Source organism: Macaca mulatta, chromosome 14, assembly GCF_049350105.2.
Source record: "Macaca mulatta isolate MMU2019108-1 chromosome 14, T2T-MMU8v2.0, whole genome shotgun sequence".
NCBI classification, from domain to species: Eukaryota; Metazoa; Chordata; class Mammalia; order Primates; family Cercopithecidae; genus Macaca; species Macaca mulatta.
This window is the reverse complement of record NC_133419.1, coordinates 108,761,344-108,833,432: the sequence shown is the minus strand read 5'-3', so window position 1 is coordinate 108,833,432 and position 72,089 is coordinate 108,761,344. Positions and strand designations below refer to the sequence as shown.

At 43.3% G+C, this 72,089-nt stretch overlaps 1 protein-coding gene across 1 annotated transcript; it reads right to left on the bottom strand.

Annotated features, from left to right (window-relative positions):
* Positions 1-25,417: 25,417 nt before the first annotated feature.
* On the bottom strand, positions 25,418-61,365 carry RAB39A (RAB39A, member RAS oncogene family). Its single transcript, XM_001103335.5, has 2 exons — positions 61,018-61,365; positions 25,418-27,354 (listed from the first exon to the last, which is right to left on the bottom strand). The coding sequence occupies exons 1-2, from the start codon at positions 61,242-61,244 to the stop codon at positions 26,928-26,930; spliced, it is 654 nt and encodes a 217-aa protein (XP_001103335.1). The 5' UTR covers positions 61,245-61,365; the 3' UTR covers positions 25,418-26,927.
* Between the last annotated feature and the right edge of the window lie 10,724 nt (positions 61,366-72,089).

Below are 72,089 nucleotides of genomic sequence, written 5' to 3'. Positions count from 1 at the left end.
TAACCGTAAACCCAGCACTTTGGGAGGCCGAGGTGGGTGGATCACCTGATGTCAGGAGTTCCAGACCAGCCTGGCTAAAATGGCGAAACTCTGTCTCTACTAAAAAGACAACAATTAGCCAGGTGTGGTGGCCTGCACCTGTAATCCTAGGTACTCAGGAGGCTGAGGCAGGAGAATCGCTTGAAACTGGGAGGTGGAGGTTGCAGTGAACCGAGATCACGCCAGTGCACTCCAGCCTGGGCGACAGAGCAAGACTCTGTCTCAAAAATAAATAAATAAATAAATAAATAAAATTTAAAAAATGAAACAGATGGGCCACCAAACTGGTGTATTCAATCTATATTATCAAAAGAAATCAAGGATGTATGATCAGGAGGTTAAGAACAGTCACCTCAATAAAGAGTCATAATCCCTTGCCCAGTTTTTGGAACTGATCCAGTTTTCGGATCCAGAGTCTATTGACTTTCGAAGAGGTTGGGTCTCCAGAAGGGAAGACCCTGCAACACCTCAGCAAGTGTACATATTATAGTAATGTTTGCCTCCATCCTTTTCCAAAGAGAATTATAGCCATTTACTTGGCTAACATGGATAACTATGCACAAGGACCATTGGACTTAAGGTCCAAGTTGACTCTGATGACATTCAGAGACCTGAAGTGTCATCATGGTTCCACTGCTAGAATAGAGGCATACAGGGATCAGGTAATAAATGATCCCCTGCTTAGGGACAGCTTACAGCTCACACTGCGTTCACTGCATCTAGAGACTCATCCAGTGGCCATTTCCTCAGTCCTCAAATGTATAATCGAAATAGACATACAGTATGTGCCACATAGCAATACTTTAGTCGACAATGAACTGCTTATATAACAGTGGTCCCATAAAATTATGATGGAGGTAAAAAATTCCTGTTACCTGTGACGGCACAGTTGTCATAATGTCATAGCATAACATTATTCACGTGTTTGTGGTGTTGCTGGTATAAACAAACCTACTCCACTGCCAGTTGTATAAAAGGATAGCACATACAATTATGTACAGTACGTAACACTTGATAATGACAATACTGGCTTATGTATTTACTATACCATACTTTAAGTGGTTATTTTAAAGTGTACTCAGGTCTGGCATGGTGGCTTATATCTGTAATTCTAGAACTTTGGGAGGCTAAGGCAAATGAATCCCTTGAGGTCAGGAGTTCAAGACCAGCCTGGCCAACATGGTGAAACCCATCTCTACTAAAAATACAAAAATTAGTCAGGCATGGTGGTGCCTGCCTGTAATCCCAGCTACTCAGGCAGCTGAGACAGGAGAATCACTTGAACCCGGGAGGCAGATGTTGCAGTGAGCCGAGATTGCACCACTGCACTCTGCCCTGGGTGACAAAGCAAAACTCTATCTCAACAACAACAAAAAATAGTAAAATAAAGTGTACTTCTTCTATTTATATAAAAAGAAGTTAACTGTAAAGTAGCCTCAGGTGGGTTCTGTCCATCATGATTTATTCCAGAAGAAGGCATTGTCATTCTAAGAGATGATAGCTCCATATGTGTTATTGATCCTGAAGACCTTCCTGTGGGACCAGATGTGGAGGAGGAAGACAGTGATATTGACGATCCTGATCCTGTGTAGGCCTAGGTTCGTGCGTATTTGTGTCTTCGTTTTTTGATTTTTGTTTTTGTTTTTTTGTTGTGACGGAGTCTCGCACTGTCGCCTGGGCTGGAGTGCAGTGATGCGATCTTGGCTCACTGCAACCTCCGCCTCCCGGGTTTATGCCGTTCTCCTGCCTCAGCCTCCCAGTAGGTGGGACTGCAGGCGCCTGCCACAACTCCCGGCTAATTTTTTGTATTTTTTAGTAGAGATGGCATTTCACTGTGTTGGCCAGACTGGTCTTGAATGCCTGACCTTGTGATCCACCCGCCTCAGCCTCCCAAAGTGCTGGGATTACAGGCGTGAGCCACTGCGCCCGGCCATGTCTTCATTTTTCACAAAAACGTTTAAAAAATAAAAATAAAGGCCGTTGCGGTGGATCACACCTGCAATCCCAGCACTTTGGGAGGCCGAGGCGGGCGGATCATGAGGTCAGGAGATCGAGACCATCCTGGCTAACACAGTGAAACCCCGTCTCTACTAAAAATACAAAAAATTAGCCGGGCATGGTAGCACGTGCCTGTTGTCCAGCTACTCAGGAGGCTGAGGCAGGAGAATCGCTTGAACTCGGGAGGCGGAGGTTGCAGTGAGCCGAGATCACGCCACTGCACCCCAGCCTGGGTGACAGAGAAGACTCCATCTCAAAATAAATAAAATAAAATAAAATAAAATAAAATAAAATAAAATAAAAATGTTTTAAAATAGAAAAAGCTTATAGAATAAGGATATAAAGAAAGAAAATATTTTTGTTCAGCTGTACGATGTATTTTATATTTTAAGTGTTATTACGAGAGTCAAAAAGTTTTAAAAAATGAAAAAGTTTACAAAATAAAAAAGTTACAGTAAGCTAACGCTAATTTATTATTGAAGAAAAAGTTTTTAAAACAAGTGTAGTTGGGTGCGGTGGCTCAATCCTGTAATCCCAGCACTTTGGGAGGCCGAGGCATGTGGATCCTGAGGTCAGGAGACCGAGACCATCCTGGCTAACACGGTGAAACCCCGTCTCTACTAAAAAATACAAAAAATTAGCCAGGCGTGGTGGTGGGCACCTGTATTCCCAGCTACTTGGGAGGCTAAGGCAGGAGAATGGCGTGACCCCAGGAGGTGGAGCTTGCAGTGAGCTGAGATCGTGCCACTGCACTCCAGCCTGGGCAAGAGTGAGACTCCGTCTCAAAAAAAAAAAAAACAAAAAAAAAAAAACCAGTGTAGTATAGCCTAAGCATATAGGGTTTATAAAGTCTACAGTAGGTACAGTAATGTCCTGGGCTGACACATGTACTCACCACTCACTTATTGACTCACCCAGAGCAACTTCCAGTCCACAAACTCCACTCATGGTAAGTGCCCTATACAGGCATATCATTATTTATATTTTATATCATATTTTTATAGTACTTTTTTTGTTTAGATACACAAATCCTTACCATTATGTTCCAGTTGCCTACAGTATTCAGTAGTGATATGCTGTACAGGTTTGTAGCTTTGGAGCAATAGGCTCTACCACACAGCCTGGGTGTGTAGTAGGCTATACCATCTAGGTTTGTTAAGTACACTCTATGATGTTCACATGATGACAAAATTGCCTAATGACACATTTCCTGGAACATATCCCATTGTTAAGCAACATATGACTGTGCTCCGTAATTGGCACATACTGGATCATTAGCCTGTTTCTCCTCCCACCCTCCACTCTCTGAAAGGCCCCAGTGTGTGTTGTTCCCCTTTTCATGGTCGTGTAAAAACTAGCATAGTGGGGAAGGCGAAGTAGTAGGTTCCAGAAGTGCACGTGTTCCCTGGCCAAGATAATAAACACGTACTGGAGGAGATGCTGAAAATTAGGACTATTGTTAGACATTTTAAGAGTCAGAGTTGGTAATCCTCATATAGCTTCATTTAATTTACCAGTCCTCCCCCTGCAAACACTAAACGGATATTGTAGAATGGCAGTAGACTCTCAAACTCAACCAACTGTGGCACCAATAGCATCAACTGTAGCACTGTCCCAGATGAGGTATCTTTGCTAGAGTAGATTAACATGGTCCTAGGTACCTGGCTTATGGCTTTTGATTTGGTGACTACAATCTTTCCTATCCCTATAAGAAAATAGGATCAGAAACAGTTTGCATTCATGTGGAATAGAGCACAGCAAAAATGTACAGTTTTGCCCTACGGCTATGTTAACTCTCCTGTCCTCTGTCATCCTACAGTCCAAAGAGATCTGGACTATGTCAACATCCTGTTCAACATCATTTTGATGAACGGCATCATGCTATCAGGTGGAATGAGCAAGATGTGGCTATAATGCTGGAAGCTCTTATGATGCTGGAAGCTACATTCACTTCAGAGATGTGAAATAAACCCTGTAAAGACTCAGGAACTTGATGCAAGAGTGAAAATTGATCAGGGGCATGCTGGGATATTTCACCTGAAGTAAATAATAAATTGCTCCTGGGCACAGTGGCCCATACCTATAATCCCAGCACTTTGGGAGGCCAAGGTGGGTGGATCACTTGAGGTCAGGAGTTCGAGGCCAGCCTGGTGAACATGGTGAAACCCGGTCTCTACTAAAAATACAAAAATTAGCCGGGTGTGATTGTGGGCACCTGTAACCCCAGCTACTGGGAGGCTGAGACAGGAGAATCCCTTGAACCCCGGAGGTGGAGGTTGCAGCGAGCTGAGATTGCACCACTGCACTCCAGCCTGGGTGACAAAGCAAAACTCTGTCAAAAAAAAAAAAAAAAAAAAAAAAAAAAGAACACATTGCTGCATCTTACATCTCCTGTCTTGAAGAAGAAAGAAGGAAGAACAAATCTTAGGTCTCTTCAGATTCTGAAGGCAAGTTAGTCCAATCAGGCAATGCTGCTTTACCCATGTACCAGGTTTCTAGAAAAGGAAAGGGCTCTGAAGCAGGTCTGTGTTGTTGTGCAAGTGGCCTTGCTGCTTGAACCAAACAACCAGCAGATCCTATAGCATTAAACATGTCAGCGGTAGGGAAAGACACCCAATGGAGTTTATGGCAAGACCGAATGGGAGAATCACAAGCAGCCCTGGGTTTCTGGATCATAGTCATTCTATCCATAGTAGAGAATTATATGCCTTAAGAAAAGCTATTAGCATGATACTGGGCACTGAGAGAGGTGAAAAGCCTGACCATGAAGCACCAAACGACCATAGGGCTACACCTGCCTTTCATCAGTTGGTTTCCATCAGAGCCACCAAGCACAGCAACTCTATTTCAGGAGATAGAAGTGGTACATCCAGGATCAAGCACAAGCTAGACTGTAGGCACAAGCAAGCTGTATAGGCAAGAAGCTTCGAACCCTGTGTCATTCAACACTTTTTTTTTTTTTTAACTTTTAAGTTCAGGGTTACACATGCAGGTTTGTTACTTAGGTGTCATGAGGATTTGTCATACAGATTATTTCATCACCCAAGTATTAAGGTCACAATTATGCCCAACATAATACAACTATCCTTCGTACAACTGTAAATGCAACAATTCCCAACTCAAATACTATTACATAAAGTTAACAATACTTAAAAGCTGATATGAAGTCAATAAATTTTGTCACATGATAAAGGAAAAGGAAATAAAATAAAGATTTTAAAAAATATATACATGCACAAACATGTTTTTAGCAAAAGAAGGAGGAAATGGCTGGGCATGATGGCTCAAGCCTGTAATCGCAGCACTTTGGGAGGCAAGGTGTGCATATCACCTGAGGTCAGGAGTTCGAGACCAGCCTGACCAACATGGTGAAACCCCATCTCTACTAAAAATACAAAATTAGCCTGGCATGATGGCACATATCTGTAACCCCAGCTACTTGGGAGGCTGAGGCAGGAGAATCTCTTGAACCCAGGAGGCGGAGGTTGCAGTGAGCTGAGATTGCACCATTGCACTCCAGCCTGGGCAACAGAGCAAGATTCCATCTCAAAAAAAAGGAGGAAATACTTATGACAATTTCAGTCCCCATTTCCACAGTTGGTCACATGGTCACAGCTGGTATTGATGACTACCTTCTTATACTACTCATTCTGTAATCCCTTTGCCTTCAGCAAGCACCTCAGCAGGTTGTGTTTTTTTCCCTGGTGGAGTGACCCAAACCTTCATTCCTGAGGGGTCCAGGCCATTTGCAGTCCTCCCTGGATTGGGCTGTTGTAGTTTCTCATTGACCTTAATCATAGGGCATGGTAATACTAAGAGATGCCCTAATGGATTTCCCGTATTCCATGCATACTCTTCCTCACCACTATTGCGGAGTAGTAGACTGATTTCATCTTGATGAAAAATGTTCACCGGGTCAATCACCCCAACCAACACTATAACTCCCTTCTTAACCTGTGGACTTAAAGGTAGAAGCCCAAAGTGTCCAGGTGGCAATCTTAACTTCCAATTTAATGGAATCATTGTTGTGTCTCCTAGTTCCTCCCTCTGGAACTAAGACCTCTAGGCCAGCAGAACGTAATGTTGCAGGAACAGGAAGCAAAAATTTTGCTAGTGAATCACTAGGGGTGATGGTGAGTGGTGCCACTTCCACTTCCACCCTTTGATTCCTGGACCCGTGAATCCTGGCTATAAGAGAAACAGTACCATATATTGGATGCTGATTCAGAGCACACGTGGCCTTCTAGAGAACTTTGCCCCAGCCCTGCAAAGTATTGTCACCTGGTTGGCATTGTAGTTGTGACTTCAAAAGGCTATTCCACCATTCTGTCAATCCAGCTGCTTCAGGACGATAGGGAACATGGTAAGACCAGCGAATTCCATGAGCATGAGCCCATTGCTGCACTTCTTTAGCCATAAAGTGAGTGCCCTGGTCAGAGGCAATGCTGTGTGATATACCATGATGGTGGATAAGGCATTCCATGAGTCCATGGATGGTAGTCTTGGCAGAAGCATTGCGTGCAGGATAGGCAAACCTATATCTGGAGTGTCTATTCCAGTGAGGACAGACCTCTGCCCTTTCCATGATGCAAGAGGTCCAATATAATCATCATGCCACCAGGTAGCTGGCTGATCATCCCGAGGAATGGTGCCATATCGAGGGCTCAGTGTTGGTCTCTGCTGGGGGCAAATTGGGCACTCAGCAGTGGCCATAGCCAGGTCAGCCTTAGTGAGTGGAAGTCCATGTTGCTGAGCCCATGCGTAACCTCCATCTCTGCCACCATGGCCACTTTTTCATGGGCCCAATGGGCGATGACAGGGGTGGCTGGGGAAAGATACTGAGTGGTGTCCACAGAATGGGTCATCCTATCCACTGGATTATTAAAATACCTCCTCTGCTGAGGTCACCTGTTGGTGAGCACTCACATGGGATACAAATATCTTCATGGTTTTGACCACTCAGAGAGGTCCATTCACATACCCCTTCCCCAAGTTTCTTTGCCACCAATTTTCCAGTCATGCTTCTTCCGAGTCCCTGACCATCCAGCCAAACCGTTGGCTACAGCCCATGAATCAGTATGTAATCACACACCGGGCCATTTCTCCTTCCATGCAAAGTGTGCAACCAGGTGCACTGCTCAAAGTTCCGCCCACTGGGAAGATTTCCCTTCACTGCTGTCCTTCAGGGATGTCCTAGAAAGGGGCTGTAGTGCTACAGCTGTCCACTTCCGGGTGGTGCCTGCATATCATGCAGAGCCATCTGTGAACCAGGCCCTAGTCTTCTCTTCCCCTATCAACTGATCATAGGGAAGTCCCCATGAAGCCATCGGTGCAGGCTGGGGGAGAGAAGGGAGGGTGGCAGGAGTGAAGACCCATGGGCATTTGAGCCACTTCTGCATGTAACTTACTTGTGCCTTCAGGACCTGCTCGAACCGGATCACGTATGTACCACTTCCATTTGATGATGGAATGCTGCTGTGCACAACGTACTTTATAGTTAGACGGGTCAGAAAGCAACCAATTAATGAGAGGCAGTTCAGGTCGCATGGTGACTTGATGACCCATAGTCAAATATTCAGTTTCCACCAAAGCCCAGCAATAGGCCAAAAGGAGAGTAGTTATCTGCAGAAGATAGCAGAGCTTTGCTATAAAATCCTAGAGGCCTCCACTGTGATTCACCTATGGGTGCCTGCCAAAGGCTCCAAACAGCATCCCTATCTGCCACTGATGCCTCAAGCACCATTGGATCTGCTGGGTCATATGATCCAAGTGGCAGAGCAGCTTGCACAGCAGCCTGGACCTGTTGCAGAGCCTTCTCCTGACCCCACTCAAAACTGGAAGCCTTTCAGGTTACTCGATAAATGGGCTGGAGTAACACACCCAAATGAGGAATGTGTTGCCTACAAAATACAAATAGGCCCACTAAGCATTGTGCCTCTTTCTTAGTTGTAGGAGGGGCCAAATGCTGCAACTTATCCTTCCCCTTAGAAGGAATATCTCGATAGGCTCCACACCACTGGACCCCTAGAAATTTTACTGAGGTAGAAAGTCCCTGAATTTTAGTCAGATTTATTTCCCATCCTCTGGCACGCAAATGTCTCACCAATAGGTCCAGTGGGCTTGCTACTTCTTATTCATTGGATCCAAGCAGCATAATATCATCAATGTAATGGACCAGTGTAATATCTTGTGGAAGTGAAAAGTGATCAAGGTCTCTCCAAATAAGATTATGACACAACGCTGGAGAGTTGATATATCCCTGAGGTGGGACAGTAAAGGCATATTGCTGACCTTGCCAGCTGAAAGCAAATTGTTTCTGGTGAGCCTTATAGACAGGAATGGAGAAAAAGGGATTTGCCAAGTCAATGGCTGCATACCAGATATCAGGAATTAATTTTCTCAAGTAATGAAACCACATTTGGTACAGCAGCTGCAATTGGAGTCACCACTTGGTTAAACTTATGATAATCCTGTGTCATTCTCCAAGATCCATCTGTCTTCTTCAAGGCCAAATGGGAGAGCTGAATGGGGACGTGGTGGGAATCACCACCCCTGCGTCTTTCAAGTTCTTGATGGTGGCGCTAATCTCCGCAGTCCCTCCAGGGATGCCATATTGTTTTTGATTTGCTATTTTTCTTGGTAGAGGCAACTCTAATGGTTTCCATTTGGCCTTTCCCACTGTAGTAGTCCTCACCCTACCAGTCAGGGAGCCAATGTGGGGGTTCTGCCAGCTGCTAAGTGTGTCTATGCCAATTATGCATTCTGGCACTGGGAAAATGACAATAGGATGAGTCTGGGGACTCACTGGGCCCACTGTAAGTTGGACCTGAGCTAAAATTCTATTAATTACCTGACCTCCATAAGCCCCTACTTTAACACAATGACATTTTGGGTCCCCTGGAATCAACGTCAGCTCAGAGCCAGTGTCCGGTAGTCCCTGAAATGTCTGATCATTTCCCTTTCCCCAGTGCAGTTACCCTGGTAAAAGGCTGGAGATCTCCTTGGGGAAGGATTGGAGAAAGATTCACTGCATAAATTGTTGATAATGTAGTGGGGTCCTTCCTCAAGGGGACCCGGCCTCCCTTTCATTCGAGGGATTCTGGGCCTGTAAACTGGCTCAAGTCTGGGAATTGATTGAGAGGCCATGATTCTCTGTTTTTATAATTCAACCTAGTCTTTTGTCTATTCGACCTAGAAGTTTTCTGCTTGTATAAATTAAATAGCAATGTAGTAGGCTTCCTATCAATTTCACTTCTAGAAACACCACGATTAATTAGCCAATGCCAGAGCTCTACATGAGTCAGACTATTCTGATTGCCACTTTGCCTCTGTTGTCCGTTATGGCAGACATGCCCATCTTGCCTTTGGTGGTTGAGTGGTGCCACTTGGTCCCTGCCCCCTTGGGATCCAATTATGCCCATTGTATTTAAATTTTGTGGTTGAGTAACTGCAATTCTCACCATTAGATCTGACATATAGGGAAGAGCAATTGCGGAGCTCTTCAAAGATGCCGGTGCTGCCCTCCCAAGTCTATTTCACAAGTCATTGGTCAAGGGTATATCTTCTGGACCCTCCCAGCTGCGATGAGCAGGTTTAAAGTGACTAATCCATTCCACCATCCCAATCTCCCTAAGCCTTTGGATCCCTTTCTCTACATTAAACCAAGGGAGGTCAGGCATTTCCGGCTCACTCACAGTGGGCCATCTGTTAATCCATATTTCAGCTAATCAAGCAAATAAATTATTAGAACTCTTTCCAACTCTCCAAGCTGCAACCTTAAAAGCAGAGTCCCTACTTAGTGGGCCCGAATCAATAAATTCAGCCTGATCCAACTCTATGTTCCTTCCACCATAATTCCATACCCTTAATATCCATTCCATGCCTGTTCTCCACTTTTCTGTTTATATAAGTTAGAGAACTCAAAAATTCTTTTCGAATGTAGCACACCTCCTCATGGGTCACACTCTCAACCTCACCTTGAGGGGCTTGCCAGGACTTTAGTCTATTTATAGGTCTAGAAACAAACAGGGGTGTTGGGGGTGACTCCTGAGGAGAATCAACATTATTTTGCCTGGCAACTGCCTCAGGGGAGGCCATCACTCTTGCTTGGGCAGCACAGGGTTTATCTCCTTAGACAAGGGTGGAAAGGCTGATGGCAGTATGGGTTGGGGAGGGGATGTTGCCACTACTGGAGATGGAGAAGCTGTTCCTTCTGGCAAAAAAGTTTCATCAGCGTTTACAAACTCAGTGTCCCCAGTTTCACCATGGTCCCCCCATACATCCCCATTCCAAGTTTCAAGGTTCCATTATTTTCCAATCAATGCTCTCACTTTAACAGTAGATACCTGGTAAGACTGTGCATGTATCTTTCATTGCAGGTCAGCCACTTGCGTGATAAGAGCTTGTGTCTGTTTTTCCACAGTTGCAGTTCTTTCTTTACAGGAGATAAGACTCACACTCAGGGCAATCTTAGTAGATTAGAGGCTTAGTATCTGCTTCAGAAACTGGGAGACAGTATCCCTAAGTTCGTCATTTTCTTTCATCACTTTGTCCACTGAACTTAGGAGCAACCAATTAGCTTCATTATGTTCCTTGGTTCTCCACATATGGTCAAAGATATTAAGTCCTTGACTCTCACGAGCAGTGAATCAGGAGTGTCAAATGCATTTATTTTGCAAAACTCTCTAAACAGTTCACGCCAAGGGCTATCAGTGTTCTTCATGCTATTAGAAGTAGAGTCCGTAGCATTTTTGGATCTAATCATATTAAGAGCTAACTCCAGAAACCCCTCCAAAACAACAAAAGAACTTCATCTTTAATATTCTGTTCCTCTAAAACCACGTATGGTACCAAAATCTGTATTAGTCAGGGTTCTCTAGAGGGACAGAACTAATAGTATATACAGATATAGCCTAATATATATATATACAGAGGAGAGTTTATTAAGTATTAACTTACATGATTACAAGGTCCCACAATAGGCTGTCTGCAAGCTGAGGAGCAGGGAGAGCCAGTCCAAGTCCTAAAAGTGAAGAACTTGCAGTTGAATGTTCGAGGGCAGGAAGCATCCAGCACTGGAGAAAGATGTAGGCTGGGAGGCTAGGGCGATCTCTCCTTTTCACACTTATCTGCCTGCTTTATATTTGCTGGCAGCTGATTAGATCGTGCTCACGCAGATCATCAGATCTGCCTTCCCCAGCCCACTGACTCAAATGTTAATCTCTTTTGGCAATGCCCTCATGGACACACCCAGGATCAATACTTTGTATCCTTCAATCCGATCAAGTTGACACTCAGTATTAAACATCACAGTTGCCCAGTCTGGTCTCAAACTCCTGAACTCAAGCAATCCCCCTACCTTGGCCTCCCAAAGTGCTAGGATTGCAAGCAGGAGTCACTGAGCCTAGCCAAATTGAGTCCAGTTCTATACCGAAGTCCCTTTCCCCCTATTGTAATAGTTACTGAGTAAAATCTGTTTTTATCACTTTAACTAATGTCCGGATCTGTTTTTTCTTTGATACCTCGGTCACTCAGTTTGTTTGGAAAGATAAATGGCTTGAAGTAGAATAGACAGACTCCTGGGCAGTGGGAAAGGCATGTCTCTCTGATCAGGGCATGAGAGGATGATGACTGAGGGCAAAGAAGTCAAGGATAGAGGCAGAGAGTGAATATACAGAAGCAGGTACTGAGTATGAAGGTCTTCGTTTCACATGTTAACACTGATGAGAGCATCTGCCTCAGAAGAGGCACTAAACAACCAAGAAGACAAAATTACTCTCCCAGTTGGCATCAACCAGCCTCTGTCATTGCCCATTCAGTTCTGGAATAAAGGGCATGTGAGCAAAGTAGCCATGATGGCAGGGAGGAAGGCTGTACATAGACCCAACAGTATGGGCCCTCACTTATCCAGGTTGAATGTCTGCCATTGTATGTCCAATCTGCCTGCAGCAGAGACCAACACGGGGTCATTGACAAAGTACCATCCCTCAAAGTAACTAACTGGCAACTTGGTGGCAAGTAGACTACATTGAAAGGTCAGTTGTTAATTCTGGCAGGAATAGACACATATACTAGGTATGATTCTGCCTTTCTTGCTTGCATTGACTCAGCAAAGCATGCAGTATGTCATCACACCAGACCAGGGACCCACTTTGCATTAAAGGATGTGCAGGGGTGGGCCATGACCATGAATGAGATCCATGGTTATATCGTATACTGCATCACCCAGAAGCTGCTGACCTGATGGAGCATTAGAATGGCCTGTTGAAAGTAGAGCTGATGTGCCTGCTCAGTGAAGATACTTTGCAAGGATGGGCACTATCCTCCATGATGCAGAGTTTACCTTGAATAGGAGACCTATGTATAGCACTGTGTCCCCAACAGGAAGAATACATGGATCCAGGAACTAAGGGGTGAAAGCAGAAGTGGACTCACCATCACTCACAGTGAGCTACTTGAGACTTCACAATTGTGTTTCTCTATCTCTGCAATCCTGGACTCTGCAGGTTAAGAGGTCTCGATCTCCAAAGGGGAACATTTTTTCCAGAGGCCACAGTAAGAGTCCTGTTAATTATAAGCTATGCCTGCACTGGGCACTTTGTATTGTATGGCAAGGGATCAGCTGAGAAGAAAGGGAGTCTTCATTCTGGTAAGGGTAATTGAATTTTATCAGGAGAGGGTAAGGATACTGTTATGCAACGGGGTAGGGAAAAATACGTGCATCACTTGGGTGCCTTGTGGGACTCCCTTGTCCAGTTTGATTGTAAATGGAGAAGTGCAGTAACCTCAGGCTGAGAAGGGCATATTCTATTAGTTTCCCATTGCTGATGTAAAAATTTGCCACAAGCTCAGTGGCTTAAAACAACACAAATTTGTTATCTTGCAGGTCTCGAAGTCAGAAGTCCAAAAACGGGTCTTATGGGCTAAAATCAAGATGTCAGGAGGTGGAAGGATTGCTTGAAGTTACAGTGAGCCATGATTGTGCCACTGCACTCCAGCCTGGGTGAGAGAGCTAGATCCAGTCTCTCTCTCTCTCCCTCTCTCTCTCTTTTTTTTTTCTTTTTTAAGACAGGGTCTCACTCTGTCATCCAGGCTGGAGGGCAGTGGTGTGATGATAGCTCACCACAACCACCTTGACCTCCCAGGCTCAAGCGATCCTCTCACCTTAGCCTCCTGAGTAGCTGAGACTACAGATACATGCTACCATGCCCAGCTAATTTTTTTTATTTTTTTGCAGAGATGGGGTTTCACCATGTTGCCCAAGCTGGTCTTGAACTCCTGGGCTCAAGTAACCTGTCTGACTGGGCCTTCCAAAATGCTGGGATTACAGATGTAAGCAACTGCATGTGGCCTAAGACCCTGTTTCATTACAAAAATAAAAATAAAAAAGTCAGCAGGTTGCATTATTCTGGAAGCTCTAAAGGAGAATTGGTTCCTTGCATTTTCCAGCTCCTAGAGGGCACCTGCATCCCTTGGCACATAGCCCTGTTCCAACAATGGCATCACTCCTCTTCTTCCATCATCATAGCTTCTCTGACTCTGACTCTCCTGCCTCCCTCTTTCCCTTGTAATTCCCTTGGACCTACCTGGATATTCCAGAATAATCTTCCTGTCTTGCAATCCTTAACTCAATCACATATTTGCCTGGGGACCCTGCAAAGTCTCTCTCTCTCAATTTTTTTTTTTTTTTTTGAGATGGAGTCTTGCTCTGTAACCCAGGCTGGAGTGCAGTGGTGTGATCTAGGCTCACTGCAGCCTCTGCCTCCCAGGTTCAAGTTCTCCTACCTCAGCCTACCAAGTAGCTGGGACTACAGGCATGAGCCACCACACCTGGCTAATTTTTTGTATTTTTAGTAGAGATGGGGTTTCACCACGCTGCCCAGGCTGGTCTTGAACTCCTGAGCTCAAGCAACCTACCCTGGGCCTTCCAAAGTGCTAGGATTATAGGCCTGAGCCACCGCACCTGGCTACAAAGTCTTTGTGCCGTGTAAGCTAACACAGTCACTGGTCCTGGGATTAAGGTGCTTGCGGCATCAGGAATGAGGGTCTGTATCACATGACCAGGCAAATCCTTGTAACCAGCAGAGATGCTAGATGAGGGTGAGGGGAATCCAGAATGGGTTGTAGAGGAGAAGATGATGAGTGTCAGTTGTGGCCTCGAGACTAGTTGCCGAGGAAGCTCCTTGTATTTTGTTCCACTAACCTTCCTCTTCTTCTAAAGTGTCCCTGTAAGGAGAGGTCCACTGGAATCCTGGAGGGTTGCTCCCAAACAAAAATGAAGTAGATTGCAACAGCTTTGAGAGTTGTCATTTGACGGCTTCTGGCACCAAATTTAACTTCCTTTGCCTTGCTTTGTGCTTGAACTCAACAGCATGGGCCCCAACTTGCCGTGTGACCTAGCTATTGCCCCCACTGAATGTCCAATAGAAGAGACCAACATGGGGCCCCTGACTTGTTATTACTCCCCAGGGGGAACAGGCAGAAAAGAGTTAACATAGCAGGCCTGATTGTTATACTTTGAAAGGTCTGCTTACAAGCTCGGCCCTTGGCTGGCATCTAGGAACTTGGATTTCAAGAGGGTTCTCACCATTCCCAGAACGGATAAAAATGGTATCTCATGCCTGAACGGTCCATATAAACCATATAGTTTATGCTGAATTCCCACTTTCCTTCAGGGGGTCTGGAATTTTGGCATATTCCAGGAAGAAGCTGCCTGTGTGACCAGCCCTCAGTAAAAACCCTGGGCACTGAGTCTCTTAACAAACCTCTCTGGCAGACACCATTTCACACATATTGTCACAACAGCTGAGGGGGAGATTGAGTACATCCTGTGTGACTCTACCCAGAGAGGATCCTTGGAAGCAGGTGCCTTTTCCTCAGACTTCATCCCATGCACCTTTTCCCTTGGGTGATTTGCTTTGTATCCTTGGTGGTAACAAGTCACAACTGTGAGTGCAACTATATGCTGCAACCTGTGAATCCTCCTGGTGAATCACTGAACCTCGGCATGGTCTTAGGAATCCTCCATACAGGAATCAACCAGCCGTCCTTTGCAGATTAATTACACTGGACCTTTTCCATCATGGGGGAAATGTTCTTACTGGAATAGATACAGATTCTGGATGTGGTTTGACCTTTGCTGTCCACAATCATTTTGGCAGCAGTACCATCCTTGAACTTGCAGAATGCCTTATCGAGGTAATGCCATCATCCACAACATTGTGTCTGATCAAGGAACTCATTTCGTGGTAAAGGAACTGCAGCAGTGGGGTCATGCCTATGGAATTATTTGGTCTTACCACATATCTCATCGCCCAGAAGTAGCTGACCTAATTGAAAGGTAAAATGGCTTACTGAAGACTCAGTTATACAGCCATTTAGGAGATAAAAGTCTGAAAGGATGGGGTTCTGTCTCTTAGGATGCAGTACTGTATAGTCTTTGAATCAGAGGCCATTATATGCTAAAGTCTCCCCATGGGTCTGGGGATCATGGAATAGAAGTGTAAGTGGCTCCTTTCACTACACAATTATTATTTTTTTTAGTGTCATTTTGAACTCATAGATTTATAAGTACTTAATGTTCTTTTACTCCACTATTATTCATTTTGATCTTCATATTGTCTCAGCTTTGGCCTCTTCAGGTTTGCTTCTAAGTGCTTTGGTAAGTTCTTAATATTCTTTTGTAGTTTCCTTATTTTCTGGTGTGACAAGATGCCCAGACTCATTTTATACATTTCCTGCCTCAGACTAGGAATCAGCCATTTCACCAAAAAACTTTGGTTCTTTTTAGTGGGAAATAGTATTTAGGGACCATTGTCTGGTTGCTGGTGGGCATGGGGGTGCTTATAGCAACTGGGATGGTCCTCATCAAACCATATTTTAAAGTTTTAGTAAATGACAGTGTGGTATTAACTCAACATTGAACCAATAATCAGTGGCTCTGAATAGTCTGGAAACAGATTCAGTATAGATACAGATAGAGCTAAAATATAGATATGTAAATATAGATAGAGTATATATAAAAACCGCAATCCAAATGTTTGGAGAGAGGAATAAATGACATTGGAATAACAAATTACTTACTCAGAAAAAAATCCCAGCTGGGCACGGTGGCTCACGCCTGTAATCCCAGCACTTTGGGAGGCGGAGGCAGGTGGGTCACCTGAGGTCAGGCATTCGAGACCACCCTGGTCAACATGGTGAAACCCCATCTCCACTAAAAATACAAAAATTAGCTGGATGTGGTGGTGTATGCATGTAGTCCTAGCTACTCAGGAGGCTGAGGCAGGAGAATTGCTTGAACCTGGGAGGCGGAGGTTGCAGCGAGTCAAGATTATGCCACTGCACTCCAGCCTAGGCAACAGAGACTCCAGCTGAAAAACAAAAACAAACAAACAAACAAACAAACACCCCTCTATATTATACCACATATAAATAAGTTCTGGGCCAATCACAGTAGCTCACCCCTGTAATCCCAGCACTTTGGGAGGCCAAGGCGGGTGGGTCGTTTCAGCCCAAGTGTTTGAGACCAGCCTGGCCAACATGGCAAAACCCTGTCTCTTCAAAAAATTAAGGAAAATTATCTGGGCATGGTGGCGTGCGCCTGTAGTCCCAGCTACTCAGTAGGCCAAGGTGGGAGAATTGCTTGAGCCCAGGTTGGCTGTGGTGAGCCAAGATCGCGCCACTGCACTCCAGCCTCGATGACAGAGCAAGACCCTGTCTCAAAAATAAATGTATAAAAAATTAAAAACTAAAAAAAGTTCGCTATATAAAAGTATAAATATAAAAAACAAGATATAGGACAGTATTTTGTAATTTGGGGCTGGGGAAGAAGGTCCTAATGAAGACACAAGTCCTTGAAGACACAAGGAAAAAAATAGACTTGAGATGCCTGAAAATTAAAACTTCACAACAAAAGATAGCATAAACCAGTCCTAACAGACTGGAAGAGAATACTTTCAACACACAAAACAAAGTATTTCTGTCCTTAGTATAGAGAGTATTCCTAAAAAATCAATAAGAAAAATTCTAACAATCCAATAGAAAATTGGAAAAGGATGCAATTAGGCAATTCATCAAAGGAATACAAACAATCAATAAATTTTTTGAAAGCTAATGTACTCAGAAGAACGGAAAAATGTAAATTAAATGGGAATTTTTTTGCCCATCATTTGTCAATATATCAGGTTTTGCCATTATTAAGTATTAATGAGGATCTGAGGGAAACAAATGTTCTTATAATTTTTTTTTAAGACAGTTTCTCATCGTGGCCCAGGCTGGAGTGCAGTAGTGCAATATCGGCTCACTACAGCCTCAACCTCCCAGACTCCAATGATCCTCCCACCTCAGCCTTCCAAGCATCTGGGACCACAGGTGTGTGCCACTGTGCCCTGCTAATTTTTTTTTTTTTCAGAGACGGGGTCTCACTATGTTGCCAGAACTCCTGGGCTCAAGCAATTCCCCTCCCTTGGCGTCCCAAAGTGCTGGGATTATAAGCGTGAGCAACCACGCCTGGCTCTGGAAACAATCTTTTTTTTTTTTTTTTTTTTTTGAGACAGAGTCTTGCTCTGTGGCCCAGGCTGGAGTGCAGTGGCCGGATCTCAGCTCACTGCAAGCTCCGCCTCCCGAGTTCACGCCATTCTCCTGCCTCAGCCTCCTGAGTAACTGGGACTACAGGCGCCCGCCACCTCGCCCGGCTAATTTTTTGTATTTTTTGGTAGAGACGGGGTTTCACCGTGTTAGCCAGGATAGTCTCGATCTCCTGACCTCGTGATCCGCCCGTCTCGGCCTCCCAAAGTGCTGGGATTACAGGCTTGAGCCACCGCGCCCGGCCCGGAAACAATCGTAATGCCTATTATTGGAAGTAAATAAATGGTTTTCCGGGCCAGGCGTGGTGGTTCATGTCTATTCACAGCACTTTGGGAGGCTGAAGTGGGGGGATTGCTTGAACCCATGAGTTCCAGACCAGCCTGGGCGACATAGATAGGGAGACCCCATCTCTACAAAAAAATTATTAGCTGGCCCTAGTCTAATGAGGATTTCTCTCTATCTTTCTATGTTTCTGTATTTTCCAAATGTTGTACAATGAACTAGTATCTATTACATAATGGGAAAATTTTTATTAAAATGATGTTACTACTTTGACTTATTTATTTATTTATTTATTTATTTATTTATTTATTTATTTGTTTTTGAAATGGAGTCTTGCTCTGTCGCCCAGGCTGGAGTGCAATGGTGTGATCTCGGCTCACTACAACTTCTGCCTCCAGGGTTCAAGTGATTCTCTTGCCTCAGCCTCCCAAGTAGTTGGGATTACAGGCATGTGCCACCATGCCCAGCTAATTTTGTGTTTTTAGTAGAGACAAGGTTTCGCAATGTTGGCCAGGCTGGTCTCAAACTCCTGACCTCAGATGATCCACCCTCCTCGGCCTCCCAAAGTGTTGGGATTACAGGCATGAGCCACCATGCCCAGTCAGGTGCTACTACTTTGAAAACATTAAGCTAATTGAAAGAAGCTGGTCACAAAAGGCCACACACTATATGACTCTATCTGATGTAGGAGCCGCAAGCCCCCAAATTGGGGCTTAGTCCAGGCAGTTTCTTGGCTTCACTCAGGAAAAGAATTCAAGGGCGAGTGAAGGCATTAGACAGTAACTTATATTGAAGCAGTGGTGGACTGCAGCAGCAAAAGTACTGCTTTTTGCAGAGCAGGGCTACCTCATAGGCAAATGTGCCCAGAGAAGCAGCTCAGAGGCAGGTCTGCAGTCATATTTATACTCACTTTTAATTACATGCAAATTAAGGGGCAGATTATACAGAAATTTCTAGGAAAAGGGAGGTAACTTCCCAGTTGTTGCAATGGAAAGGGACACTAACTTCCAGTGTTGCCACGGCAATGGTAAACTGACATGGCACACTGGTGGGTTTGTCTTACGGAAAGCTGCTTCTACCCAGTCCCTGTTTGAACTAGTCCTCAATTTGGTCCAGTGTTCGAGCCCCACATCCAAGTTGAGTCCCACCTCCTACCTGACATCTATGTGAAATATCCAGTATAGGCAAGTATATAGATTAATGGTTGTTTAGGACTCTGGCGCTGGGTAGGGTACAGTGGGGGGATGAAGACTGTTAGGGTAATAGCTAAAGGTACAGGGATTTCTTTTTGAGGTCATGAAAATGTTTTAAAATAGATTATGTTGATGGTTGCACAACTGAATATACTAAAAACCACTGTGATATGGTTTGGATGTTTCATCCCCTCCAAATTTCATGTTGAAATGTAATCTAAATGTTGGAGGTTGGGCTTGGTGGGTTCCAGCCTCCCAAGGAGCTGGGACCAGAGGTGTGTGCCACTATGCCCAGCTAATTTATTTAAAAACATTTTGTAGAGATGGGATCTCAGTATGCTGCCCAGGCTTGTCTTGAACTCCTGGCTTCAAGTGATCCTTTTGCCTCAACCTCCCAAAGTGCTGGGATTACAGGCATGAGCCACTGTGCTCAGCCTGGCATTTCTTTAAAGCAATGCAAAAGTGGACACACACACACACTGAATTGTACATTTTAAATGATTTAATTGTATGGCATGTACATTGTCTGTCAAAGCTGTTACCAAAAAAAAAAAAAAAAAAAATCTTTTAGAAAATGATGCTGGTGATAATCATTTTACACAAACTAAAAGCCTAATCCTCTGACCCACAGTCCTTACCACACTGGGCGCATGCACTAACTCTTTCTGCTGGTGAATTTGCAGTGCTGCTGTTGGGACACTCCTTCAAGCCCTTGGCCATCTGGCCAGATGCTATTGTTGATGACCAGCAATCCCCAGGAGCTCTATGTCCTTTAGGGCACTACTGAAGCATTCTCTAAGAATTAGGCCATTTCAGGGAGTCATGACCACTTAAAATGAACTAACCATAGAGCCATTATCAACAGTTTCTAGCCAACAATAGGGATTAAGATTGGCTTCTTGACAACTTAGTGATTATAATAAGAACAATACTAAAAATAAAACAGGGCTGGGAGGAGCGGCTCACGCCTGTAATCCCAGCACTTTGGGAGGCCAAGGCGGGCGGATCACTTTAGGTCAGGAGTTCAAGATCACCCTGGTCAACATGGTGAAACACTGTCTCTACTAAAAATACAAAAAATTAGCTGGATGTGGTGGCGGGCACCTGTAATCCCAGCTACTCAGAAGGCTGAGGCAGGAGAATCACTTGAACCCGGGAGGCAGAGGTTGCAGTGAGCCGAGATCATGCCACTGCACTCCAGCCTGGGCAACAAGTGCAAAACTCTGTCTCAAAAATAGTAATTATAATAATATAATTATGTGCCAAGCACTGTTATAAACATTTTACATAGTTAGCTGCTTATGTAGAAGGTATAAATATTTTCTGTGTGATTTAACAGCTCAATTCAAAATTTCATAAGCTCCCACTACGTGCAAGGCTGAAGCATGACAAATATGAGCCAAGTAGAGAAAAGTTACACATTTTGAAACATGTGTTAAAGCATAGTACAAGGCATAGTACATAGTACACGACCCTTTTCTGCAATTCTGAAATCCAAAAAGCTCTGAAAAATCGAAGATTCTTTTTATAACCCATTTGGCAACAAAAGTCTGACCTGGACTGATGACAGATTATTTACAGATCTTATCTCTTATGGCGTGAATATTCATATATTTGCTGTACAAATATTAATGTCTGATTATGGGGTTCTACCCTACATTCCATCATGGTATAATGTAATATGTAAAGCATTGTGGATCTCGAATTGATTATTTTTTGCCCTTCATTTGTGAATACATACACACAAAATTGTAGTTAAATAGTTGTTTCTATTTTAAAAGCACCACCAAAGATGGCTAGTTAAAGATAGATACCGTGAGGCAACCCACTCGGGTCCCCTTTCACGCTGTGGAAGCTTTGTTCTTTTGCTCTTCACAATAAACCTTGCTACCTCTCAAAAAAGAAAAAAAAAAAGATGGATATGATGATAATTATATGACAATCATAGTTCTCATTCTCATTCTTTTATTCATTATTTAAAATCAAATAACATTAATAACATACTTCAAAAAGTTTACACTTATCCTACTTCCATTGTCTGTCATCCTGAAAAAAAAATGCTGAGAGATGATGATAATAAAACATGTTTATTCTTCCATGGAATGTATAAATTGAAACCAAATATGTGGAACCCACATTTAATAGGAGTAATTCAACACAATAACCATCAATTAGTAGTCACTGAATGTCACATAGATAAGACAATGTTTTAGGCACTATTTTTTAAAAAGACAAAAAAATTACCCAGAAATAATAACGAGGTACACTAATTTTTTTATACTTTAAAATTTTGTTTTCATTTATTTTCTACCATGATTATGTGCAGTAAGTGAACTAGATTGTGTAATGATTGAAATAGATTGTCACAGCTCATCACTCATGTGTCTACTTGCATCAGTCATTAGCAGTATAGAAACACCAGGTCATGCAGCAGTCCATTAAGGTTCAGGAGATTAGTCTGTTATTTTAAGATCAAGTGAAGATCAGTAGCTCAGGAAGATTTGGTGAAAACGTTCAGAGCTGAGAAAGATTCTGAAGCAGAGATGGCTATTTATCAGCTGTGAAATTTCCAAGAGTTAGCTTCTGGTTGGGATTGTATCCTACCATTTTAAAATACAAAGAATCTAAGATTAAAGCCTTTATAGGCTGGGCGCAGGGTGACTCATGCCTGTCATCCGAGCACCTTGGGAGACTGGGGTGGGAGGATGGCTTGAGGCCAGGAGTTTGAGGCTCCTATGACCTATCACTGTGCCACTGCACTCCAGCCTAGGAGAGGGAACAAGACCCTGTCTCTAAAAAACAAACAAACAAACAAACAAACAGTAAAACCTTTATAGTCTTTCAGTTTTTTCTTTTTTCAGCTCCCCATGCTGAAAGAGGATCTTTCTATTTTTTCTTAAAGAAAGATTACATGTTTCTTTTGCATTTCCAAGTGAAATCTTTTAGGTAGTTACCGAGAAGCAAATAAGTTAGTTTTTGAATGGGTCTTTAGTCTTGCGAGTTCTTCTGTGTGAGACCTAAGGAAATTATTCTTTCTTTCTTTCTTTTTTTTTTTTTTTTTGAGACAGTCTTGCTCTGTCACCCAGGCTGTAGCGCAGTGGCTTGATCTCGGCTCACTGCAAACTCCGCCTCCTGGGTTCACGCCATTCTCCTGCCTCAGTCTCCCGAGTAGCTGGGACTACAGGTGCCTGCCACCACGCCCAGCTAATTTTTTTTCTTTTTCTTTTTTTTTCTGTATTTTTGGTAGAGACGGCGTTTCACTGTGTTAGCCAGGATGGTCTCGATCTCCTGACCTCGTGATCCGCCCGCCTCGGCCTCCCAAAGTTCTGGGATTACAGGTGTGAGCCACCGCACTCGGCCAGGAAATTATTCAAATACAGTGCACTCTTTAAAGCTGCTTTGAAAGCTTTGTTCTTAACTGAACCAAGGGCAGTATAAAATCTGACAAAAATACTCTTAAAATGATTTTATTAATCCATAGATTCATTTTTTTTAATGACGTAAAGTTGGATAAAAAGACTTTGTTCTGATAAAGTTATCTTAACAATAATATAAAAGACTGTTTTGGTTGCTACACACAAAAAATACGGAATGCTTGAGGTTTTTGGAAATCTAGAATAAACTCTCAAGTTTCCAGGCTCAGGAAATCTTGTTTGCCACTATTATGCATATAAAGGCCACATTAAAAAACATTCTGATTAAACATTTTGGCTTATACTTACTATCACATCACTACATGAACTGGGAGTGTGAATGCAGCTCAAGATGAGCAGTTTCCATCAGGGACAAGTTTATGATAAGAATTGGACTGTTTTCATTTCTTTAAAAAAAAAATCACATTTACTGCCAGGCGCCGGTGGCTCACGTCTGTAATCCCAGCACTTTGGGAGGCCGAGGCAGGTGGATCACTTGAGGTCAGGAGTTGGAGACCAGCTTGGCCAACATGGTGAAACCCTGTCTCTACTCAAAATACAAAAATTAGGCCGGGCGCAGTGGCTCACACCTGTAATCCCAGCACTTTGGGAGGCTGAGGCAGGTGGATCACTTAAGGTCTGGAGTTCGCGACCAGCCTGACCAACATGGAGAAACCCCATCTCTACAAAAAAAAAAAAAAAAAGAAAAAGAAAAAAAAATTAGTCTGGCATGGTGGCGCATGCCTGTAATCTGAGCTACTTGGTAGGCTGAGGCGGGAGAATTGCTTGAACCCGGTAGGTAAATGTTGCGGTGAGCCAAGATCGCACTATTGTACTCCAGCCTGAGCAACAAGAGTGAAACTCCGTCTCAAAAATAATAATAATAATAATCAGCTGGATGTGGTGGTGCACGCCTGTAATCCTAGCTGCTCAGGAGGCTGAGGCAGGAGAATTGTTTGAACCCAGGAGGCGGAGGTTGCAGTGAGCTGAGTTCACGCCACTGCATTCCAGCCTGGGAGACAGAACCAGACTCTGTCTCAAAAAATCAAAACCCACATTTACTTAAACTATTTAGTAATTAGCTACATCATTTACTGGTTTTAAATTTTAAATAAAGTAACTTTAATATAAAATAAAGGATATTTGATTTCTAAGAAACTTGGTAAAAGCATTTTGCCTGGAGCAAATATTTTTACTATTTTGGCATTGTTATCCATATTCTCTATAACGATGTGTAAGAAAATAGGTCAGCTATTATATATATATATAAATAAATGGATAAAGATAACTGGCTAAGGTTAGACAGATGTTTGGCAATCTTGTACAAGCACTCAGAGTTTTGCAGTGATCGTTGTTCACTTTACTATTGTTTTACCATAAATAGCTCCTCTATAATATGAAAATTATTTAACCCTATTTTAGTATTTTGTGGATTCAGTTAGAACACATTTCCCCTTTTCTTGACATCCTCTCCCTCCCTCTCCCTCCCTCCACTCAATACACACACACTAAGCACAGCGTGGTGAATAAGGTGCTAGGAGATGAGTTCTAGGCTTCCTTCTGTTCACGCCTTGAATTTTGGACCCTGCCTTCCTGTTTTTATTCTAGTTCTTTAGCTCTGTTTTAAATCTTGGAACACATGATATCCTTCAGCCCAAATATTAGTCCCTCCCGACATTAGAATTATAAAGGGCGTCCACTGAAATTTAAATCACATTTTATGTTTTAGCTATTTAACTTTAGAAGTAGGCACAAGTGACTGTACTTTCAGCTGCTGTTAGATTTTCAGTGTTTGGGTTTATGCCATTTTGGACCGATGGGAAATTGTCATATAAGATTGAAAACTGTAATAGTAAAATGGACTACTTCACATTTTGGGGGACAAGTATTTTCTCATTTGGTTAATGATGGTTTGAAGTCATGTGAAATTAACTTAAGGATATCAAGAAAATGCTGACAATATAAATAGTGATACCTTATATAGTTATAATTTATATTCTCTCCATAAGCACAATTAAAAATACATGAACTCAGAAAATGTACAAGTACTTGAAACTACAATTAAACATCTATTTCAAAGATGCACAAAAAGTACAAACGTGACTTTTGATTGGGTTAAGACTGCAGGAACGTCCCTCTCTATTATTTCCACTTCGCGGGAACAATAGCTCAAGGGTAAAAAAAAACAGAGGAAGCTGGCGCGGGGGCTCATGCCTGTAATTCCAGCACTTTGTGAAGCCGAGGCGGAGGGATCGCTTGTGCCCTGGAGTACGAGACCTATACTCTGGGCAACACAGGGAGACCCTTCTCTACAAAAAATAAAAAATTAGCCAGGCGTGGTGGCGTGTACCTGTGGTCCCAGCTAGCAGGAGGCTAAAGTGGGAGGCTCGCTAGAGACTGGGAGGTCCAGGATGCAGTGAGCTGTGATCATGCCACTGCACTCCACCCTGGTCAACAGAACGAGATCCCTCCCTCTCCTCCCCCGCCCCCACAAAATAAGCTAGAGGATATGCATCAATCAGGAATTCCTACGGGTCCACGAAAACACACATCTTTTTCTACTCCCTCTGTATAGGAATGAAAGGAAAAATTATGAGAAAACAAAATTCTCACCCGTTGCAAATATAATAGTATGCCCATGAGCAGCATATCATTCTCAAATCTGTAAAATGCTTACTCTATTTACAAAGCGTTTGTTGCATGATTCACTAGATTCTCAAAATAATTTTCCATGAAACACACTAATGGGTTATTAGCCTAATTTTACAAATAAGAAAAATGGTGCTTAGAGAGGTCAAGTGACTTACTCATGGTTAGATATTGGTAACCAAGTTTTCTGGTTTCTTATCAAATATTCTTTCTACTATGCCTCTTTGGTTTTCAAACAAATGAAGCAATTAAAGGTTAAGAGTAAAAACTTTATGACTCCAAAAAACTTCACTTGGTACTCTTTTGTGATTAAGAAGTGTACAGGACAGAATAGAAATGTACATTATAAAATATTTGACACTATGATCAAAATATCCCTTCCAGGAGAGTTTAATCAATAAGTTAAAAGTTAGGAAACTCAAAAGTCATTTTACTGTCTTAATTGATTATTCTATCTTCACTTGTACTGATGAGATTGTAAAATGCAATTTGAAGGCTAAATATATCAAACATCTAACCAATTTTCCTTGCACAGAAAAATCTTTTCTGCATTCTTTTCATATTGGAAATGAGGAAATTTGGAAATTTACTTGGACAAAAATGCTATTATTAAAAACATTCTATGTTTACCTATATTAATAATTTTGACAATAGTTCAAGGCAAATTGCATTTACTTTCTTTGAAAATGTCAATACATAAATAAATTTAGTTTTTCTTGTCTAAATATGAACAGTACACTGTAACAGCAAAACATTTGCTGCTGATAGGCCGGGCACAGCAGCACTTTGGAGGCTGAGGTGGGCGAATTGCTTGAGGCCAGGAGTTGGAGACCAGCCTGGGGAACATGGAAAAATCCCGTGTCTACTAAAAATACAAAAATTAGCCGGGCATGGTGGTGCACATCTGCAGTTCCAGCTACTCAGGAGGCTGAGGTAAGGTACTGACAATCACCTGAACCCAGGAAGCAGAGGTTGCAGGGAGCCAAGATTGCCCCACTGCACTCCAGCTTGGGTGACAAAACAAGATCCTGTCTCAAAAAAAAAAAAAAAAAAAAAAAAAAAAAATCAACATTTCAAACATTTGGTGAGCGGTCCTCTGTTTTTAATTTTACAAATATTTGCTTAAAATAGTGTGCTTGGATCCTTTAGATATATTTGTAAAACATAATGCATTTTTAGAAGCAATAAATTAGAGAACAAAAATGAACATAAAACTTATTTTCTTGTGTTGAGGCAAAATTAAGGGAGGGTAAACATTTCCAGACAATGAGGAGAAAACCTGGTACCTTATACAAGGAACTGCTATTTACGTCCTAGTCGATACTTCTGAGATTGTTTATTCTGCAGGTGAACAGTGCATATTTAAATGCATTTTGCTATTCAATATTAATTAACTCAAGAGAATGTAATTCCTAATAAAATCTTTTCAATTGATTATATATTCACAAAAATCCATTTGAACTGTCAAGAAAAATGAGTAATATTGACATAGCTGGACACTAAGGTCAGCATATGCTAACGAAGTGAGAATGGAGGTACTTTCAAGAAAAAGGTTGTCTGCTTTGCTTGACAATTTAGCAAAATACCCAGTCTAGTAGTGTAACAAGTAAGCATAGCGCTCTGAATCAAATACCTTACAAAATAGTATTGGTGTGGGTTTGTAACCTTTTTAAATGCTTTTATTGCATCATTCTGCTGTTAATGTTGGTATTTATCCTGAAATGACAGCCAATCTGTTCCTGTGAGTTCTTTGGCACGTTTGAAGTCAGCAGAAGCACTCTTTCCTGGGCTTTACTGCTTCCTCAGAAGAATGCACAGTATTTGGAACAAAACCACTTTTAACCCCTTCCCAGCCATCCTGAATACAAATTTCTCCCTTTTTAATAAGTTCATATATGTCTCTTGTCAAGATTGTGAAGGATTCTTCAACATTTGTAGCATCCTTTGCTGAGGTTTCTATATACTTCATTCCACAGTCTGCTGACAGTTTTTCAGCTTCTTCCCTTGTAACTTGACGTTGTGAAGCTAAATCACATTTATGTCCCACTAGCAGAAATACAATCCGAAACGGCTGTACATACATTTTTGCTTCTTCTAGCCAATCTTTCACATGTTCAAAAGATCGCCGGTTGGTAATGTCAAATACTAAAAATCCACCAACTGAGTTGCGGTAATAAGATCGGGTTATTGATCTGAAAAATAAACAGAAAAAAGGTTGTATAAGGACAACTTGTTCTTTTTCTTCTCCTTCCAACAATCTAGCACCATAATAACATTTGAAGATATCTTAATATGATTTAACTAGAATTTATAAATAAAATATGAGGTATCTCAAGTGAACAAAAATATTCTACAAGACTAATATGCAAGTTTCATACACTGACAGAACACGAAAGTAGCAGTTATTTTTAGATAGACAAATAAGCACTTACATGCTATGTCATCTCGTACTGTCTGATTGTTTTTGCTTTTAAAAATCTGATAGATTATTACATAGCTGTGGTTAAAAATAAGCATATTGAAAGATTGAGTGAAGGGCACAGGTTGCACAACAAACCAGATCTTAAGAATCTCATTCGTCATAAAATTTAATGAACTCGTCTTTCTATCAGTTTAGGAAAAAGCAACAAGGGCTGTAGTATGGATAGAACGTCTGTGTCCCTCCCAAATTCTTATGTTGAAATGCTAACCTTAATGTGGTGGTATTAGGATTAGGAGGTGAGGCCTTTGGGATGTAATTTAGGTCATGAGGGTGGAACCCTCATGAATGGGATTCAGTGCCCTTAAAAAAAGATACCCCAGAGAAGGCCGGATGCGGTGGCTCACGCCTGTAATCCCAGCACTTTGGGAGGCCGAGGTGGGCGGATCATGAGGTCAGGAGATCGAGACCATCCTGACTAACACGTGAAACCCCGTCTCTACTAAAAATACACACACACAAAAAATTAGCCGGGCGATGTGGCGGGCGCCTGTAGTCCCAGCTACTCGGGAGGCTGAGGCAGGAGAATGGCGTGAACCCGGGAGGCGGAGCTTGCAGTGAGCCGAGATCGTGCCACTGCACTCCAGCCTGGGCGACAGAGAGAGACTCCGTCTCAAAAAAAAAAAAAAAAAAAAAAAGGATACCCCAGAGAGCGCTCTAGTCCTCTTTCTTTCTACCATGTGAGGATACAAGATGGCTGTCTGCAACCCAGAAGAGGGCCCTCACTGGAACCTGACCATGCTGGCACCGTAATCTCCCTGATCATCCACTTCCAGCCTCCAAAATTGTGAGAACTAAATTTCTGTTGCTTAAATCCCCATTCTGTGGTAATTTGTTATAACAGCCCAAACTCACTAAGACAGCAGACTTGTCACAGTATTAGTTACAGGTACAGTCTTGTGTTACACCTATTCAAGAAACAGGAGACTGTATGGACCTGGGATATGAATCCGAGGTGTGCTAGTGATTCTCTGTATGCCTCTCCAGATCTGGTTTCCATCCTTCTCTATGCCTGAGGAAGCTGTCCTCCACAGAAAGCTTTCCCAAAGCCCCTTGCCCTCTGGCTTGCAGGGCGGTTCAGCCAATGGGAGGTGTCGGCTGGCGATGGAAGGAAAGAGAAGTCAGAGTATTTAACCCTCTCTTTGCTTCTGCTGGGCTGTGGTTTAGCAGTGGTGGTATTCCTCTGCTTCTAGTCAGGGTTTCTGTTGGGTAGACCCTTTCGCATGGCTACAGCAGTCACCATGTTCTGGTAATACCATTCTCTGTCCTCTCCTCTTCCAACCAGGTGGCTAATGGCTTCCCACTGTTGCTATCTCTGAGTGCTTCACCATCCTTTATTAGTGTCCTCGATGCTGACTCTATCTCTGGAAATAGTCACTTCATTAAACTCTTCTCGGTTAACCTACAATTGTGCCATCTGTTTCCTGGCTGAATCATGAGGCAAGGTGGCAAGGCTATACTGTTTTATGTTTCTTGCCCCTCCACATGTTGTTTTATCTATCTGGAATGTCTTCTACCCCCTTTTCTGTCTAAGAAACTCCTATTTCTGCTTCAGTAGTCAGCTCAATAATCATACCATCTGAGCAGCCTTCCCTGCCACTCACCTCTCTCTTAGGTACTCTTCTTATGGTTCCTCTGAACCACTGGCATACTGCCATTATGATATGTTAATTTTCTCGATATGCTGACTGGATTTGCTGTTATGTCAATCATATTGCATGGCAAATGACAGATGTCATAAAATGTTTGTTATATTGGAGTTTTCTTTTTTTTTTTTTTTTTTTTTGAGACGGAGTCTCACTTTTTCACCCAGGCTGGAGTGCCGTGGTGCGATCTCGGCTCACTGCAACCTCCACCTCCCGGGTTCAAGCGATTCTTCTGCCTCAGCCTCCCGAGTAGCTGGGACTACAGGCGCACGCCACCACCCCCAGCTAATTTTTGTATTTTCAGTAGAGAAGGGGTTTCACCATGTTGGCCAGGATGGTCTCCATCTCTTGACCTCGTGATCCACCTGCCTCAGCCTCCCAAAGTGCTGGGATTACAGGTGTGAGTCACTGCGCTCGGCCAATATTGGATTAATTCACCTAATTGGAGAGGGAAAGTGCTAAATGTTGTATAAGCCAGAGATCCCATGCGACTGTTTCCAGTTTGTCAATGGTCTTTTAGCAAACTCATCTGACTACATGCCTGAGGCACCAAGATCTTTGTGAATGGCCAGTGGGTTATTTGGTACTGTCATACTTTCCTACTTGTCCTCATTGCTGAAATCACAGCTCAGTTCAGTGACCTGATGCCATAAATAGCTTTGTTGTGGGAGTGCAAACCATTTTACCTCCTCTTTTTTTCTATTTCTCCTGCTTCCCTGTTTCTCCTCAGAATTCTTAGTAGAGAGATTCCCAAGTGGCTATTTTTGAAAAACTTTTGTCAAGGACTATAGTATTATAGAGAAATTGAATTTTTCACCAACCCGATGCTTAGACTCTAAAAATAAAAAAAAGAAAAGAACTTGACAATAAGAAAAAATCTCCCACCATCTTTGGCAGGCTATGAATAATGCAGTTGCTATATTTTAACTTTGAGGCATAACTAATTTGTTATTGTTTTGTCACTCATCTTTATATGTGTGAATTTAGGCAGATGTGCAGTGTCTTAAGAGAAATCTAATTATGGCCATGTTCTTAGACTGAAAGCTTGAATTTACTCAGCACCAAGTCTGCATAACTTTTTTCCCTCCTATCCATTTAATTTACCATTACTAGAATATTTAAAAAATGCTTTTTGTGGCTGAAAACTCAATGCTGAAATGCTTATATGTTACACAGAGGCATGTTTTACACTGTAGGAAATACTATGTTTTCTTTTCTTTTCTTTTCTTTTTTTTTTTTTTTTGAGACAGAGTTTTTGTTCTGTTGCCCAGGCTGGAATGCAATGGCATGATCTCGGCTCACTGCAACCTCTGCCTCCTAAGTTCAAGCAATTCTCCTGCCTCAGCCTCCCGAGTAGCTGGAATTACAGGTGTCCGCCACCTTGCCCAGCTAATTTTTGTATTTTTAGTAGAGATGAGTTTTCACCATGTTGGCCAGACTGGTCTCGAACTCCTGACCTCAGATGATCCACCAGCCTCAGCCTCCCAAAGTGCTAGGATTACAGGCATGAGCCACCACACCCGGCCAGGAAGTACTATCTTTTCAAAAACTTATCTTTATTTTCTTTTTAAAATAGGCAACCCTATTAACTGATTGTATTTAATTTTGAAAACACATTTAGAATACACTTGGCAAATCATCCTACAGAATAAAATTATAGCAAAGTATATGTAATACACATGATAAAACAAAACTTATTAATAATTAGTTGGGAATAAAAGGACTCAGTGTAACACCTGTCATTTCTACGCAGTAACCTGATTTCTAGTTTCTGTGTGTGGGTCTGTGGGGCTTCAGATTCGAATATAGTTGTTCTGCAGGTAGTGCTTTTCCTAAAACAATTGCGCGCTGCTGCTATCAATCATCTGGTGGAAGAAGCAGGCCTTCAGATGGAAAACTTGAACTGAAAGGCAGGTCTTTTAGAGGTGTGGAGGGAGCAGCTATCTTTCTCTTGACCTTCCTCCCGTAAGTTGAGGCACTTAGGTCTCTAGAAGTTCTTTTTTTTTTTTTTTTTTTTTTTTTTTTGTTGAGACAGAGTCTTGCTTTGTCGCCCAGACTGCAGTGCAGTGGCCGGATCTCAGCTCACTGCAAGCTCCGCCTCCCGGGTTCACGCCATTCTCCTGCCTCAGCCTCCTGAGTAGCTGGGACTACAGATGCCCGCCACCTCGCCCGGCTAGGTTTTTGTACTTTTTTTTTTTTTTTTTTTTTTTTTTTTGAGACGGAGTCTCGCTCTGTCGCCCAGGCTGGAGTGCAGTGGCGCAATCTCGGCTCACTGCAAGCTCCGCCTCCCGGGTTCCCGCCATTCTCCTGCCTCAGCCTCCCGAGTAGCTGGGACTACAGGCGCCCACAACCGCGCCCGGCTAATTTTTTGTATTTTTAGTAGAGACGGGGTTTCACTGTGGTCTCGATCTCCTGACCTTGTGATCCGCCCGCCTCGGCCTCCCAAAGTGCTGGGATTACAGGCGTGAGCCACCGCGCCCGGCGGTTTTTGTATTTTTTAGTAGAGACGGGGTTTCACCGTGTTAGCCAGGATAGTCTCGATCTCCTGACCTTGTGATCCACCCGTCTTGGTCTCCCAAAGTGCTGGGATTACAGGCTTGAGCCACCACGCCTGGCCTCTAGAAGTTCTTGAAGGAATTATGAGAAGGTAGGGAACAGACACTAAAAGCACTAGGTCGGGAGGCCTCCCTGTAAGGAACTCAAGAGTCGATGATGAATAACAATTATTTTTAAGCAACAATATCTTGTAGTATGATTCTTTATATCTATTTCCCTCTAGGATTTGAAAGTCTCCCTGAATGGGCCTGGTGCAGTGGCTTTCACTTGAGTAATCCCAGCACTTTGGGAGGCCGAGGTCAGGAATTCGAGACCAACATGGCGAATATAGTGAAACCCCGTCACTACCAAAAATACAAAAATTAGCCAGTGTGGTGGCATGCTACCAAAAATACAACAATTAGCCAGGCGTGGTGGCGTGCTACCAAAAATACAAAAATTAGCCAGGCGTGGTGGTGTGCTACCAAAAATACAAAAATTAGCCAGGTGTGGTGGCGCGTGCCTGTAGTCCCAGCTACTCGGGAGGCTGAGGCAGGACAATTGCATGAACCCAGGAGGTGGAAGTTGCAGTGAGCTGAGATCACACCACTGCACTCCAGCCTGGGCAACAGAGACTCTGTCTCAAAAAAAAAAAAAGAAAGAAAAAGAAAAAAAAAAGTCTCCCTGAATTAATGGATGATTTAAGGGAAGGCAAAAAATTGTGGGGTTGGGGAATGGAGGGAAGAAAAGAACAGAAGCAAGGAAGGAAGAGAGAAATAAATGGCATGGATTCTAATCTGGTCTCTCGTGTTATGAGGGAATGAAGAGGTGAGACTATTCTCTGGCAAGAATGATAAAGCAGACACAAAACCCCTAAATACAGTGTGAGGGTAATGTGATGATGGGGAAGGTGAATTTTGGAGGAGAGGGATTGGGGTTATAAGCTCCTAGCAGTCCCTTGTCCCTCTCAAGTGGAAGATCTGGTTTTAATTATAAAAGAAAGCTGCTGGTTCTTTCATACTTTGAAGGCTACACTATCAGCAAATCTTATCCCATTGCCAGAGGAGCAGTCTCCTCTGCTTGCCTTAAGTGAAAACTGCTGGTCCCTGAGAACACTGCTTCCCCTGCAGCACACTCACATTGCCCATTCTCTAGGATCAGGAGGAGACGGCTCCTGTTTCCCCAGTGCAACTTCCTGATAATTATTCTTTTCCAACCCCTGTTGTAAAAAAAATCCCTGCTCCTTTGAGGCTTATGCCATCTGGCTCTATCATCTGCTGTCATCTGCCAACTGCTTGGTCATTCTCCATGTACTAAAGATTTTAGCACTTTGTTTTTCTTTCTGTTTCAGTTCCTGTCATTCTGCTTACTGATTTCAACATCCATTTGGATGAGCTGCCTGGTGTCACTTCTCAAATTCCTGGACTTCCTCATCTCTAATAAACCTTTCTCTCTATTCTTCCTTTCTTATCTATTTGTTTTTCATCAGAAATATTAATTACTTCCAAAATTGGAAATTTACACAGTCCACTAAAAATATCAAGACCTCAGAGCCTGCCAGCCTGTCTATTCTTTTTGACTGTGGTGATTCTTTGGTTTCATCAAGATTTGTAATCCACTGACCAACTCTGTCACTTTCTACCCACTAATACTCTCCTATCTTTGCCTTCTTCCATATCTTGAGTTCAATGAGACATCATTATAATTGTTCTCTTGGAAATATCTCAATTTCCAAGCCCCTATCCCTCTGTCATATTCATCTGGGAAACCTCTATCTCGGGATCAGTCCAGCCTGCAGCTGAATGTTTCTGGGGAAAATCACTCAACCAGGCAGGCTGGTGTCACTATGAATTAATTATAACCAATCCCAAGTGGGCACTCAACAGTGGCAAGGAATACTGCTAATATCAGGAGAAACTCTTCCTTTTTCCTCACATTTATGCTTCTGCTATAGGAAGAAATGGAAGTTCCATTCAATCTTCCTCTCCCCATAAATGAGAACTGGAGGCACACTTTAACCCTCTTCCTAATCACTCCATAGAAGGACAAATGGCTGCTCTGTTTGGCTAGAGTCGTTTCTTAGGCTGTGGGCAGGATCATTGTGTGTTCAAGGTCAGTACTCTTGTATAGCATCCTTTTCCCTCCTTTCCTCTTTCTGGATCCATGCTACTGGCTTGCTGATTATCAGAGGCATGCAGGTGCCATGTCAATACTGCTCACTGTTGAATATCAATGGTTTTCAAGTACCTAGCACATAGTGGGCACCCAGTGCACCTTAGTGAATGAATGAATGGTTGATTGGGTCTAAGCCACATACATAGCTGTTGTAAAAACAGGAGAAATATCAGAGAGAGTGAGGAAGTTTGAGGGCAAGAGATACTAGCAGTGCAAAAAAAGAAAGGTGCCCAACATTATGTCTATTACTAGTGTGGTCTTATGTTCTCACACTGAGGTCACTTGAGTTGCTGCGAGCATTATCAGTGTTCCAGGGGGTGGATAAATTATATATTCAGAAATACGTGTATCCTAAAGATATATCCAATGAAAATACAGTAGCCAGCAATCTCTGTGAAGCTTCTTGGGGGAAGGGAGCCCTTTAATCAGGGGTATGTTGATGAAACCTCTCCAAAGAAGAAAAGTTACCGTATCTTATACCCCCTACTGAGAAAAAAAAAAGCCTAATACTTGGTGAACCATTTTTATTTTTAAATTTTTTTATTGTTTTTTTCTGAGATGGAGTTTCACTCTTGTTGCCCAGGCTGGAGTGCAATGGTGTGATCTTGGCTCCCCACAACCTCCGCCTCCCAGGCTCAAGCGATTCTCCTGCCTCAGCCTCCCGAGTAGCAGGGATTATAGGTATGTACCACCACACCTGGCTAATTTTGTATTTTTAGTAGAGATGGGGTTTCTCCATGTTGGTCAGGCTGGTCTCGACCTCCCAACCTCTGGTGATCCGCCTGCGTTGGCCTCCCAAAGTGCTAGGATTACAGGTGTGAGCCACCTTGTCCAGCAAGTGAAACTTTTTTAATTTCAGAGGAAACATTATCAGTATAATGTGCTTCTCTGATCCATTAAGTGGGAAACCCCAAAGCCTGCTAGCTTTGATAGAGCTGAAAGCAAGAGAAGTCCCTTTGGCTGGTCCAAGCTACAATGCAAGCAACATTGCCATTTGGCCCATCAGATCTAATGGTACCTGCCTAAAGTACCTCTAGTAGCCTGGAATGCTCCATCAGGCCCAGGAAGCCTCCACTGGACAATTACAGAAGTGGCATGCTTTCGGCCAGGCGCGGTGGCTCACGCCTATAATCCTAGCACTTTGGGAGGCTGAGGCAGGTGGATCATGAGGTCAGGAGATCAAGACCATCCTGGCTAACATGGTGAAACCCCGTCTCTACTGAAAATACAAAAAAATTAGCCAGGCATGGTGGATCATAAGGTCAGGAGATAGAGACCATCCTGGCTAACATGGTGAAACGCTGTCTCTACTAAAAATATAAAAAAATTAGCCGGGTGTGGTGGCAGGCACCTGTAGTCCCAGCTACTCGGGAGGCTGAGGCAGGAGAATGGCATGAACCCAGGAGGCGGAGCTTGCAGTGAGCCTAGATCGCGCCATTGTACTCCAGCCTGGGCAACAGAACGAGACTCCATCTCAAAAAAAAAAAAAAAAAAAAAAAAAGGCATGCTTTCTTTGTCATATACTATTATACTTTTGAAAAATAATTCTTGGCTTATAACTTGGCTTTGATAGAGACTAAATGCCTGACGGTGGAACACCAAGTGACTGTGCAATCTGAATGTCCATCATGAGCTGGGTGTTCTGATTCACCAGGCTGGAGCTTTATCACCAAAGAGAGGTCGCATATATAGGAAGGAATATCGAGTGGGACCTGAATGGACCTGGAATAACAAAGTTCACAGACTCAGCACATCTATTCTTACAGCACACTCTCAACTCATGGCCTTGTCTGGATTTCCCTATAATAATAGAGGAAAAAAAATTCAAGTCTGCCTTACAAATGGCTCTAAACAATATGCTAGCATCAGTAAGCCCCACTCAATGGAGAACTTGAAGGTCAGTGAAAAAGTTCCATTTGTGGAACCTCTAGTGCTACATCTCACTGTCTGCTTTTTCCAGAGGAAGAGATGGAGAGATGTAGGTAAAGATCCACACCAATTCATGAGCAGACATGAAGGGTTTGGCATGTTGGGTAAAAAACAAGATCAGGGGGCTGGTAATTAGGAGGTTTGAGGAAGAGGTCTGTTGATGAGTCTAGAGTATGCGCATACTTGTATCTTATGTGAATGGCCACCAAAAGTCCCCTCCATGAAAAAATTTTCATAACCAATGGAACAAAATGTTCTGTCCTACAATTATCAATCAGTATTTTTATCCTACTTTGAACTCATGGTAGGGAGATGGAGGCTGTACCTGGGCTCAGTAGACTTAATCTTACCTAGGTTGGCCTGAACTGTTATTGCTTATTGCTTACCACCCAGTTTTCCAGCAGCTACCGACATCCTGAATATGGTACCATACTCTGGGGGACCATCATGGAGGGGACACAGATATGTCCTCATTGTAATATATTTAATCTGGATTTAGGCCATGCTAGTACCACCATCCATGAACATACAGAATGTCTTATACATAGTCATGCTATCCTACACATTGCCACAGATCAAGTAATTCACTTAACAGTGGTGGAGATAGGGAAATGGAATGACGCCATGGGATTCATTGATCATATCACACCACTATCACCTAGAGGCGTCTGGCCCTATAAAACTGTGAAATGGGTTATTAACAGGTAGGTATGCCCATTTCCAGGAGATGACACCTTGTAAGATTTTAGCATAATCATTCAGGATGTCTATGTTCTAAATTAGTGAGCAAGATAGTAGGTGGTATTTTTTCCCCATAAACAGAAGCTGTGGTATGGCAAGCAAAGGGTGAAAATAGGGTGATGGTGCCTCTCACAATTCCACTTAATGAGTCACTAAAATTTTTTGTTGTATCTAATCCCTGTGACTCTGAACTTTGCTGATATAAAGGTTTTAGTATTCAAGGGAGAAATGCTTTCACTAGAAAACCCCGTGATGCTTCTACTGAATTAACAGCTGAAGCTGCCGACTGGCCATTTGGAGCTTCTTATGGCAGGGGGTGAGCAGGCAGAAAGGGGGCAACAGCATCATGGGGACCACACTGGCTTCCTGCAGTTCTTACTGCCCGGACTCCCGGGATCTTCTGATTCATTCCAAGCCTGGTTCTCCACCTTCCCATCAAGTCTCTGCACCTCAAACATGCTTCTACTAACTCCCTTTTCTGAATAAGGTTCTCAAGCTGGTTTTGTTGCAGGCAACCAAGGACCTGACCGATAGAGTCAACATCGACTTTGTAAGAAAAAAATGGTACAAAACAAGCTCACAAATCTCTTATATCTTTCAACATAGTTTTATAAGACTGAAGTTCAGTTTTTAAAAAAAACTCTAGTGAAGGACACATAGCATGAGATCTAGCCTCTTAACAATTTGTAAGTGTACAGTGAAGTGTACAGCATTGTTAATTATATGTGCCACGGTGTACGGTAGATCTTTAGAAATTTCTCATCTTGCATGACTAAAACCCTATCCCTAAGAACAGCAACTCTCCATTTCCCTAGCCCACAGCCTCCAAGAACCATCATTCCACTTTCTGCTTTTGTGAGTTTTGACTATTTTAGATACCTCATGTATAGGTGGAATCACACAGAATTTGTCCTCTGACTGGCTTGTTTTATTTTTTATTTTTATTTATTTTTTTGAGACAGAGTCTCGCTCTGTCGCCAGGCTGGAGTGCAATGGCGCGATCTCGGCTCACTGCAACATGCACCTCCCAGGTTCAAGTGATTCTCCTGCCTCAGCCTCCTGAGTAGCTGGGACTACAGGCACGCACCACCACGCCCAGCTAATTTTTTTGTAGTTTTAGTAGAGATGGGGTTTCACCATATTGGCCAGGATGGTCTTGATCTCTTGACCTCATGATCTGCCCGCCTCAGCCTCCCAAAGTGCTGGGATTACAGGCGTGAGTCACAGCACCTGGTCTTTTTTATTTTTATTTTTGAGACGGAGTTTCACTCTTGTTGTTCAGGCTGGAATGCAATAGCGCGGTCTCAGTTTACTGCAACCTCCACCTCCTGGGTTCAAGTGATCCTCCTGCCTCAGCCTCCCAAGCAGCTGGGACTACAGGCATGCGCCACTGTATCCAGCTAATTTCTGTATTTTTTGTAGAGACGGAGTTTCGCATGTTGGCCAGGCTGGTCTCAAACTCTTGACCTCAGGTGATCTGCCCACCTCGGCTTCCCAAAGTGCTGGGATTATAGGCATGAGCCACCACGCCCAGCCTGACTGGCTTATTTTACTTAGCACAGTGTCCTCAAGGTCCATCCATGTTGTAGCCTATGACAGAATTTCCTTCTACTGAATGGAATAATGTTCCATCGTATGTATATGCCATACTTGCTTTATTCATCCACAAGGTTCATTCTTACACATATTTGCTTTAGCATAATGAGACAAAGTGGTTGCTTTGTTTATATAAACATTTTTAACTGCTTGATTTTCCTCTATTTAATTATTTTTCCTAAAATAATAAATAGACAAGGAATTATTTGACAGCACTGGAGTTTGCAAACATTTACAAAGAATTACTTAATATATGATTAATGCAATCAAGTGTGAATTATACGTTGGGGAATTTGGAATTTTACACAAATGACATGATTGCTGAGGTTCTAAAAAATGTAAATGATATCTCAGAGTAAACAGTTGTTTAGTTTCCTAAAAGGCACTGAAGATAAGATGCTGTTGTTAAATGAAGGACAAAACTCCAGAGGCCCTGGACTGCTCAAGATTATTTTTAGTAGATGCCAGGCACAGTGGCTCACACCTATAATCCCAGTGCTTTGGGAGTCCGAGGTGGGAGGATAGCTTGAACTCAGGAGTCCAAGTTTGCAGTGAACTATGACTGCGCCCCTGTACTTCAGCCTGGGTGACAGATTGAGACCCTATCTCAAAAAAAAAAAAAAAAAAAAAAGTGAAAATGGCAACATTATATAGATCTTATGTGTTATTATAATGAACTTTGTTGGATATGCACAGGCCTCTTAAAAAAGCAACAAAATAGTAAGCACTTGCTGACTTACTTAGGTAAAATGAACCAGATGTTCCCACCCTGGAAATGCCCTTCTTGTGGCTTTGCCAATTGTAAAATAGGCATTTAGAGGACAAAAGTACTTTGATGCCAGAGTCTCTTGGCATCAAGTAGCCTGTGAATGCATTAGCTTTGTGGGTGCCTGTTTTTCAGCATGACATTACATTCCTACTGCCCTTCTGGGAACAGTCGTTGTGTTGATGCTTTATTTTATTTGCTTCACTTGCCTTGTGGCCCTCAGCACTGTTTTCAAGAGGCTAAAACACAAGCCTCCCTACTCCTTTGATTATTATTGACTCTTTCCCTGCTCTCGTCTAAGATTCTGAAACTTGGCACTTGTAACTTAGAATATTCTTTCTTCATACAAACAATCTTAAGATTCTTTTTCTTTGTGTAATGCCAGGGTCTTTCCATCAAAAATCAAGTCTGTGGTTGTAGAGGCCATATATATACTGACAAGACGTAATGGGTCATATTTCCCCTTTGAATATATGAATCAATTCCCCTATGGATACTTTTTATTTTTCTATCATGACAGATAATCATTTTATGATAGTGATGCTTTCTTACTGTCCCTAGGACTCTCTGTTCAGCATTTACACTCTGTTTTCCTCTGTAGCAATTAATACATTCTGACATCCTATATAAATTTTACAGTTTATTTGGTTATAACCCGATTAGAAGATAAGCTCTATGAGAGCAAGGATTTTGTCTTTTTTTTTTTTTTTTTTGAGACAGGGTCTTGCTCTGTGGCCCAGTCTGGAGTGCAGTGGTACGATCTTGGCTCACTGCAACCTTTGCCTCCCAGGCTCAACTGATCCTCCCACTTCAGCATCCCAGGAGCTGGGATTATAGGCGCCTGCCACCTTGCCTAGCTAATTTTTGTATTTTTTTGTAGAAATGAAGTTTCGCCATGTTGCCCAGGCTGGTCTTGAACTCCTGAGCTCAAGTGATCTGCCCGCCTTGGCCTCCCAAAGTGCTGGGATTACAGGCATGAGCCACCACGCCTAGTCTTTTTTTCTTTTTTAAACGTTGTATCCCTAGTGTTTAAAACTGAACTGGGCATGCATGAGTCCTACCAGTATTTGTAAATGAACAAATAAACAACTGAATACATTCATACCTCATTAGCTTGTGCCCAGACAGCATTCAAATGCTGAGGAAATGGGAGAATAAAAGAGAAATATAAAAAAAGTTTATTTCTTTTCAATACTTAGAGTAGAGATTTGTAAAGTCAAAAGGGGAGAAATGGGCTGAAAATTGCACACTCTATACACATATAGGTGAAATCATCCACATTTTCTAAAGAACTAATGCATTTAAATGGGTAGTAATTCAAATTGTACTTTGCAGTGGATTCTGGAAGGCAGAACAAGTTATGTGTGAAAATGGAAATAATTTATTTGGAAATTAAAGAGAAATGTTTCTAGCTTCACTAATTGTCTTCAAGGTGTTAATGAAAGGATGCTTATTTTCTATTTGATACGGTACCAGAAAGTGTATAAAAGACTTCGGCACTTATTCCAGTGCTTTCTGGTATCCTTTTGCAGAACAATAATGAGACAATGACCAGCTTCTCAAGATTATTTTATATTCCATATAACACAGTGGATTACGTGATCTAACATAACGAAAGGATATGTTTTCTTGGGTTGTAATTCTCCCACCATTTCTATGACTGCTGTTTGTTTCCATATGACTTTTTCTATATGGCTTTGTTTCATATGGTTTCATGTATCTTTCTACATCCTGGAATTTGTAACTGATGTGAATCCTTTTCTCATTTCATTTTACTTCTGAAATTATTCAGCTTTTATTTTCAAGTCATTTACACTCATTCTGTTCATTCTTTTGTCTATTTTTTTTTTTTTTAGATGGAGTCTCGCTCTGTCACCAGGCTGGAGTATAGTGACACGATCTCAGCTCACTGCAACCTCCACCTCCCAGGTTCAAGCAATTCTCCTGCCTCAGCCTCCTGAGTAGCTGGGATTACAGGCACGTGCCACCACACCCAGCTAATTTTTGTATTTCTTTGTAGAGATGGAGTTTCACCATGTTGCCCAGGCTAGTCTCAAACTCCTGGGCTCAAGCAATTGGCCTGCCTCGGCCTCCCAAAGTGCTAGGATTACAGGCGTGAGCCATCGGCCTGGCCCCAAATTCTTTAATGTTCTTCCTATTGAGAATTGGGTTGTTTGTTACTGTAGCATAACGTGGTCCATCTTGACTAATATGCAAGATAATTAACTGGAAGGAAAAGTTGTGCAGGAAAGGAAAAGAAAGTCATAGCGTATTCCAGGGCTCAACAATGAAAAGTATCTACATGGTCAGAGTAACCTAAGTGCTAAGAAATGACCTTACTAAAATTATGGTGTAACAATATTGACAAGTTGGGGGAATGGGAAAAGTAAGGATATATGGTAAGTGTACAGATAACATAAAAACACAAACTTTAGCTGGGCACAGTGGCTCATGCCTATAATCCCAGCACTTTGGGAGGCTGAGGCAGGAGGATCATGAGGTCAAGAGATCAAGACCATCCTGGCCAACATGTAGTCCCAGCTACCTGTAGTCCCACCTACTTGGGAGGCTGAGGTGGGAAAATCACCTGAGCCCGGAAAGGTTGAGGCTGCAGTGAGCTGAGATCACACCACTGCACTCCGGCCTGGGGGATGGGCAACAGACTGAGAATCCCTTTAGGCTGGGGGTGGTGGGTGTGGGGGGCGGTGCGGGGTGAAGGCTGTGCTTTAAAACCACCACATGCAACTTCTGCTCAAATTCCCTGGCCAGAACTACTCACATGACTCTGCCTAAGTGCAATAGAGAAGGGAAATATAATCCTCCCATGTGTCCAGAAAAAAAAGAAGCATTAGCTATGAATGAACACTAAATGTCCCTACCACATCGTCTTTTTCTTGTTTTCTGCTTTTTGCTAAATTGTCCATGTACTTCTCAATAATTCAATCTCAAACTCTGCCAGTTGCCTTATTGTAAGAAGTTTATTTCCATTAGCTTTTCTATCAATTTCATCTTCCTGAGGTCTCTCCTACAACCTTCTGCCCTGCTCCAATCTGGCATGGCTGTCCTTGGTATCTGCAGCACATATGTGATCCTAAGATCTCCCTTCACCATCTTCCTGGGGAGTTTCCTTGCCTTTCTTCAGAGGTGGAGCTGTTCCTTGTACCCCATGTCCTCTTCACCCCTGGTTTACTTGTGTGTGTGAATGTGTGTGTGTAGCACATCTTCAAGTAGCTTCCTTAAAAAAAGTTGCATGAGGTAATATTTTGAAATCTTGCATATTGATTTATTCTGCTCTCACAGTTGAGTGATAACATGGCAAGACAGAGAATTCGCTCAGATTTTTATTCTTTTTTTTTTTTCCAGTTGATGCTATTTCTTTCTCAAAAATTTGAAGTCATTTCTCCACTGCCTTTCAGTTTCCACTGTTGTTTTTGGAAAGTCTCAAGCCAATCTGATTCCGGATCGATCTTTTTTTTAATGTGTCCTGTTTTTTCTCTCTGGAGGTTTGTAGGAACTTCTCTGTGGTTCCAGTGCTCCGAAATTTCCTAATGACTGCCTTAGTGTTTCTACTTTCATCTATTGTGTTGGGCCATTCTAATCTGAAAACTCAGGTCCCTACATTTTAGAAAACTTTCTTGAATTGCTTTACTAATTCTTTCTCTCCTCTGTTTTTTCTCTTCTATCTTTCCAGAATGCCTAATATTTGCATATTGAACTTTTTGGATTATAGTCCTTTATTGTTTTTTTTAAAAAAAATCATCTTGGTGGGGTGCAGTGGCTCACGCCTGTAATCCCAGCACGTTGGGAGGCCGGGCCAAGGTGGGTGGATCACGAGGTCAGGAGATCAAGACCCTCTTGGCTAACATGGTGAAACCCCGTCTCCACTAAAAAAATTACAAAAAATTAGCCAGGCGTGGTGGTGGGCGCCTGTAATCCCAGCTACTTGGGAGGCTGAAGCAGGAGAATGATGTGGGCCTGGGAGGAGGAGCTTGCAGTGAGCTGAGATGGCGCCACTGCACTCCAGCCTGCATGACAGAGCAAGACTCCAACTCAAAAAAAAAAAATACACACACACACACACACACACACACACACACACACATATATATAGTATCCTGTTCCTTTATGGTTGCAATTTTTTCCTTATTATCTCTTAGAGAAAATTAAGGACAGGTTTTGTTTTTGTATTTTAACATTCTCGTTTTCCCTTATTAAGTTTCTGTTTCTCCAGTTGCTGTTTCCTGTTTGTTTGTTTTGGTCCCTAGGTTTCACATTACAAATTTCCTAATATTTCTTGTCATCTTTCATGAAGACTAAATGCTTCACTGTAAGATGATCATGCTGGACCATTTAATTCAGCAAACTCAAATGTTGGTATCTTTAATTCTTTCCTCTTGGCTTGGTCAGAATCCCCAGAAATAATTTTACCAGGGTTTTGCTTGAAGGGTGAAGGCTTGACTGCCAGCACTTTGAGGAGCTGAGTGGGGAAAGGGGGCTAGACAGTTTTAGCATCCAACATGACAATATTCACTTAAAGCCCTTACTTTCAATAAGGAACCCCAACCTCAAAATGCCTGGTGCTTCCAGCCAAAGACCCTATTTTTGATTCTTTTCAAAGAATAAGTTTCCAGTTTTTTTGCCAATGTGGTTGGCGGGGGAGAGAAAATTGTTTGATATATGGAATGGGGGAAGAAATGGCAGAATCCCATCCTTCTTAAATAGACTGACACTCAATGATCCTTATTTTAGTACTGCCACTTCCAGAAGTATCTGGTGCCACCATTTCCCAAGTCTTTGGAGGGAGGGATTCAAGAGTATACATTGGGTTGGGTTTTAGATTTTTTTTTTTTACCATTAGCTCAGAAATCAGTTTTCTTGAATCTGCGAATTCATTTACCATTCCCCATTTGCTTTCCTGCTTCCAAAATTTTGTGGCTCTTGGCTGCTACCTGTTTTCCTTGTTCAAGGATTTATGGTTGGAAAAAATACTATTGTCATTTTAGTAAGGTTTCAGGGAAAAAAAAAAAAGCTAAAATAGACACAGATGTTCCATCTGCTATCTTCACAAGAAACCCCCCCCTTTTTTTTTTTTTTGTAGAGATGGGGTTTTGCTGTGTTGCCAGGCGGTCTTAAACTCATGAGCTCAGGCGATCTGCTGACCTCAGTCTCCCAGAGTGCTGGGATTACAGGCATGAGCCACCATGGCTGGCTGGCTTCTTTTTTTTTGTTGTTGTTGTTTTTTTTTGAGATGGAGTCTTACTCTGTCACCCAGGCTGGATTGTAGTGGGACAATCTCGGCTCACTGCAACCTCCGCCCCCCAGGTTCAAGCAATTCTCCTGCCTCAGCCTCCCAAGTAGCTGGGATTACAGGCGCCTGCCACCACGCCTGGCTAATTTTTGTATTTTTGGTAGAGACGCCGTTTCACCATCTTGGCCAGACTGGTCTTGAACTCCTTACCTTGTGATCCACCCGCCTCAGCCTCCCAAAGTGCTGGGATTACAGGTGTGAGCCACCATGCCTGGCCTGGCTGGCTTCTTTTTCTATTGTTATTGTTTCCTACTGTCCTCTTACTACTGATAAATCCAGCATGTCCCAGAATCAAGCATCACCTCCTTTGGGATACATCCCCTGAAACTGGTCATCACCCTAGGCACAGATGACAATTCCTCCTCCTGTTCTGTCACTGAAACTTAATTAAGTACTCGCCAGCTCTTTCTGCAATTGTTTGATTATTTTCTTTCTGGGCTGGTGCAGTGGCTCATGCCTGTAATCCCAGCACTTTAGGAGGCTGAGGCGGGCAGATCATGAGGTCAGGAGTTTGAGACCAGCCTGGCTAACACAGTGAAACCCTGTTTCTACTAAAAATACAAAAGTTAGCCAGGCGTGGTGGCATGCGCCTGTAATCCCAGCTACTTGGGAGGCTGAGGCAGGAGAATCTGGGAGGTAGAGGTTGCCTTGAGCTGAGATTATTTTCTTTCTTTGCTATAAGTCTGTGAGAAAAACGTCTGACTAGTCTCCAGTATCTATTAACAGAACTCCAGGAGTTTTAGCTGACACATAGCAACCCATCGAGAGACTATATTCCCCAGCTTCTCTTGCAGCTAATTGTGGTGGCCATGACACTAAATTTGGATCAACGGGATATAAGAAGGATTGTATGCAGTCTGACATTCATCTACATGAAGAAGTCAATTGCCCACACTTCCTCTTTTTCCTTCCTGCTTGCTAAGAAATGAAAATGACCAGAGAACCCTAGAAACTGATGTTGAGGCAGAGCCCCCTGATTATCCAGGACCGCTCATTCTGGACTACTACTTTTTTTTTTTTTTTTTTGAGATGGAGTCTCTGTTACCCAGGATGGAGTGCAGTAGCATGATCTCAGCTCACTGCAACCTCTGCCTCCTGAGTTCAAGCAATTCTCCTGCCTCAGCCTCCTGAGTAGCTGGGACTACAGGCAACTGCCACCATGTCCATCTAATTTTTGTATTTTGAGTAGAGATAGGGTTTCACTATGTTGGCCAGGCTGGTCTCAAACTCCTGACTTCAAGTAATCTATCCGCCTCAGCCTCCCAAAGGGCTGGGATTACAGGCATGAGCCACCACACTCAGCCTCTGGACTACTATTATAAGAGAGAAATAAAGCTCTACCTTATTTAAGTTGCCATATCTTGGTAGTCTATTATAACAGTGTAGCCTGGATTCTACCCAGTACAGAGACTGTATGGACCTTGATGTGAGATTATAACTTATTTATTTTATCTTTAGTGCCTGGCATATATTTAAGGTAAATAAATGCATGGATTTCCACAAGTAAATCCTTGTCTTGATTAATTTCATCTTCTCCAGGAAAAAAAAATGGGACAGCATTTAAGGTTTGGAAAGTTATTTCATAGTACTTATGAAGCTTTAGGACATCACATTCAGTATGTGCCCAGCTTTGCCCAATACCCAGCACTTCTTATCTAACAAGGCTAGCCATTTCACAGAAGTTTCTCCACTTCAGTGTTAAAGTTCATTGCTGTTACTAAGTGTAGCAGTGTAGTCACTGAGTATTGCACAGAGGGGAGGGTTATTTGTTACTGATGCCACGGGTGTTTGCTGACAGTTATCTGTATTGCTACTATTGTGTAAAGCTATTTCTCCTTTTGTTTTCAGAATATAGCAATAAAATAATGGTTTGGGTAAACATAATAATTAACTTGGGTGGATGGGAAGTTGAGTTGTATGCAAACCAAAATACTTCTCAGGACAGAAATCATACAAAATTCTAGCTTGCCCTCTGGAGACATACACACACACACACCCCCCACCCCCCCCACACACCCATACATCATGCCATTAAAACTTGTTTCAACCATGACAAGAAGATGGGCGTAGCAGAAGGAGCATTGAAAATGTTCAGAGAATGGGTTATTGTGCAAACCAATAATAAACTATAAGTCCTTGGGCAAGTAACAGCCTCTATGGACATTAATTATATTATATAAGAAATGAGGCTGAGTGTTGGTGGCTCATGCTTGTAATCCCAAAAGGCCGAGGCAGGAGGATCGTTTGAAGCCAAGAGTTACAGCCTAGGCAACAAAGCAAGACCCCATCTCTAAACAAGCAAACAAACAAACAAATAACAAAAATTAGCCCAGGAGTTCCAGGATGCAGTGAGCTATGATCATGCCACTGCACTTCAGCCTGAGTGACAGAGCAAGAACCCCTCTCAAAAAACAAATAAACCAAGAGACTATTGTTTTAGATTGTCTCTCTGCTCCTTCCCAGTCCGATGGCTGTAGTTACTTACCTATCAAAATGGCCAAAATGTTCACCACAGTGTGGTTGACCTCTGTAGTTTTCTCATGTGTCCTTTCTTCTTCACTTGGACTTTGTTTTCAATTTACCTCTTACTCTTTTTCCTCTCTTCCAAAAGTTCTCTGCTATACAATAATTATACTTTCTATTCCATTTTTGATTATCTTTTTAGCATCTACCCATCTGTTCTATCAAATGTCAGTCTTTTTTTTTTTTTTTTTTTTTGAGATGGAATCTCTCTCCGTTGCCCAGGCTGCAGTGCAGCAGTGCGATCTCGGCTCGCTGCAACCTTCCCCTCCCAGGTTCAAGCAATTCTCCTGCCTCAGCTTCCTCAGTAGCTGGGATTACAGGTGTCTGCCATCACACCCAGCTACTTTTTGTATTTTCAGTAGAGACAAGCTTTCACCATGCCAGGCTCGTCTCCAACTCTTGACCACAAGTGATCTGCCTGCCTCAGCCTCCCAAAGTGCTGGGATTATAGGCATGAGCCATTGCGACTGGCCCAAATCTGTCTTAAATTTCCCCTCCTATTAGCTTCATTAAATTTTGCTTTCTTAATGCCATTGCCTTTCTACAGTCTTTTACATCTAAGAAATCTAAAATTATGATCATTTGTCCATTTGCTCCTTTATCTTTCATCCAGATTTACTAGTGATTCTCATCAGAAGGCTTTGTGCTTAAAACAAGTGCTAATAGTTTATATGATCTGTGTAAAAATATGACAAGTGGCTAGAAGTCAGGCAAGAAGATAAATCTTTTAATTTTGAATGAGTGGACAAAAAGTAGGGACTCTCAAGAGCTATTAGATCTCTACCTAAAATATAGTAATCAAGTATTTAAAAAAGGAGAGTTGAGGAAATCATCCAGAAGCATCACTAACACATAGAGAATCATATGAGAGAATAAACTGCAAAGGTCCTCAAATATATTCCTAAAATTTAAGGAATTGCCTACACTTTTTCTTTAAAGTATCAGTTCCTAAAGTGTGTTTTGCAGAACACTAGTACTGCAAAACACTGTGTAATAGGACTGTGGGTTGGGAAACACCATATTTGCCTTGGGGGTTCACAATGTGTATTAGTATATTAAAAGTCCTCTGAGAAGTCCTGCAATGACCCAGCATTTTCAAAACTATTTGATCAAGAAACCCTTTTCTCAAATTACATCTATTAATATCACGTTGAAAAATGCTACTGTAAAGAAAAATGATAGGCAATGCCTATAATTTGAGAACATATACTCTGTCTTCATAATGCCTTCTCTTATAGCTAGGAACTTCTTAGTATCTACCTAACTTAGGTAGATTGTGTGAGGTGGAATTTTTTTTTTTTTTTCTGAGATGGGGTCTTGCTCTCTCGCCTGGCTGGAAGGCAGTGGCGCGATCTTGGCTCACTGCAACCTCTGCCTCCCGGGTTCGAGCGATTCTCCTTCCTCAGCCTCCTGAGTAGCTGGGATTATAGGCACTTGTCACCACGCCCGGCTAATTTTTTGTATTTTAGTAGAGACAGGGTTTCACCATGTTGGCCAGGATGGTCCCGATCTCCAGACCTCGTGATCCAACCACCTCGGCCTCCCAAAATGCTAGGATTACAGGCATGAGTTACTGAGCCCAGCCGAGGTGGTCATTTTTAAAGCAAACTTCCCTGAATCATATATTACCAGAATTGATTAACAGTTACTGACATTTAGAGGCAGATTTATTAAAATCATGAAGTATAAGCTTGTAGCAATTTTGCTTTAGAAATAATTAAAATAGGCGGGGCACGGTGGCTCACGCCTGTAATCCTAGTACTTTGGGAGGCTGAGGCAGATGGATCATTTGAGGTCAGGAGTTTAAGACCAGCCAGGCCAACACAGTGAAACCCCATCTCTATTAAAAATACAAAAATTAGCCAGGCGTGGTGGCGTGCACCTGCAGTCCCAGCTACTTGGGAGGCTGAGGTGGTAGGATTGCTTGAACCGGGAGGCAGAGGTTGCAGGGAGCTGAGATCGTGCCACTGTACTAGAACCTAGGTGACAGAGTGTGACTCATCTAAAAAAATAAACTAATAATAATAATAACGTTGCTTAAATTATATTTGATGATGTTCCCTGGTGTGTGTGTGTGTGTGTACCTCAATATCACTTAAGGGGCTTACCTTTCTTTGCCACTGCTTGACAGAGCAGGCCAGAAGAAAGCAAATTCCCTCTAAATCAGTCAGGATACAAATAACTGGCTCTTTATATATTAAAATAAATATTTTTGGACAATTTCGAGAAATTCCTCTTCAAACTTTTAGGTCACATTGCTATGGAAGGTAAATTATCGAAAAATCATTGCATGCTAGCCAAATTGACTGACAACGCCTGGAAATTTCCTCTCTCTCGGACTGAGTAAAGCACTTTTCTTCCCACAAATCTTCACTGTGGTGATCCATGGACTCACAACCATATCTCTAACTTTTTCTAGCCCTTGTTTTGAAAGCTCAACATGAAGCCAGTGAGTCAGAATAGGTGGTCACTGCCGTGGCATGATGAGAGAAAATGCCAACACCCATTGGCCACATATGAATACTTCTGCAACAGGGAAATGTTATTTCGAGATGAAATAAATACTCTAGGCAGGTCTGTCATTACATTCTTTTCTTTTCTTTTTTTTTTTTTTTTTGAGATGGAGTCTCGCTGTGTTGCCCAGGCTGGAATGCAGTGGTGCAATCTCGGCTCACTGCAAGCTCCGCCTCCTGGGTTCATGCCATTCTCCTGCCTCAGTCTCCAGCTGGGACTACAGGCACCTGCCACCACGCCCGGCTAATTTTTTTTTTTTTTTTTGGTATTTTTTGTAGAGACGGGGTTTCACCGTATTAGCCAGGATGGTCTCGATCTCCTGACCTTGTGATCTGCCCGCCTCGGCCTCCCAAAGTGCTGGGATTACAGGCATGAGCCACCACGGCCGGCCACATTATTTTCAACTATTAATAATTTTGTATGTCTTGGTTGTTCAGCTACTTCTCTCTCTCTCTCTCTTTTTTTTTTTTTTGACAGAGTCTCACTCTGCCGCCCAGGCTGGAGTACAGTGGCACCATCTTGGCTCACTGCAACCTCCACTTCCCGGGTTCAAGTGATTCCCCTGCGTCAGCCTCCGAAGTAGCTGGGATTACAGGTGGACGCCACCATGCCTGGCTAACTTTTTTCTATTTTCAATTTCACCACGTTGGCCAGACTGGTCTTGAACTCCTGACCTCAGGCAATCTGCCTGCCTCGGCCTCCCAAAGTGCTGGGATTATAGGCATGAATCACCCATGTCCAGCCACTTCTCTCTCTTAAGCTAAGATAGAACATTAAGGAATGGGGCTGGGCTTGGTGGTTCATGCCTGTAATCCGAGTACTTTGGGAGGCCGAGGTGGGTGGATTGCTTGAGCTCGGGTGTTTGAGATCAGCCTGGGCAACACAGCGAGATCCCATCTCTACCAAAAATACAAAAAAAAAAAAAAAAAAAAAATAGCCAGGTGTGGTGGTGTGTATCTGTGGTCCTAGCTACTTGGGAGGCTGAGGGGGAAGAATCAGTTGAGCCTGGGAGGCAGAGGCTGCAGTATGTTGGGGGTTGGGGGAAACAACATTAAGAAATGGCTTTTCAATTGAGATGTAGGGAGAGTAAAAGGGGAGGATAAGTCAAGGTTTTACTATCCAAAAACATAAAGAAAGGTGGGAAGGTCCCACATGCCCCAAGAGTGAGCTTTACCTATTTTACAATTTTGCCTGTGGCTGGCCCAGGGCCCTCAGACATTTGGTGTACAATATTTAGTTTACTTCAGGGTGTATTAATCACCTACACAGACTAATGCAACACTGAGGTTGTGGCTATATACAGGCTAAACCAATTAATTTATTGGAGAAGAAAAGAAAGAAAAATAATCACAGGTTTTCAAATGTCTGGCTAGTTTCTAGACTAAACTGATGATACAACCACACAAAATGTTCTGAGTGCTCTGAGTAGACACTGAAAATAATCTTTTTCTCCTTTTTTTTTTTTTTTTTTTTTTTTGGGACAGGGCCTCTCTCTGTTGCCCAGGCTGGAGTGCAGTAGCGCAGTCATGGCTCACTGCAGCCTCGGCCTTCAGGACTCAAGCGATACTCTTACCTCAGACTCCCAAGTAGCTGGGATTACAGGGGCACACCACCATGCCCGCCTAATTTTTTTATTTTTTTGTACAGACGAGGTCTCACTATGTTGCCCAGACTGGTCTCAGACTCCTGGGCTTAAGAGATCCACTCGCTTTGGCCTCTCAAAGTGTTGGGATTACAGGCATGAGCCACTGTGCCCAAAAATGTCTGGCTACGCAGATTATCTTTTGGCACTCTGGTGCACTTGTTAGAAATGATGCTGTCTCATTCTTTTTTTTTCTTTTTTTTTTTTTTTTGAGACGGAGTCTTGCTCTGTTGCTTAGATTGTAGTGCAGTGGTGTGATCTCGGCTCACTGCAACCTGCCCCTTCTGGGTTCAAGCAATTCTCCTGCCTCTGCCTCTCGAATAGCTGGGATTACAGGTGTGCCCCATGCCCAGCTAATTTTTGTAGTTTTAGTAGAGATGGGGTTTCACCATGTTGACCAGGCTGGTCTCGAACTCCTGACCTCAGGTGATCTGCCCGGCTCGGCCTCCCAAAGTGCTGGGATGACAGGTATGAGCCACCACGCCCGGCCATCTCATTCTCATATACCATTTTACTCTCAAACACCATAAAATAGACACTTTGGAGGTGACTGCTCATTTCCCTTGTCTGTGAATTTCTCTTTCCAAAAAAGTGGACCTGTACAGATACATTTACATTACCTGACCCATAATACCTACTTAGCATATTTATGTTATAATACATTTGTATTATATGTATGTGTAACTCAATAACCTGACTGCAGGGGAGCTGATTCACTAGCTAGATAAGTAGTCAATGAGATATTTTTTCTTTCAAGAGTTTGAATAAGAGGCTCAGAGACTGAAAGTTGAGAGCCAACAGAGTTGGAGAATGGAAATAGACTAGAGGGGAAGTCCACAAACTCTTGTTTTAAAATTTTCCATACTTCCTAGCTGGGCGTGGTAGCAGGTGCTTGTAATCCCAGCTACTTGAGAGGCTGAGGCAGGAGAATCACTTGAACCCAGGAGGCAGGGCTTGCAGTGAGCCGAGATTGCGCCACTGCACTCCAGCCTGGGCGACAGAGCAAGACTCTGTCTCAAAAAAAAAAATAATAATAATAATAATTCTGTACTTCCAACAACCTGGATGTTCAGTGAGCTTTTGCTTTCACGAAATCTGTATCGTTTATAATTCGTATAATTTATTCCCTATTACTTAAACTAATTTGGGCCAGGTGCAGTGGTTCATGGCTATAATCCCAACACTTTGGGAGACCAAGGAGGGAGGATCACTTGAAGCAAGAAGTTCAAAACCAGCCTGGGCAATATAGTGAGACCCTGTCTCTACAAATTTTTTTTTTTTTTTTTTAATTAGCTGGGTGCCGTAGCATGTGCTTGTAGTCCTAGCTACTCAGGAGGCTAAGGTAAGAGGATCACTGGAGCCGAAGAGTTTGAGCTGCAGTGAGCTGTGATTGTGCCACTGCACTTCAGCCTGGGCCACACAGCAAAATTGTCTCTAAAAAATAAATAAATAAACGAATTTGGCTAGATTTCTACTACTTACTACACAATTTTAACTAAGACATTATATTACCTGATAACACAATTATAGCTTACCTTTCTATTAATAACTTGGAACTACAGTAGACTGCAGTGATTATGGTAATCTCTGCTCTGTTACCTATGCAATTATGAACCCACCAATCATTTTCTTCATTTTTTTTTTTTTTTGAGATGGAGTCTTACTCTGTCACCCAGGCTGGAGAGCAGTGGCGCAATCTCAGCTCACTGCAACCTTGCAAGCTCCACCTTCTGGGTTCAAGGGATTTTCCTGCCTGAGCCTCCAAGTAGTGGGGATTATAGGCATGCACCACCATGCCCAGCTAATTTTTTTTTGTATTTTTAGTAGAGATGGGGTTTCACCATGTTGGCCAGACTGGTACCAATCATTTTCTACTGAAGGAACAAAAAATCGTTTTCTGTTGAAGGCCATGAACCACAGTGAGGGAGCTGAGAATCAAATGAGAGCCTTTTTAAAAAGAAACAAAACCAAAAACAACTAATTTAGTTTAGAGATTTAAAAAAGTATCTTAGGAAGAAATTTAAAATGTTAGTATTGCTTGCTTTTAAGATTAAGAACAGAGTACATAAATGAAATCGCTTTGAAACATTAACTTTATATGGATGTTTTGAAGAGGCAGAAGAGAAAACAGACACATGCGGGAGCCAGGGGGAGAAAAGAAGATAAGCCACTGGGATAAGGGAAGATAAGCTAAAAGGAAATGGAAGAGTAAGAGACACATTAAAATAAAAATGAGGGGGAGGAACAGAGGATGAGAGTAAACTATGAGTATGGAGACATGAGGAAAGGGGTAAAGAAAAAATAAAAATAAGCTGGAGGAGGGCTAATGTCAGAGGCGTTGGAACCAGAGTGACTCATTTTGAGCGAGGGCTAGGAAAACGAGGCCGTGGCCGGGTGCAGTGGCTCGTGCCTGTAATCCCAGCACTTTGGGAGGCTGAGGTGGGCGGGTCACTTGAGGTCAGGAATTCCAGACCAGCCTGGCCAACATGATGAAATCCTGTCTCTTCTAAAAATACAAAAACTAGCTGAGTATGGTGGCACACACCTGTAATCTCAGCTACTTGGGAGACTGAGGCAGGAGAATTGCTTGAATCCAGGAGGCAGAGGTTGCAGTAAGCCAGGATGACACCACTGCACTCCAGCCTGGGTAACAGCGAAACTGTCTCAAAAAAAAAAAAAAAAAAAAAAAAGAGGCCAGGACTTGCTGGGCTGCATTCCCAGAAAGTTAGGCATTCCTAGCCTCTAGATGTTTGTGGCTAAGGGAATAAATTAATAATGTTTGCTAAACAGACCCAGACTTGGGAGTGTCCAAATATTCCAATATCTGGAGAACAAAGGCATTCCTAATTTTGCTTTAAAGATAATAATATCGATTCTTGCAAAATATAGTAATTAAGAAAATTAATCCTTTATCACAAACCCTTGTAGCAGAGGATATCTCCTCATATATATACAAGCATTGTACCTAGGGTGCATGCGTTCCTCCTCCTACTTTCAGGCACGTCCTACTCTGTCTATGTAGTAGCTGTTCTTTTACCACTTTACTTTCTTAATAAACTTGTTTTTATTTTGCACTGCAGACTCGCCCTGAATTCCTTCTTGTGCGAGATCCAAGAACCCTCTCTTGGGGTCTGGATTGGGACCCCTTTCCTGTAACAGTAAGACACCTGGCAAGGAGAAAGATACATAGCATAAGAGGAGCTAGGGGAAAAAACATGGAGAGGCAGGCAGAGGCTGGGTAGATTTAGCGGTAATAGTTAGGGGTCGCTCCCAATTTTGTGGGGGAAGGGGAAGGGAGAGGAGGGAGGCTGTTTTTTTTTTGAGACGAAGTCTCGCTCTTGTTCCCCAGACTGGAGTGCAATGGCATATTCTTGGCTCACTGTAACCTCCGCCTCCCAGGTTCAAGCGATGCTCCTGCCTCAGCCTCCCGAGTAGCTGGGATTACAGGCGCCTGCCACCACACCTGGCTAATTTTTGTGTTTTTAGTAGAGACGGAGTTTCACCATGTTGGCCAGGCTTGTCTCGAACTCCTGACCTCAGGTGATCCACCCACCTCAGTCTCCCAAAGTGCTGGGATTACAGGTGTGAGCCCCCATGCCCGGCCTGAGGCTGTCTCTTATAGCACTTACTGTTTACAGCCCTTAACTAAGTTAATTAATTGGTTAAGTTTGTCTGTAGGTCTTCTATTGCTACAAACCTCAAGTATTTAGTGGTTCTGCTCAAAGAATATGCTAAGGCAACTTATCAAGGGAGCTATTCCCAAATTATACTCCTTAGAGCACCGGTTACCATAGATTTTCTTTTTCTTCTTTTTAGAGACAGGGTCTAGCTCTGTCACCCAGGCTGGAGTACAGTGGCATGATCATAGCTCACTGAACCTCGACCTCCTGGGCTCAAACCACCTTCCTGCTTCGGGCTTCTGAGCAGCTGGGGCTGCAGGTCCATGCCACCATGCCCAGTTAATTAAAAAAAAATTTTTTTTTGGTTAGAGACAGAGTCTTGATATGTTCTCTATGCTGGACTTGAACTCCTGGCCTCAAGTGATCCTCCCAAAGTGTTGGGATTACAGACGTTGAGTCACCGCACCCAGCCTAGATTTTCATATTTTAAAAATAGCCTCTAAAATAAGTTGGGAAATACTAGGTTAATCAAAGTTAAACAGGTTTCTTTGCTGCAGTACTTCTTTGAGCCTTTCATATGAATTTTAAGAGAGTGCCATATGGAATACAGGGATTTCCAAACTTACTTGATCACAGAATGCATCTTTTAAAAAGAATCACAGGCTGGGTGCGGTGGCTTACGCTTGTAATCCCAGCACTTTGGGAGGCTGAGGCTGGTGGATCACTTGAGGTCAGGAGTTCGAGACCAGCCTGGCCAACATGGTGAACCCTCGTCTCTACTACAAGTACAAAAATTAGTTGAGCATCGTGGTGGGCACCTGTAATCCCAGCTACTCAGGAGGCTGAGGCAGGAGAATCGCTTGAACCTGGGAGGCAGAGGTTGCAGTAAGCCGAGATTGTGCCATTTCACTCCAGCCTAGGCGACAAGAGCAAGACTCCATCTCAAAAAAAACAAAACAAAACAAAATAAAAAAGAATCACAGGTGAGGCACAGTAGCTCATGCCTGTAATCCCATCACTTTGGGAAGCTGAGGCGGGCAGATCACTTGAGACCAGGAGTTTGAGACCAGCTTGATGAAACCCTCATCTCTACTAAAAATACAAAAATTGGCCGGGTGCTGTGGCGCATGCCTGTGATCCTAGCTACTCGGGAGGCTGAGGGAAGAGAATCGCTTGAACCTGGGAGGCGGGGGTTGCAGTGAGCCGAGATCGTTCCACTGCACTCCAGCCTCAGGTGACAAAGTGAGACTCCGTCTCAAAAGAAAGAAAAATGTATATATATAATCACAGGAATGAGTTTTCTGCAGAGCACTCCTTGAGAACACTGCACGACGAGGACATTAACACCCCAAAGGCCAGGCAACGTCAGATAAAAGGCCAAACCTGGTTCAAAGCCTAGAGGTTTCCTATTCCTATAGCTAACATCGCTATGTATTTATCTCATATTATAGTCATATAACTTTAAATGCTTTTTATGGGAAAAGTTCAAAATTTCTATTCTTACCTTTAATGCTCTCCGTACACCTAGCTCTTCCAATATATTTATCCTTATTAACACTGTATTAAATAATATTCTCGTTTCCTCTACTGCTAACCTAATCCCAGCACTTTGGGAGGCTGAGGTAAGAAGATCACATGAGCCCAGCAGCTCGAGACCAGCCCGGCCACCATGGTGAAACCCCATCTCCACTAAAATTACAAAAAGTAGCTGGGCGTGGTGGCACACACCTGTAGTCCTAGCTACTCGGGAAACTGAGGCATAATAATTGCTTGAACCTGGGAGGCATAGGTTGCAGTGAGCTGAGATCTGGCCACTACACCCAGTCTGGATGACAGAGCAAGATTGTCTCAAAAAACAAAACAAAACCAAAAATTATAAAAACATGATTACTAGCTTCCCCCAACACCCACAATGCCAAAGGCATCTTTCCTACATCCTAGGCTCATAGTGGCCCAGTCTAAGTGTCTCCTTGTAACTAAGTTCTCCCCAGTCAATTGAGAGCCGAAAGAATCTATACCGTGTTGGCCTCACTTGCTTAAAAGAAACTTTGCTTGGTTTAGAGCTGCTCTTTCTTCTTCCCCTGACACACAGTGTGCTTACAACCCAGCTTTGCTCCCGTAGATGATGGTAACATCCTAGGCATGGCAGAAAATGAAGGGAGAAGGAACCTAATGATGGCCTGGTGCAGAACCATTCCACCAACTGGGACCACTCTATACACAAGAGAAAAATAAACTTTCATCTTTAATGAAGGCACTGTAATTCTAAATTTCCTTAATATACAAATCTACAGATATGCTCACATATACATTCTTTTTCTAAACCTTTTTCACTTTGATTTTGTCCCTTTTTATTTCAGGCAAGTAGTTATCCTCTATTCGCATGTTACTCTGAACATTGAAAACTAAGGCTGGCCAGGCGCGGTGGTTCAGGCTTGAAATCCCAGCATTTTGGGAGGCCGAGGTAGGCGGATTGCTTCAGCCCAGGAGTTTCAGACCAGCCTCGGCAACATGGCCAAACCTTGTCTCCACAAAAAAACATACAACAATTAGCTGGGTGTGGTGGCGTGTGCCTGTAGTCTCAACCACTTGGGAGGCTGAGGCAGGAGAATTGCTTGAACCTGGGAGGTGTAGGTTGCAGTGAGCCAACATTGTGCCACTGCATTCCAGCCTGAGTGACAGACCCTGTTTTAAAAAAAAAAAAAAAGAAAGAAACAAAGAAAGAAAACACAGGCTAATCATGATCATAATCATAAACTCACTATCCTATTGTTCTGTAACACATTTACTATGCTCTCAAGCTACCTCATGAGCTGTCTAAGTAGGTTCCTTTTTGTAGGTTTATATCCAATCACCAATAAACCTTCAAATATGACATTTCCCACAAATTCTTCATGATATGATTATGACTAATGACAGGAATACATCTTCATGATATACAGTACCTTTCTACAAAATAAAGTATGCAACGGTATCTATTATTCAAAATTAGAATCTGTAATTTCTTGACGAAAGATACAGAATGATTTAATAGTAATTGTTTTAAATGCAATCTTATGGAAAACATTCTGGTAAATGAGAGAAAAGCAAGTATTTGGAGGTAGCTACTGAAATATGTATGTATTTACAAACAGAACTTTGGTAAAGAGCCAAACAAAATAAAGTATGACTCACTGTCAGTAAACATTCCCTAAATGTCGTTGTATTATAATGCGAGAGTTACTGTTGGGTTTTAATAATGTATATAAAATGAATTATTATTTACATTCTTCTTCAAGGCATTAAAAAACAATCATTTAGGCCAGGCAAGGTGGCTCACACGCCTGAAATCTCAGCACTTTGGGAGGCTGAGGCGGGTGGATCACCTGAGGTCGGGAGTTCAAGACCAGCCTGACCAACATGGGGAAACTCCTGTCTCTATTAAAAATACAAAATAAGCCAGGTGTGGTGGTGCACACCTGTAATCCCAGCTATCCAGGAGGCTAAGGCAGGAGAATTGCTGGAACCTGGGAGGCGGAGTTTGCAGTGAGCCAAGATCGCGCCATTGCACTCCAGCCTGGGCAACAAGAGCGAAACTCCGTCTCAAAAAAAAAAAAAAAAAAAGAAAAAAAGTTAAAAAACAATCATCTATATCATCTATTTAGCATACAGGTCTTTAAAGTCTAACAAATTAATTATCCTTTAATTTCTTGTCAATAAGTTGACCTACTTTTTGTTTTTTTTTTTTTTTTTGAGACCAAGTCTGGCTCTGTCACCCAGGCTGGAGTGCAGCGGCATGATCTCGGCTCACTGCAAACTCTGCCTCCCAGATTCAAGCGATTCGCCTGCCTCAGCCTCCTGAGTAGCTGGGATTACAGGCGCGCATCACCATGCCCAGCTAATTTTTGTATTTTTGGTGCAGACGAGGTTTCACCTTCTTGGCTAGGCTGGTCTCGAACTCTTGACCTCGTGATCCACCAGCCGTGGTCTCCCAAAGTGTTGGAATTACAGGCGTGAGCCACCCTACCCAGCCAAGTTGAGCTACTTTTTTTTTTTTTTTTTTTTTTGAGAGGGAGTCTTGCTCTGTCGCCTAGGCTGGGATGCAGTGGCCGGATCTCAGCTCACTGCAAGCTCCGCCTCCCGGGTTTACGCCATTCTCCTGCCTCAGCCTCCCAAGTAGCTGGGACTACAGGCGCCCGCCACCTCGCCCGGGTAGTTATTTTTTGTATTTTTTAGTTGAGATGGGGTTTCACCTTGTTAGCCAGGATGGTTTCGATCTCCTGACCTCGTGATCCGCCTGTCTCGGCCTCCCAAAGTGCTGGGATTACAGGCTTGAGCCACCGCGCCCGGCCTTTTTTTTTTTTTTTTTTTTGAGACAGAGTCTCGCTCTGTCGCCCAGGCTGGAGTGCAGTGGCCGGATCTCAGCTCACTGCAAGCTCCGCCTCCCGGGTTTACACCATTCTCCTGCCTCAGCCTCCCGAGTAGCTGGAACTACAGGCGCCCGCCACCTCGCCCGGCTAGTTTTTTGTATTTTTAGTAGAGACGGGGTTTCACGGTGTTAGCCAGGATGGTCTCGATCTCCTGACCTCGTGATCCGCCCGTCTCGGCCTCCCAAAGTGCTGGGATTACAGGTTTGAGCCACCGCGCCCGGCCAGTTGAGCTACTTTTAAGGAAATAATTAAACACCAAGATTTTACTACCCACGTTTCTTGTAGTTGCAACTCAAAGTAGCTGTTAGAAGTTTAAGACATAAAGGTTTATATTGTATTCACTTCAGAGGGTGGGTCGAGAGCTAACAGTAAATGCTTTTATTCTGAGCCTGATGTATTGCAAAGTTTACCTCTGATTGAGATCACATGTCAAGGAATTGGCAATCAACTTTAGAATGGTAAAACTGGAAGGAATGTTAGAGATCATAATGACTTTCATTTTACAGATGAGGAATCAAACCTTTGAAAAAGTATTTTAATAAAAGGAGGCTTCTTGAAAAGGAAAAACATTTTTCATGGAATTCTAAATGTTGTACAAATCCAATCAATAATCTTTTAACACCTCTCTGAAGGGTTGGCCTTACCATCTTTCCACTTCACACACAGGAAAACTAAGGTATAAGCAAGCTAAGCAGTTCACTCATTATCTCTATGAATCAGCATCATTGCTGGGAACGGAAGCCAAAACTTTGAATGTTGGACCATTCTCACAGATGTAGGCTGATCTCATTCGCAGTGATGCTGGCTGGGGGCGAGGGGAAGCCATGTTTGGGAAGTCCCCTCATGGAACACTGCATTTCACAGAGTACTTGCTGACTAATGCAAAATGCTTCCTTAAATGAGTTCCAATGGACAATGCAGTCTTTAAGAAACAAAACAGTGCAACATGATTTCACCATCTTCCTCTAAAACGAAGTGCCTTTGAATCCTAGACATTTAAAATTTGCTTTAAACCTGCTTCCATCTCAAATATTCAGGAAACGCATATAATTTTATTTACTTTTTATTTACACGAGTCGCCTTTGTGAAGCCCTTCATGTCCCCAGTGAATATTTAGGAGAAGACTATTCATTTGGATCCCTCCTTCTGTCTTTAGAAATATTATCACCCTGGAACGTTAAGTACTGATCATAAGCAAAATAAAAGTTCCTGGCAAATCTCAATATATGTCTTTTTCCCACCGAACATTACAAACTTCTAAAGACAACTCAACCCTTCACACACACACACCCTCTGCCGTGCCAGTGTCCCTGATGTTGCATCTAGTTAACCTACAAGACCCATTCCCACGGGTCATGACCCAGTATTTCTGATGACCACATTCAGTGCTGTGAGGTGCCCAAACCATTACCGCATACACCTCTCTGTGAACCATGCCCAGTGAGCTCATGCAGGAACCTGGCTTGGAGCGCTCCTTGCAAAAGGATCCATCACGAATCTGGGAACCCTCCCTCTCGGTTCTCCCCGGCCACACAGCGTGGGAGCCGCTGGGTTAGGGCAGGAAAAGGGGCGCCTGCTTGGAGGAGGGTGGTCGGGTCAGGCTGTGCGCAGCCAGGGAAGCCGAGTTTGGGGAGGAGGCAGCCGGGGAGTCGAAGGGGATCAAAATACCCACAGGGGCAGAAAGATTTGGGGAAGAGGGGGCGGCGAGGAAGACCCCAGTTCAGGCGGGAAAGGAAAGATGGAAAGGGGGCGCAGGAAATGGGCGCCAAAGAAAGAAGTGAGAAATTGCGGAGGAGGAAGTCGTCCCTGGAAGAGGAGGGGCAAAGGGGAAGCGAGAATGGAGTGTTTGCACTTTCGAGAGGGAAGGGCCAGAGCCTCCGTCGACCAGGGCCGGCGGGGCGGGCGCCTGGGGAAGAGGCGTCTGGGCGGGCCGAGGGGGCGGCGCGGTGCCCGAGGTCCCCGGGGTCCCTACCTGAACCGCTCCTGTCCCGCCGTGTCCCAGAGCTGCAGCTTGATCCTCTTGCCCGGCTCGATCTCCAGCAGGCGGGAGAAGAAGTCCACGCCGACGGTGGGGTCGCAGGCGGGGGAGCGCAGCCCGGGGAAGCGGCCCTGGGTGAAGCGGTGCAGGAGGCAGGACTTGCCCACGGTGGAGTCCCCGATCACGATGAGGCGGAACTGGTAGATCCAGATGGTCTCCATCGCTCACGTGCCCCGCTGGCTCCTGGGCTGCCCCACCCGCGGGGTAAGTTCGGCGGCGGGAACTGTCCCTTCAGCACCTCGCGGGCGCCTGCCCGCCGCCTTCCAGCATATTCCTGCGGCTGTGGCCGCCGCCTGGTGCCCGCCCTCTCGGGAGAGAGAGGCGGGGCCAGGCCCGGCTAGGGGCGGGGCCTCAGGACGGGGGCGGGGCGGGGGCGGGGGCGCGTGGGAGGGGGAAGCAGGTTTGCTGCCGCGAACTCCCGCCCCTGACCGGCTGCAAATCATTCTCCCTCAACGCTCACTGGGCACCGGGAGGAAAGTGGGCGCGGCGACAAGACGTGACGGCAGCAACAACCAAGGAAAATGAAGCAAGGTCTCAACTCCGGGAGGGTCAGCCAATGAAAAGTGAGAGTCGTTTTCTTACAGTCGTCAGGGCGGGTTCGTCAGATTAGGGCTCTGATTTTGGAAGTCCCTGAGGCCATAACTTGGGTCATTGCTTTGCTTCCTCTTTTTTTTTTTTTTTTTTTTTTTGTCCCCCAGGCTGGAGTGCAGTGGTGAGATCTCGGCTCATTGCAGCCTCAAGAGATCTGCCCACCTCAGCCTCCCAAGCAGCTGGGACCACGGGTGTGCGCCACCATACCTGGCTAATTTTTTCCTGAGTTAAAAAACAATTTTTTTTTTGTAGGCGTGGTCTCGCTATATTGCTTAGGCTGGTCTCGAACTCCTGGGCTCAAGCAATCCATCCACCTCAGCCTCCTGAGTAGCTGGGACTACAGGCGGTGGCCACCACAACCCACTAATTTTTTAAACTTTTGTAGAGATGGGGACTTGCTGTGTTGCCCAGGCTGGTCTCAAACTCCTGACCACAAGCGATCCTCCTGGCTCGGCCTCCCAGTGCTGGGATTACAGGTATGAGCCACCGCACCCTGCTTTCTTGTCTTGATGAGAGCCATCTCCAAGGCTTTTTAAGGTGAAGGAGTTTTGGGCAGGATTGAAATAAATTTGCACAGCTAGTTCTGGGTGCTTCTAGCAAGGGCTCTGGCTGTTGCTGCCTGCTCCCACTGTCTGTTCTTCACTGCTATGAGAAGAGTGAGAAACTCGAAGTATCATCCGCATACCCTCTGGGGCCCTCCAACCCTGGGGACAGTGGCAAGAGAAAAAAAAAAGCGGGGGAAATGTTGAGATGCTCATGAAAGTTTCAGCTCTCCTTAGTCTCCATTGTTTAAGTCAGAAGGCGAACAGGTGGTTTCTTAGCTCATGTCTGATCAATGATGTAAGCAAACAAAGCAGAACTTAAAAATCTGGTGAGATCTTACTACTTTCTTGTGCCTTTCCTCAAACTGAGTAATAGTGATGTCAAGGTTTATCTTTAAAAAGTTAAACAGTTTAAAAGTGTGTGTTTAGGCCGAGCGCGGTGGCTCACGCCTGTAATCCCAGCGCTTTGGGAGGTTGAGGTGGGCGGATCGCCTGAGGTCAGGAGTTCGAGACCAGCCTGGCCAACATGGCGAAACCTCGTCTTTATTAAAACTACAGAACTGGCCGGGCGCAGTGGTTCACGCCTGTGATCCCAGCACTTTGGGAAGCCGAGGTGTGTGGATCACGAGGTCAGGAGTTCAAGACCAGCCTGGCCAAGATGGTGAAACCTCGTCTCGACTAAAAATACAAAAATTAGCGGGGCGCGGTGGCAGGCCCCTGTAATCCCAGCTACTTGGGAGGCTGAGACAGAAGAATCGCTTGAACCTAGGGTGCAGAGGTTGCAATGAGCTGAGATCGCGCCACTGCACTCCAGCCTGGGCGACAAAGCATGACTACCCGTCTCAAAAAAAAAAAAAAAAAAAAAAAAAAACAAAGAAAAAAAGAGCTACAAAAAGTAGCCAGGCATGGTGGCACATGCCTGTAACCCCAGGTATTTGGGAGGCTGAGGCGGGATAATCGCTTGAACCCGGGAAGTGGAGGCTGCAGTGAGCCGAGATTGCGCCATTGCACTCCAGCCTGGGCAACAAGAGTGAAACTCTGTCTCAAAAAATAAAAATAAAAATAAAGAGTGTGTGTTTACCAAAATAAAATTTTCAACAATTCCACTTTTTCTTGTGCACATCCCAAATTCTGATATCGGTATTCATGCTTATTTCCTTTCCTGTTTTGGAGGAAGAGGTGTTGCTCTGTTTAATCCCCTTCCATTTATGTTTTTGGGGCTTTTCCCCAACAGTTGACTTTTATTTCATGCCTTTTATACCTTGAGTCTCCCCTTCTCCAGTGGCTTCTGCTCCTCAGCCTATAAACATGCTTAATTATCTACAATTCTAAAACTAAGCAAAGCACCTCTCCATGACGCCTCCCCTTCGGATTGTTGACTTCTCCATCATTCTCCTTTTCAAATATCAGAAATGACGATCTATTATCACTTCTCATCTACCAGTTAGTCTTCAAGGAGGCTTATATACCCTTAACATACTCTCTGTGCTAATATACCACTGCTTTTGATAAGACTGTCAGGGACTTCCTGATTATTAAATCCAAGCCCCCACCCCCACCATCCTCACCACCACCCCACTGCACTGTCATCTAACTTTAGTTGTCATTCTCCTTTTTTTTGAGACGGAGTCTCGCTCTGTCGCCCAGGCTGGAGTGCAGTGGTGCAATCTCGGCTCACTGCAACCTCTGCCTCCCAGGTTCACACCATTCTCCTGCCTCAGCCTCCTGAGTAGCTGGGACTACAGGCGCCCGCCACCACGCCTGGCTAAGTTTTTGTATCTTTAGTAGAGACGGGGTTTCACCGTGTCAGCCAGCATGGTCTCCATCTCCTGACCTCATGATCCTCCCGCCTCGGCCTCCCAAAGTGCTGGGATTACAGGTGTGAGCCAGCGTGCCCAGCCTTTTTTTTTTTTTGAGACGGAGTCTTGCTCTGTCTCGATCTCGGCTCACTGCAGCCTCCGCCTCCTGGGTTCAAGCGATTCTCCTGTCTCACCTTCCTGAGTAGCTGGGACTACAGGCATGCGCCACCACACCCAGCTAATCTTTGTATTTTTAGTAGAGATGGGGTTTCACCATGTTGGCTAGACTGATCTCGAACTCCTGACCTCAAGTGATCCGCCTGCTTTGGCCTCCCAAAGTGCTGGGATTACAGGCATGAGCCACCACACCTGGCTGTGACTGAATTTTCTGTAAGCACAACCTGAACACTCTTACTCCTTGGCTTCCACAAAAGCACTCTCTCCTAATTTTCTGTTCTTTTTAATCTTCTTCAATGACTCCTCTTTCCATGATTCATTTCTTCAATACTGAAGATCTTAAGAGATCCGTCCTTCATTTCTTCTCCCTCTCCCGCCTTTTTCCTTCACTTTGGGCTTTTTCTGGCAAGCTCATGTACTCCGGTGACTTCAGTTACCCCCTTACCCATATCAAATGTCTTCCCCCAATCTCTGCTCTGTATTCAGGACCCGCATTTCCAACTACTTCTCTTAGATGTTGGATATGCATTTCAGACCTAACGTATCTGTGTTGGTTAGGATTCTTTGAAAAAAACTTCAGTTAGGGTGATATTAAAAGATGAGAGCACTTATTCTAAAGATACAGAGTGTTTTTACAGAATTCACAGACAGGAATGATGTTGGCTTCAGAAAGGTATTTGAACCGGGAAAGAGAAAGCTGCCACCGGCCGGGCACAGTGGCTCATGCCTCTAATCCCAGCACTTTGTGAGGCCGAGGCAGGTGGAGCACCTGAGGTCAGGAGTTCGAGACCAGCCTGACCAATATGGTGAAACCTTGCCTCTACTAAAAATACAAAAATAAGCCGGGTGTAGTGGCATGCACCTGTAGTCCCAGCTACTCGGGAGGCTGAGACAGGAGAATTGCTTGAACCCGGGTGGCGGAGGTTGCAGTGAGCGGAGATCATGCCACTGTACTCCAGCCTGAGCAACAGAGCAAGACTCCGTCTCAAAATAAATAAATAAACAAAATAAATAAAAGAGGAAGCTGCAAGAGACTCAGGCAGGATGTCTGTCTCTTTCATCTCCACTTTCTTCTGACATCCGCTAATTCTTGACTTTCTGCAGGCCCACTTTCTCTGCTGCTTAGTCCATGTTGAAGACTATAGCTGCTGCAGTTTCCTGTTAGATGTCCAGGCACACACAGACACTTATTTTCATTTCTCTGTAAAGACAACCTAGTTGTCTCAGTTTGGAACAGATGTTTGTACCAAAGAGATACAGTGGGCGTCGTGGCAGGCCATGCAGTAGGTCAATCTGTTTTGATAGGATATATGGAATATTTGCAGTCCTAGATAAAGGGTGGATCAATGGCTTCTCTTTGGATCAAAAATATATTTTCTAGAATGTCAGAAAATGAACTTAGTAGCTTTCTTGCCATGTCTTCTTTTGCTATATTTTATAGGTTGGTTAATGGCTTTTAGTATCTATGCTAGCTCCCTAGACAAGTGAGGGCTTGTGCTGAATCTAAGCTGGAGACTGGGGGTTTTTATTGTGTATAGCAAAGAGATGGAATGGATTAAAGGTGGTTGAATGTAGAGCTAAAGATAATTTCATAGATAGCATCCAAGGCAAAACTAATAAAATGGAAAGGAAAGCCGTCAGGTCAACTGAACCCTCTTAAAAGGACTGAGTAGAAGGAGCGGAATATAGCTATAATGGCCAGGTGTGGTGGATCATGCCTGTAATCCTATAACTTTCAGAGGCTGAGGCAGGAAGATCACATGAGCCCAGGAGATTGAGAGCAGCCTAGGCAACGTAGTGAGACCTCAATCTCAAGAAGAAGAAGAAAAGGAGGAGAAGGAGGAGGAGGAGGAGGAGGAGAAGGAGAAGGAGAAGGAGGAGAAGGAGAAGGAGGAGAAGGAGAAGGGAAGGAGAAAAGGCTGGATGCGGTGGTTCACACCCATAATCCCAGCACTTTGGGAGGCCAAGGTGGGCAGATCACTTGAGGTCAGGAGTTTGAGACCAGCCTGGCCAGCATGGTGAAACACTGTCTCTACTAAAAGCACAGAAATTAGCCAGGTGTGGTAGCGTGTGCCTGTAATCCCAGCTACTCAGGAGGCTGAGATAGGAGAATCACTTGAACCTGGCCGAGATCACACCACTGCACTCCAACCTGGGCGATGAAGGAGGAGGAGGAGGAGGAGGAGGAGGAAGAGGAGGGGAAGGGGAAGGGGAAGGGGAAGGGGAAGGGGAAGGGGAAGGGGAAGGAAGCTATAAGCCAATAGAATGAAAACTGAGGACTCCAGTCCAAAGAAAGTTTTAAATTTAGCCAGTGGAAAAAGCATGGGGATTTTTACAAGGTCCCTGGCCTCAGGAACAATCTAATGATGACACTAAGATAGTTTAGTTTAGACACCACATTGGTAGATTAAGGTAGAATAAAAGCTTCATCCATCTTGGACTCCTTTTTCTCCTTTGCCATATTCAGCCAATCACTAAACATTGCTGCTTTTACCTTAGCGATATTTTTCATATTTGTGACTTTTTCTCAACTCCCCACTGTCAGTATTTTTGTTCAATCTCTCATTGCTTTAGACTGCACTGTTCAGTAGCCTCTGTATTAGTTCCTAGGGCTGCCATAACAAAGTGTATAACAAAGCCACAAACAGAGCAGCTGAAAATAGCAGACATTTATTGTCTCACAGTTTGGGAGGCTAGAAGTCCAAAATCCAGGTGTCATCAGGGTTGGTTCTTTGTGAGGGCTGTGAAGGAGGATCTGTTCCATGCCCCTTGCCTGGCTTCTGGTGGTTTGCTGGCAATCTTGGCAACACTTGGCTTGTAGATGTATCACTCAATCCTCTACCTCCAAACGGCATTTTCCCAGTCTCTTCCTGCAGTCTTCCCTCTAAGCATGTCTGTGTCTGTGTCCAAATGTCCCCTTTCTATAAGGACATCAATTATGTTGCATTATGGCCCACCCTAATAACCTTATCTTAACTATTTGACTTCATCTGTGAAGACTGTTTCCAAATAAGGTCACGTTCTTTTTTTTTTTTAAGACAGGTTCTCACTCTGTCACCCAGGTTGGAGTGCAGTGGCATGATCTCAACTCACTACAACCTCCGCCTCCCAGGTCCAAGTATTCTTCTGTCTCAGCCTCCCCAGTACCTGGGATTACAGGCATGCACCACCACCCCCAGCTAATTTTTGTATTTTTTTAGAGATGGAGTTTTGCCATGTTGGCCAGGCTGGTCTCAAACTTCTGACCTCAAGTGATCTGCCCGCTACGGCCTCCAAAAGTGCTGGGATTACAGGCGTGAGCCTCTGTACCCGGACCCAAATAGGGTCACATTCTGAGGTGCTGGGGCTAGGACTTCAACATATCTTTTTTAGGGGACTCAATTCAACCCAAAACAGCCTCATGTTTAGTTTCTACTTTGCTTCCAGAATTACTTTATTAAACACCTTTGATGATTCCTCATTTGCTGTAGAATAAAATCTAAATGCCTAACCATGTCATGTCCAACCCATCATAAGAGGGCATCCACAGTCTAGTCAGATGATTCTTCTATGTGACATGCTTTTCATGCTATACTTTTTCTTTTTATTCATACTATTACCTCCTCTCTTTATACCTGTTTTACTATTCATCTGGTCAGCAAATTTCCACTCATCTTTTAAGGCGCAAAACAAATATTTTCTCCTCTTTTTAGTCTTTCTGAACCGTCTCTACCCCTAAGGAGAATTAACTTAACCCTCATCTGTGTTCCCACGGTAGTTAAGGAACGAGTACTTTGTACTTCTCTGATATCACAGATATCAGATATCTCAGATATCAGCTATGTATCTTCTCATATATATCTCATATATCTTCTAATATTGAATTATGGCTATTGGTCTGACTATCTCTCCTACTAGATTGTAAGTTCCTCAAGGCCAGAAGGACTTATTAATTCATGGTTATTGTCCCAGCATGCACAATTAGCACATAGTAGATGTTCTTTTTTTAAATTTTTTATTTTTTTGAGACAGGATCTCACTTTGTCTCCCAGGCTGGAGCACGGTGGCACAATCATGGCTCACTCCAGCCTCAACTTCTTGGGTTCAAGCAATCCTTATGTCTCAGCCTCCTGAGTAGCTGCAACCATAGATGTGCGCCACCATGGCTACCTAATTTTAAAAAATTTTTTATAGGAATAGGGTCTCCTATGTTGCCTAGGCAGGTCTCAAATGCCTGGCCTCAAGCAATCCTCCCACCTTGACCTCCCAAAGTGTTGGGATTATAGGCATGAACCACCACGCCTGGCCAGTAGATGTTCTTTAAATGCTCATTGAGTTGAAATGAACTATGTTAACCATAGTTGTGTATGACCTTGAACTTTTATATGTGCTGTCTGCACACAACCTCATGAGATTTATGACTCATTTGATTAATGTTATGATTATGAAAATGTGCCTTTGAATAATTCATGGAAGAATTTAATTTTTAAGTATATTTGTATTATGCATGCTGGGTATAAATACTTTAATATTTTAATTAAAAATATCATGTTATATTTGTGTTTATAAAAGTTTAAGCTTAAAAAGTAAGGCAAGTAGGGCACATTTAAGAAACCTAGTTAAGCTATTACTCAGGAAATTCTGCTTTAATATGTTTTCTTTAAGAAGAAAGTGAAAATGGCTGGGTGTGGTGGCCACGCGTGTAATCCTAACACTCTGGTGGGTCAAGGCAGTAAGATTGCTTGAGCACAGGAGTTTGAGATCAGCCTAGGCAACATAGTGAGACCTCATCTCCATAAAAACCTAAAAAAGGCTGGGCGCGGTGGCTCATGCCTATAATCCCAGCACTTTGGGAGGTCGAGGTGGGCAGATCATGAGGTCAGGAAATCGAGACCATCCTGGCTAACACGGTGAAACCCTGTCTCTACTAAAAACACAAAAAAATTAGCCAAGTGTGGTGGCACGCGCCTGTAGTCCCAGCTACTCCAGAGGCTGAGGCAGGAGAATTGCTTGAACCCGGGAGGCAGAGGTTGCAGTGAGCCGATATTGCGCCACTATGCTCCAGCCTGAGAGACAGAGCGAGACTCTTTCTCAAAAAAAAAAAAAAAAAAAAAAAAAAACCCAAAAACAAAAGACAAAAGCGAAACCAACGAAACAAATAAAAACTCAGAAAACTAAAGTGAAACATGAGAAGTGCTGGAGAGCAGGATCTGGCTTCTTTTTGTTGTACAAAGCCCTGGACCAGGAGCCGGGAGACCCGGGCTCTTGTCCAAGCATTGCCAATACCTTTGGGAAAATTTTGACAAATCTCTTACTCTCTTTGGGTCTCTGTTTCCTCATCTGGACACTAAAAAGGTTGAGCTACACCTGAAAGGGTCGAGTGTTTTTCAAAATGAGAGTTGTTTATTTCTGCTATGCTTTCTGAAGGCTAAAGAAAGCCCCCAAATTACAAAAATAGCCAGCCATGGCGGTGTGTGCCTGTAAGCCCAGCTACTTGGGAGGCTGAGGCAGGAGAATCGCTTGAACCCCGGAGTCAGAGGTTGTGGTGAGCCAAGATTGCGCCATTGCACTCCAGCCTGGGCAACAAGAGCAGAGCTCTGCAAAAAAAAAAAAAAAGCCCCCCAAATCAAACAAAAAAACAGAGATAAGAAAGGGGAATTGTAAAATCAATTTGATGAGTAACCACCAGAATTCAAAACAAAACGTCAGGGTGCATCATAATAAATATGTTTTGTAGATTTTGTTTGTTTGTTTGAGACAGAGCCTTTCTCTGTTGCCCAGGCAGGAGTGCAGTGGCACGATCACAGCTCACTGCAGCTTTGAACTCCTGGGTTCAAGTGCTCTTCCCACCTCAACCTCCCAAGTAGCTGGGACTACCGATGCACACTGCTGAGCCTGGCTTATTATTATCATTTTTTGTAGAGACAGGATCTCCCTTTGTTGTGCAGACTTGTCTCAACTCCTGGCTTCAAGGAATTCTCCTGACTCAGCCTCTCAAAGTGCTGGGATTACAGGTATAAGCCACTGCGCCTGGCCTGTTTCATAAAATTTTTGTTTCATTACTATGTGTGTTTGTGTGAATGTGTGTGTATGTATGTACACATGTGTGTGCCATGTCAATAAATAAAATGTATTTATTTTGGATCAAACTAAACAAATGTCAAAACCCAGTGAGCTAGATGATCTCAAATGCATCTTCTGGTTCTGAGATTCCCTTAAAATGCTCAGAAATTATCCATGTGCTCTGTGATTGCTGACACTCATTACCTCTTGAGTCTCATCTTCTACCTTCCCTTTAGTGTCTCCTCAATAACCATACTGGCTTCCTTGATGGTCCTTAAGCATCTAGGAAGGCTGCCACCTCTGAGCCTCAGCAATTGCTATTCCCTCTGGAGCAACTCCTCCCCTTCATCTTTACATGGCTTGCTCCCTTACCTCATTCACCCTGCACTCAAATATCTCCATGAAGCCTTCCCTTCCTACTCTATGTAAAACTGCACCTTCATGGCCGGGTGTGGTGGCTCATGCCTGTAATCCCAGAACTTTGGGAGGCCCAGGTGGGTGGATCATATAAGGTCAGGAGTTCGAGACCAGCCTGGCCAACATAGTGAAATCCCCTCTATACTAAAAATACAAAATTAGCTGGGTGTGGTGGCATGCGACTGTAGTCCCAGCTAATTCAGAGGCTGAGGCAGGAGAATCGCTTGAACCAAGGAGGTGAAGGTTGCAGTGAGCCAAGAAGAGTGAAACTCCGTCTCAAAAAAAAAAAAAAAAAAAAAATTGCACCTTCATGCCCTTCTATGCTTTATTTTTCTCCTTAGCACTTATCATCATGTAATGTAATATGTATTTTGCCTATTAATTTTGTTCACTGTCTGCCTCCACCAAGATACTGTGAGCTCCATGAGTCTAATTTTTATTTTGGTTTGTTTTATTCACAAATGTATCCACCTGGAATATAGTAGATACTCAAGAAATATTTGTTGAAAATAAATTTAAAGTTTCCATAAGTTTCCTTCTAGAAGACAAAATCAGGATAACTAACCTTTAAATTAAAAAGATAATGATATTTTATTTCAGACATGAAGATTGAAGATTTTGGATGAGAATTAAAGAAAAAAAAAATGTAGGCTGGGGCAGTGGCTTAGGCCTGTAATCCCAGCACTTTAGGAGGCTGAGGCAGGTGGATCATTTGAAACCAGAAGTTTAAGACCAGCCTGGCCAACATGACAAAACCGCATCTCTGCTAAAAATACAAAAATTAGCTGGGCCTGGTTTTGTGCACCTGTAGTCCCAGCTACTTGGGAGGCTGAGGCACAAAACTCACTTGAACCCAGAAGGCAGAGTTTGCAGTGAGCCGAGATTTTGCCACTGCACTGCAGCCTGGGTGACAGAGAAAGACTGTCCCCGCACCCAAAAAATAAAACAAAATAAATAAATATGTAAAAATTTCTAATTTATGGAGAGTGAAGAATGGGTGTTATCAGCTACAATTTTTTACACTGTTTATTAACTGAATGTTTTATAACTTTTTTTTCTACCTACCAAGGGTTACTTTTGATAATAAATTTGATGTCAGAACTGGATATTTTCCTAATGGCTTTACCTGAGAATCATGAGCTAGACTATTGAGGGTCCATATGGAGTGATTATTATCTTCACTATCTTTAATCCCTCTATTCTCACAATCGGGCTGATTAAACTGGAACCAAAGTTGCGATTTGAACTGATTAGCTTGTCTCATCTATCTAATGGGACTGCTTGAGAAGGAAAATTTTCCAGAGTTTATGAATAGAGTGAACTGATATGTAATTTCATAAAATTAGATGTCATGTTGGAATATATGTTCATGCGATTCTTTTTTTTTTTTTTTTTTTTTTTTTGAGATGGGGTCTCACTGTGTGGCGCAGGTTAGAGT

Bases quoted from the DNA above. Each gene is read 5' to 3' on its own strand.
- RAB39A (XM_001103335.5), bottom strand. From the start codon at position 61,244: ATGGAGACCATCTGGATCTACCAGTTCCGCCTCATCGTGATCGGGGAC. The intron at 27,355-61,017 runs GTAGGGACCCCG...TTTATTTTTCAG, and splicing joins GCGGGACAGGAGCGGTTCAG to ATCAATAACCCGATCTTATT.